This window comes from Tachyglossus aculeatus, unplaced genomic scaffold (genome assembly GCF_015852505.1).
Source record: "Tachyglossus aculeatus isolate mTacAcu1 unplaced genomic scaffold, mTacAcu1.pri scaffold_129_arrow_ctg1, whole genome shotgun sequence".
Classification (NCBI taxonomy): Eukaryota; Metazoa; Chordata; class Mammalia; order Monotremata; family Tachyglossidae; genus Tachyglossus; species Tachyglossus aculeatus.
Genome location: NW_024044857.1, coordinates 594593 through 666681, shown reverse-complemented (window position 1 = coordinate 666681; position 72089 = coordinate 594593). Strand labels below are relative to the sequence as shown.

Below are 72089 nucleotides of genomic sequence, written 5' to 3'. Positions count from 1 at the left end.
ATCAATCAATTGTATTTATTGAGCGTTTACTGTGTGTAGAACACTGTAATAAGTGCTTGGGAAGTACAAGTTGGCAACATATAGAGACGGTCTCTACCCAACAGTGGGCTCACAGTCAAGAAGGGAGAGACAGAGAACAAAACAAAACATATTAACAAAATAAAATAAATAGAATAGATATGTACAAGAAAAATAAATAAATAGAGTAATAAATACGTACAAACATATATACATAAATACAGGTGCTGTGGGGAAGGGAAGGGGGTAAGGTTGGGGGATGGAGAGGGGGAGGATAGGGAGAGTAAGGAGGGGGCTCAGTCTGGGAAGGCCTCCTGGAGGAGGTGAGCTCTCAGTAGGGCCTTGAAGGGAGGAAGAGCTAACTTGGCGAATGTTGGGAGGGAGGGCATTCCAGGCCAGGGGGATGATGTGGGCCGAGGGTCGATGGCGGGACAGGCGAGAACAAGGCATGGCAGAGGAGTGGAGGGGGTGCTGGGCTGTAGAAGGAGAGAAGGGAGGTGAGGTAGGAGGGGGCGAGGTGATGGACAGCCTTGAAGCCGAGGGTGAGGAGTTTCTGCCTGATGCGCAGATTGATTGGTAGCCACTGGAGATTTTTGAGGATCGCTGTTCTATTATAACCCACCCCACACACTTTGCTCCTCTATGCCAGCCTCTTCATTGTACTTCGATCTCTTTTATCTCGCCACCGACCTTTCACCAACGTCCTGCCTCTGGCCTGGCATGCTCTCCTACATATCTGAGAGAGAATTTCTCTTCCTACCTTCAAAGCCTTATTGAAGGCACATCTCCTCCAAGAAACCTTCCATGACTAAGCCCTCATTTCCTCTTCTCCCACTCCCTTTTGTGTCACCCTTATTTGTTCCCTTTATCGTCCCCCACCCCCCACCCAGACCCACTACACTAATGTCCATATCTGTAATTTATTTTCATTAATATGTATCCACTGTGGTCAGGAAAAGTGTCTGTTATTTTGTTCTATTGTACTCTGCCAAGCACTTAGTACAGTGCTCTGCATACAGTATGTGCTCAATAAATATGATTGACTCATTGATTGGTTTGGACCATCAGACAGAATGAGGAAATTCTCTCCTGATGTCAATTGCTGTCCAGCCAGAAGCTCAGATTTTCTGTCATGGACCAATCAATTGATCAATCACTGATATTTGTTGATAATTTACAGGGTACAGTGCACAGTAATAAGTACCTGGGAAAGTACAATACAACAGAATTGGTAGACACATTCCCTACCCACAACAATCTGACAGTCTAGAAGGGGAGACAGAAAATAACAGAAATAAATAAATTACAGATATGTATATTAAGCTCGGGAGGGCTAAGGGGGATGAATAAAGTGTTCAAATCCAGGTACAAAATCAATTAATCAATGGGGTTTTTGTATGGAATTTGTCAAACACTTACTACGTGTCAGGCACTGTTCTAAGCGCTTAGATAGAAGTAAGGCACGGGGAAGTTAAATGACTTGCTCACGGTCACACCACAAGCAATTGCCAGATCTGCAATTAGAACCCAGGTCCTCTGACTTTGAGGTTCAGGATCGTTACACTAGGCCACGATTTTTCAATTTTTTTAATGCTTACTGTGTGTAGAGCGTTGTAGAGGTACCTGAGGCACAGAGAAGTGAAGTGACTTGCTTGAGGTCACAAAGCAGAACGGTGGTGAAGCTGGGAATAGCACCCAGATCCTCTGACTCCCAGGACCATGCTCTTTCCACTAGGCCATGCTGCTTTTCCATGTGGGGAGGGAATGCTGTCTTGAACTCTCCTAAGTGCTTAGTACAATGCTCTGAACACAGTAAGCACTCAATAAATACCGTTGATTGCTTGAATTAAATCACCTTTATTGAGCGCTTACTGTGTGAAAAGAACTTTTCCTTCACTTGCGTATCTGTTATAATTTTTTCTCCTGTCACCCCAGCCAGATTCTAAACTGTTCCTTGTCCCTGTAGATGGTCTTGGAAATCTCCAGGAAATGTTCAGTGTCACCAAGGTAACGGAATTCCTGCTCCTGGGATTCTCGGATTTCCGGGAGCTGCAGCAGGTCCACGCCGCGCTGTTCCTCCTGGTCTACCTGGCGGCCCTGACGGGGAATCTCCACATCGTCGCCGTCACCGCCTTCAACCGGCGCCTCCACACCCCATGTGCTTCTTCCTCAGGAACCTGTCCCTCATCGACGTCTGCCTCATCTCCGTCACTGTCCCCAAATCCATCCACAACTCCCTGATGAACTGTAGATCCATTTCCTTCCTGGGCTGTGCCATCCAGGTCTTCTCGGTGGCCCTGATCACCGGTTCAGAAGTTTTCATCCTCACGGGGATGTCCTATGACCGATTCGTATCCATCTGCTGTTCCCTGCGCTATGAGGTAATCATGAACCAAGGGGCCTGTGGGAAGATGGTGGCAGCTTCCTGGTTCAGTGGGGGTCTCATAGCAGTGATGCCCTCAGCTGGGACCTTCTCCATGCCCTTCTGTGGTTCCGAGGAGGCCCCCCAGTTCTTCTGTGACTTCTCCATAATCAAGTTCTCCTGCTCTAAAATTCACATGGCTTTCGATGTGAGCATAGCCATCAGCGCCTGTCTTGGGATCTTCTGTCTTGGTATCCTCGTCTCATGCGTATGCACCTCTGGGCCTTGCTGAGGATGCCGGCAGCCGAGGGACGGACCAAAGCCTTCTCCACCTGCCTTTCCCACCTCGCTGTCACGACTACGTTTTTCACCACGGCTGCCTTCGCTAATTTAAAACGACAATCGGGCTCCTCGCCTGCTTTGTCCATGTTCTAAGTCGTGGTGCCTCCTGCCATGAACACCCTCATCTACAGCCTGAGGAACCGGGACGTGAAGGTGGCAGTGGGGAGGGTCCTAGGTAGGAGTCCTTTCACCCAAGGTAGAAAGTTTCTCCTTCTGCCTTGACTGTCATTTTTCACCCCCTGGATTGTTGCATCAGCATGCTGCCTAGGTAGCAGAATTCAGTGGCATCCCTGACATCTAAGTGGCCTGTGCAATTTTGGTTGTTCTCGGGATTCCCTGGGGCAGGTTGGTACACAGTCTCCGTTTTCTTCAGGATTATCGTCTGTCCATTCCCTTGTAACACCTCCCCACAATCACCATCATCAATGGTATTTATTGATCACTTACTGTGTGCAGAGTACTATACTAAGAACCTTGGGAAAGTACAATAGAACAGAGCTGACAGACACGTTCTCTGCCCACGACAAGTTTATAGTCCACAGGAGAAGCAACATGACCTAGTGGACAAAGCGCAAGCCCGGGAGTCAGAAGGACCTGGGTTTTAATCCCGCTCCTCCACTTGTCTGTTGTGTGACCTTGGGCAAGTCACTTCACTTCTCCGTGCCTCAGTTCCCTCATCTGTAAAATGGAGATTAAGACTATGAGCTCCGTGGGGGACAGGGATTGTGTTAAACCTGCTGATCTTGTATCTACCCCAGTGCTTAGAACAGTAAGCTTACACATAGTAAGCGCTTAACAAATACCGTTATTATTATTCAGGGCTGACCAGTGGTGGATTATTCATTGATTTATATTAATCATATAAAATTAATGCCTTTACATTAATGTCTTTATATTAATTTATATTAATACTTATATTAGAGAGGGAGCGTAGCTTAGTGGCAAGAGCACGGGATTGGGAGTCAGAGGACTTGGGTTCAAATCCCGTCTCTGCCACTTGTCAGCTGTGTGACTTTGGGCAAGTCACTTAACGTCTCTGGGCCTCAGTTACCTCGTCTGTAAAATGGGGATTAAGACTGGAGCCCCGCTTGGGACAACCTGATTACCTTGTATCTACCCCAACACTTAGAACAGTCCTTGGCACGTAGTAAGCAGGGAATGTGTCACATTGGAGTCTCCTAATTGCTTCGTAAAGTGCTCTGCACACAGTAAGCACTCAGTAAATACTCCTGACTGATAGAGAGTAGGTGAGTTATGCTCATTAAATACCAGTGATTGCTGGATTATTTGACTGATTAACGTGGATTGGAATTGAAGCCCTGGGAAGGAAAAGTTTGGAAGTGGTCCACCTCTCTGGGACTGCTCTCGAGTGCTAGCCAGACTCAAACTCTGCCCAGAGCGGGAGCTCACAGCGAAGGGGATGTGCTCATAGAAACCAAGATGGCCTCTTTTCTCAGAACGAGGGGTGGCCGTTGGACCTCGGCGGGAGCTGGAGAGATGGCATGAGAGGCTGAAGGTGGGGAAGTGGGAGGGGGAGAGACCTTCTGGAAGCTGGAGAATGGGTGAGTGTCAGAGTAAGATAGGGAGGGGGTATAAGAGAGAGAGAGCATCAATCAATCACTCAATCAATCATATTTATTGAGTGCTCACTTTGTGCAGAGCACAGCACTGAGCGGTTGGGAGAGTACAAAACAACAATTTCACAGACACATTCCCTGCCCACAACGAGCTTCCATAATAATAATAATAATAATGATAATAATAATAATAATAATAATAATAATAATAATAATAATAGTAGTAGTAGTATTTGTTAAGCGCTTACCATGTGCATTAAGCACTGGAATATTATTAAAAGCACAAGATCATTAGGTCCCACAAGGGGCTCCCAGTCTTAAAAAAAGTAATGGCATAAGTTAAGCACTTACGATGTGCAAAGCACTGTTCTAAGCGCTGGGGAGGATGCAAGGTGATCAGGTTGTCCCACGTGGGGCTCACAGTCTTCTTCCCCATTTTACAGATGAGGTAACTGAGGCACAGAGAAGTTAAGTGATTTGCCCAAAGTCACACAGCTGACAAGTGGCAGATCCGGGATTTGAACCCATGACCCCTGACTCCCAAGCCCGTGCTCTTTCCACTGAGCCATGCTACTTCTCTGAGTCTAGATAGATGGAAGAACAGGGATAAAATCCCCATTTTGCAGATGAAGGAACTGAGGTAAAGAGAAGTGAAGTGACTTGCCCAAGATCTCAAAGCAGATAAGTGGCAGAGCCAGGATTAGAATCCAAGTCCTATGACCCCGAAGCCAGTGTTTTTATCCATCAGAACACACTCCTTCAGCTTTCTGGGACCTGGAATAGGAGTATGTGAGAGGATATTTCCCTTATTACTCTATTATTCTACAATTACTACTCTACAGTCTTCCCCAATACTCTACTACTTCCCCTATCTCTAATCTATATTAATGTCCGTCTCCCCTTGAAGACTGTAAACTCCATGTAGGCAGGGCACATATGTACCAACTTTCCAATTTACCAACTACCAACTATTGTACTTTCCCAAACATTTAGTTCCATGCTCTGCACACAATAAGCAGAAGCAACATGGACTCGTTGACAGAGCCTGGATTAAAAGGATCTGGGTTCCAATCCCAGTTCTACCATTTACCAGCTGTGTGACTAGAGGGTAGTCACTTCACTTCTCTGGGCCTCGGTTCCCTCATCTGTAAAACGGGGATTAAGACTGTGAGCCCCACGTGGGACACGAACTAGGTCCAACAGGATTAGCCTGCCTCCACTCCAGCATTTAGTACAGTGCCTGGCACATAGTAGGTGCTTAACAAGTGCCATCAAAAAAAGCAATAAACCCTCAGTAAATTAAATCGATTGGTTTGGAAGGCTGAAAAGCTGGTGAGGGAGAGGGAGAGAGGCTAGTGAAGAAGAAAGGATGGAGTTACCAACGGAGGACAAGGAGGATAAGCCACTTGTCTGCTCTGTGACCTCGGGTAAGTCACTTAACTTCTCTGTGTCTCAGATACCTCATCTGTGAAATGGAGATTGAGATTGTGAGCCCCACGTGGGACAGGGACTGTGTCCACCCTGATTTGCTTGGATCCACCACAGGGCTTAGTACAGTGCCTGGCACATAATAAGCACTTAACAAATACCATTATTATTGTTATCGTTATTATTATTATGGGCATAGGGTTAGCAAATGGTAGAGAGCTCATTGTCTAGGACAGTTGTGGAAAGGGCAGGGTGTGGTCAGTGGAGCTAGAAAGGGAATGTTAGAGGTGTTGGATCAGGAAAGGAGAGGCCTGCTTTATCCCTCTTAGATGGCTGCCTTCAACCACCAGCACAGCCTGGGGAAAACCTAATGGGGTAAGGAGTCCAGAACCTGGATTATAGCTCTGGCTCGGTCAGTAGCTTGCTAAAGAACTCACTTAATCTGTCCGGGCCTCAAAGACCTCAACTGTAAAATAAGAATGGTGAAATGTATCCTTCCCTACGTAGCAGTCACGTTGGATGCTTCATAGTCTTCACGATTTGACTGGAACTCCTTCCTGTGAGAGACATATGGCCGGTGGGTCACGTGGTCCCCATAGGGCGGTCACCTGGGGCAGGGCCACTACTCTGCCTGTGGGGCCGGGGCCTGAGCGATGTCGGCCCCACGGGAAGCCAGCCCCGAGTAGGACGTAATGAGTCCCCTCAGCCCAATGTGTGGCCCGTCCCCCGGGAGGAATCCCACACTGAGCGGCAGAGAGCTTCTCCGGAAAGGCCAGGCCTCGCCAAGAGCCCATCACGCTCCGAGCAGGAGGGAAGAGGAGCCGGGACCCTCCATGCCTCCCGGAGACCCACCTGTGGCCGACGTCTGGGAGCTGAGGGTTTTGTTGTAAGATAGCAGAGACCAGCGCCCGCTCGCCCCAGACTGACCAGTGAGAAAGGGACGGGAAAGGGTTCGCGGGGGGCCGGCCGTGACAGAGAACGAGAGAAAGCTCCCCTGTCTCTTAATGTCTCCACACCGATCTCTCCCCCCGGCGTCTCAATGGCTCTCCATCCTCTAGATCCACTGGGTGGGTGGCGGGAATGGACAGACATTTATTAAACACTTATCATGTACCACGTACTAATACTATGTACCAAGAACTGGGGTAGATGAAACATCAGATTGGACACAGTCCATGTCCTATATGGGGCTCACGGTCTTCATCCCCACTTTTCAGATGAGGAAAATGGGGCACAGAGAAGTGAGGTGACTTGACTAAGGCCGCACAGCAGACAAGTGGCGGAACTGGAATTAGAAGGAAGGTCCTTCTGACTTCCAGATCGGGGCTCTAACCACTAGGCGAGGCTTCTTCTCATTGTCTGTGGACAGGCACAGTGTCCTCTGGGCCTCCTCTGCCTTCAAGGACCTTTCAATCTAGTGCAGGGGGCTAGATCTTAAATGAATTACAGTGAAGGGATAGCAGACTGTACAAATAATGTACACAAGTGCTTCAGGGATGGGAGGTGACATGGAAGCATGGGCCAATCACGTAGGGAAATGAGGTGGTATTCTGGGAAGGTTTCCTGGAAAAAGTGTGATTTAGGTAAGGTTTTGAAGATGGGGAGAATGGTGATGGCCTGTAGGATATGAAACAGAAGGGAGGTCCAGGCCAGAGGGAGGATGTCGGCTAGGGTTCAGCCACGAGACAGACGAGATGAAGGTACAGTGAGTAGGTTGGTGTTTGAGGAGTGAAGTGTGTGGGAAATCGGGGAGGTAAGGTAGGAAGGGGAAAGCTTATTGAGTGCCTTAAAGCTGATAGTGAGGTGTTTCCGTTTGATGTCGAGGAGGATGGGCAGTTCTCAGACGCTTTTAAGGAGTGGGGAGACATGGACGGAACATTTTAGTAAAATAATCTGAGCAGCAGAGGTGAAGTAGGGACCAGAGAAGGGGGAGACTGGAGGCAGAGAGGTCAGTGAGGAGGCTGTTGCTGTAATCAAGGTGGGATAGGATAAGTGTTTGGTAGCAGTTTGGATGGAGAGGAATGGGGGGTATTCCAGGGATTTCGTGAAGGTAGAACCGACGGGATTTTGTGACAAACTGAAGAGAAATAAGAGGAGGATAATGCCAAGGTTACCAGCTTGCGAGACAGGGAAGATGTTGGTGTTGTCTACAGTAATTGAAAAGTCTGATGGAGGACAGGGATTGGGTGGGAAGACGAGAAGCTCTGTTTTAGACACATTAAGTTTGAGGTCTGAGTGGGATATTCAAGTACAGATGTCCTGAAGGCGACAGTGATTGAAAAGTCTGAGGGAAGACAGGGTTTGGGAGGGAAGATGAGAAGCTCTGTTTGAGACGTGTTAAATTTGAGGTAGGTGTGAGAAATTCAAATAAAGATGCCCTGAAGGAATACAACCTGAAGGGAAGGAGAGAGATCACGGGTGGAGATGTAGATTTGGCAATCTATATCTGTGCTGTGGAAATGGGAGGGAGGATGAATGAAGAAGCAAGTAAGAGTGGCTTAGAACAGAGTGAAAGATTTGAGAACCATCTATGTAGAGACGGTAGTTGAAGCCACGAAGGAGAGCAGAAGAAAGTGGCTAAAACTGAAGCGTGACAGACATGGGGGAAATACCCTAGACAGAAGGAAATTTAGAGATGGGATTGGGGTGGCCGTTTATATGAGGAGGCCTGGTTTATAGTTTGCCTGTCCCGTTTCAGGTACAGACGTGACAGAAGTGGTCTTCTGTCCCGAGTGTCTAATTCCAGCTTCCTCGCTCTGCCTACGATCCCGCTACTGATTTCTGCAGTTCGGGCACGATGTCTGTATTTCAAGGTCCTGGGACGGTGACCTACTGACTTGAGAGCGAGTGGCAGGAGATTCATTCATTCATTCATTCAATCGTATTTATTGAGCGCTTACTGTGTGCAGAGCACTGTACTAAGCGCTTGGGAAGTACAAGTTGGCAACATATAGAGATGGTCCCTACCCAACAACGGGCTCACAGTCTAGAAGGGGGAGACAGACAACAAAATAAAACATGTGGTCAGGTGTCAAGTCGTAAGAATAAATAGAAGTAAAGATAGATGCACATCATTAACAAAATAAATATAATAGTAAATATGTACAAGTAAAATAAATAGAGTAAAAAATCTGTATGAACATATATACTGGTGCTGTGGTGAGGGGAAAGAGGTAGGGTGGGGGGGGATGGGGAGGAGGAGAGGAAAAAGGGGGCTCACTCTGGGAAGGCCTCCTGGAAGAGGTGAGATCTCAGTAGGGCTTTGAAGGGAGGAAGAGAGCCAGCTTGGCGGATGTGCGGAGGGAGGGCATTCCAGGCCAGGGGGAGGACGTGGGCGGGCGGTCGATGGCGGGACAGGTGAGAACGAGGTACAGTGAGGAGGTTAGCGGCAGAGGAGCGGATGGTACGGCCTGGGCTGTAGAAGGAGAGAAGGGAGGTGAGGTAGGAGGGGGCAAGGTGATGGGAAGCCTTGAAGCCGAGAGTGAGGAGATTTTGCTTGATGCTTAGGTTGACAGGCAGCCACTGGAGATTTTTGAGGTGGGGAGTAACATGCCCAGAGCGTTTCTGCACAAGGATGATCCGGGCAGCAGCGTGAAGTATAGACTGACGTGAGGAGAGACAGGAGGATGGGAGATCAGAGAGGAGGCTGATGCAGTAATCCAGTCGGGATAGGATGAGAGATTGAACCAGCAAGGTAGTGGTTTGGATGGAGAGGAAAGGGAGGATCATGGCGATGTTGTGGAGGTTAGACCGGCAGGTTTTGGTGACGGATTGTATGTGAGGGGTGAACGAGAGAGCAGAGTCGAGGATGATACCAAGGTTGCGGGCTTGTGAGACGGGAAGTATGGTAGTGCCGTCTACAGTGAGGGGAGAGTCAGGGAGAGGGCAGGGTTTTGGAGGGAAGATAAGGAGCTCAGTCTTGGACATATTGAGTTTTAGATGGGGGGTAAACATCCAGATGGAGATGTCCTGAAGGCAGGAGGAAACCCGAGCCAGAAGGGAGGGAGAGAGAGCAGGGGCAGAGATATAGATTTGATCAGCTGTCCCCCGGTGACACGTTCTAGGGACGATTGTTGCAAAGTGTTGTGTAGAACGACCAAACGCTACCCTAAGGGCCCACCATCAGGTATGTGCTCCCTCTCTGATCCACTCTCCTGTGAGGGTAGCCCCAGCTCGCACCCTTAGACCCTTTCAAGCCCACCTACTCACTGGGTCTCGCTCTCCTATCTCCCACCACCAACCCCTGTCTAAAATCACATCTCCTCCAGGAAGATCTCCAGGGTTAATTTTTACTTTCCCCTGGTTTTGATCCTCAAACTACCACCTCACACTTTATGCCAATCACACACTTACTTACTCCGAACATCCTATAGCCCACACCCTGTTTCTTTAAACCCCACTCTTGTATAGCCATTTTCCTTCTTCCTCCTATAACAATAATGATTGTTGTATTTGTTGAGTGTTTACTCTGTGCTAGGCGCTGTACTAAGTGCTGGGGTGAATACAAGCAAATGTGGTTGGACACAGTCCCCGTCCTATATGGGGCTAACAGTCTTCAGCCCCATTTTACCAATGAGGGAACTGAGGCACGGAGAAGCAAAATGACTTGCCCAAGGCCACACAGCAGACAAGTAATAGAGACGGGATTAGAACCTATGACCTTCTTACTCCCAAGCCCATGCTCTATCCAGTAAGCCATGCTGCTTCTCCAATATATTTTATAATAATAATAATGGTATTTGTACATTCATTCATTCATTCAATCGTATTTATTGAGCGCTTACTGTGTGTAGAACACTGCACTAAGCGCTTGGGAAGTACAAGTTGGCAACATATAGAGACGGTCCCTAACCAACAGTGGGCTCACAGTCTAGAAGGGGGAGACAGAGAACAAAACAAAACATGTTAACAAAATAAAATAAGTAGAATAAACATGTACAAGTAAAATAAATAGAGTAATAAATACGTACAAACATATATACAAATATACAGGTGCTGTGGGGAGGGGAAGGAGGTAAGGCGGGGGGATGGAGAGGGAGCGGAGGGGGAGAGAAATGAGGGGGCTCAGTCTGGGAAGGCCTCCTGGAGGAGGTGAGCTCTCAGTAGGGCCTTGAAGGGAGGAAGAGAGCTAGCTTGGCGGATGTGCGGAGGGAGGGCTTTCCAGGCCAGGGGGATGACGTGGGCCGGGGGTCGACGGCGGGACAGGCAAGAACGAGGCATGGTGAGGAGATTAGCGGCAGAGGAGTGGAGGGTGCGGGCTGGGCTGCAGAAGGAGAGAAGGGAGGTGAGGTAGGAGGGGGCGAGGTGATGGAGAGCCTTGAAGCCGAGTGTGAGGAGTTTCTGCCTGATGTGTAGATTGATTGGTAGCCACTGGAGATTTTTGAGGAGGGGAGTAACATGCCCAGAGCTTTTCTGGACAAAGACGATCCGGGCAGCGGTGTGAAGTATGGATTGAAGTGGGGAGAGACAGGAGGATGGGAGATCGGAGCGGAGGCTGATACAGTAATCCAGACGGGATAGAATGAGAGCTTGAACGAGCAGGGTAGCAGTTTGGATGGAGAGGAAAGGGCGGATCTTGGCAATGTTGTGGAGGTGAGACCGGCAGGTTTGGGTGATGGCTTGGATGTGAGGGGTGAACTAGAGAGCGGAGTCGAGGATGACACCAAGGTTGCGGACTTGTGGGACGGGAAGGATGGTAGTGCCGTCAACAGTGATGGGAAAGTCAGGGAGAGGGCAGGGTTTGGGAGGGAAGACAAGGAGTATAGTCTTGGACATGTTGAGTTTTAGGTAGCGGGCAGACATCCAGATGGAGATGTCCTGAAGGCAGGAGGAGATGCGAGCCTGGAGGGAGGGAGACAGAGCAGGGGCAGAGATGTAGATTTGGGTGTCATCAGCATAGAGATGATAGTTGAAGCCGTGGGAGCGAATGAGGTCACGAAGGGAGTAAGTGTAAATCGAGAACAGAAGGGGACCAAGAACTGAACCTTGAGGAGCCCCTACAGTACGGGGATGGGAGGGGGAGGAGGAGCCTGCAAAAGAGACTGAGAATGAACGACCGGAGAGAAAAAAGGAGAACCAGGAGAGGACGGAGTCTGTGAAGCCAAGGTTGGATAGCGTGTTGAGGAGAAGGGGGTGGTCCACAGGTTCGAAGGCAGCTGAGAGGTCGAGGAGGATTAGGATAGAGTATGAGCCGTTGGATTTGGCAAGCCGGGAGGGCAGGTTCCGTGGAATGTAGGGGATGGAAGCCAGATTGGAGGGGGTCGAGGAGAGAGTTGGTGTTAAGGAATTCGAGGCAGCGCGTGTAGATGACTCGTTCAAGGAGTTTGGAAAGGAATGGTAGGAGGGAGATGGGCGATAACTAGAAGGTGAGGTGGCGTCAAGAGAGGGTTTTTTTAGGTTGGAAGAGACATGTGCATGTTTGAAGGCAGAGGGGAAGGAACTAGTGGAGAGTGAGTAGTTGAAGACGGAAGTTAAGGAGGGGAGAAGGGATGGAGCGAGAGATTTAAGTGCTTACTATATGCTGAGCACTGTTCTAAGCGCTGAGCACTGTTTATCTGTAATATATTTTAAGGTCTGCCTTCCCCACTGGACTGTCGGCTCCTTCAGAGTAAGAATCCCGTCTACTAAATCTACTGTACTCTCCCAAGCGCTTAGTATAGAGGTCTGTGCATAGTAAGTAGCATTACTGATGGGCACTTGGTTCTGAATTCTTTGGGCTTTTCATAGCCACTCCATCCTCAGTTCCACAACACTTATGTCCCTATCTATAATTTATTTATATTAATGCTTGTCTCCTCCTCTAGACTGTAAGCTTAATGTGGGCATGAATTGTATCTATCAAATCTGTTGTATGGTACTCCCCCAAGTGCTTAGCATAGTGCTTTGTGAATAGTAAGCACTCAGTAAATACCATTGATTGACAGACTGATTCCTCCAGACTGTAGGTTCGCTGTGGGCAAGGAATGTGTCTACCAACTCTGCTGTATTGCTCTTTCCCAAGCGCTCAAAACAGTGCTCTGCATATAGTGCTCAGTCTAATGGGGGAGACAGACATTAATATGACTAAATAAACTATATCTATGGACATAAATGCTGTGGGGCTGAGATTCCACGTCCCGTTCTCCATAGGTGATCTCGGCAATCCCCCAGAAATGGTCAATGTTACCCAGGTGACATTCATGCTGCTGGGATTCTCAAAGGTGCAGGAGCTGCAGCTGGTCTACTCCGCGCTGTTCCTCCTGGTCTACCTGGCGGCCCTGGTGGGAAATCTCCTCATCGCCGTCGTCATCGCCCTCGACAGGCGCCTCCACACCTCCATGTACTTCTTCCTTAGGAACCTGTCTGTCCTCGACCTCTGCTACATCTCCGTCACCATCCCCAAATCCATCCACAACTCTCTGACCGACCATAGATCCATCTCCTTCCTGGGCTGTGTCACCCAGGTCTTCTCAACGGTTCCGTTTGGTGATTCAGATATGTTCCTCCTCGCGGCGATGTCCTACGACTGCTACGCCATCATCTGCCTCCCCCTGCGCTACGAGGTCATCATGGACCGAAGGCCCTGTGGGAAGTTGGCGGCCGCCTCATGGCTCAATGGGGGGCTGTTAAGGCGGGTGGCAGAGGAGTCAGTAGGTACATCCATGTGGTTGTTGAAGTCTCTGAGGATCAGAGTGGGCATGGAAAAAAAGAGAAGGAAGTTAAATGACTTGCCCAAGGTTACACAGTGGACCCGTGGCAGAGCCGGGATTAGAACCCAGGACGTCTGAATCCCAGGCTCGGGCTCTTTCCACTAGGAAACGCTGCTTCTCTAGATGGGTGAGCTTTGCTCAGAGTTAATACAAGGAAAAGAAACCAAAGGATCAAGGCATCATTAGGAACTTTCTATCCTGGGTGAAAGGACTCCCACCTAGGACCCTTCCCAGGACAGCCTTCACGTCCTGGTTCCTCAGGCTGTAGATGAGGGGGTTCAGGGCGGGAGGCACCATGGTGTAGAACACGGACACCAGCAGGTCTAGAGCTGAGGAGGAGTCTGAGGGTGGATGTAAGGTACCGAAGGCAGCCGAGGTGAAAAACACGGTCGTGATGGCGAGGTGAGGCAAGCAGGTGGGGAAGGCTTTGGCCCGGCCCTTAGAGGCCGGCATCTTCAGCACGGCTCGGAAGATGCGCACGTACGGGACGACGATGGAGACAAAGCAGGAGAAGCCAAAAAGGACACCGGTGAGTACCATCAAATCGATGATGAGGTGTGTTTCGGAGCAGGATAGTCGGACCACAGAGGAGATATCAACGAAGAACTGTCGGATCAAGACGGACCCGCAGAAGGTTAGGGAGAACATCCCAGAGGACGTCATCAGTGCAAACAGCCCCCCGCCGAGCCAGGAGTCGGCGGCCATGTTCCCACAGGCCTCTCGGTCCATGATGACCTCGTAGCGCAGGGGGAGGCAGATGATGGCGTAGCAGTCGTAGGACATCGCCGCGAGGAGGAACATATCTGAATCACCAAACGGAACCGTTGAGAAGACCTGGGTGACACAGCCCAGGAAGGAGATGGATCTATGGTCGGTCAGAGAGTTGTGGATGGATTTGGGGATGGTGACGGAGATGTAGCAGAGGTCGAGGATAGACAGGTTCCTGAGGAAGAAGCGCATGGGGGTGTGGAGGCACCGGTTGAGGACAGTGACGGCCGCGATGAGGAGATTCCCCGTCAGGGCCACCAGGTACACAAGGAGGAACCGTGCGGCACGGACTAGTTGCAGCTCCAGGACCTCCAAGAATCCCAGCAGGAGGAATTCCCTCACTGCCATACTGACCATTTCCCAGTGAATGCCTAGACCACCTACAAAAAAATGAAGTGGAAACTATTTCAGAACCTCATCAGACGATGACAGTCAAATCTATCCATCAATTGTATTTATTGAGCACTTACTTTGTGCAGAGGACTATACCAAGCATTGGGAGAGTGTAACATAGCAGAGTTGGCAGGTATATTTGCTGCCCTTGAGGAGCTTACAGGATGGGGGGAAACATACATTGAAATAAATTTCACATATGTATATAAGTGCTGTGGGGATGAGGGTAGGGAGAATAAGAGGTGCAAACTGAAGTGCAAGGGCAACGCAGAAGGGAGAGAAAGTCGGGAAAATGAGAACTTAGTCAGGGAAGGCCTCTTGGAGGAGATGTGATTTTAAGAAGTCTCTGAAAGTGGGGAGAGAGATGGTCTGTCAGAGTAGACAGCGAGGCCTAGTGGATAGAGCAAGGGCCTGAGAGTCAGAAGGACCTGGGTTCCAGTCCTGGCTCTGCCACTTGCCTGCTGCGTGATCTTGTGCAAGTCACTTCACTTCTCTGTGCCTCAGTTCCTTCATATGTAAAATGGGGATTAAGCCCATGAGACTCATGTGGACCAGGGACTGTGTCCAACCTGATAATCTTGGATGTTCCTCAACACTTAGAATAGTGCTGTCAAATACAATCAATATATGAAGAGGGAGGGAGTTCCAGGCCAGTGGAATGGCATGGACATCAGTAGCGAGATAGTTGAGACCAAAGTACAGTGAGTAGGTTGGTTTGTGACAGGCCAAATGTTTGGACTGGGTGACCATGTGAAGCTACCCCTCTTAACGTTCAATATTCAGGCAGAAGGAAACCAATATCAATCAATCGATCAAATATCTTGAACACTTATTATGTGTAGAGCGCTGTGCTGAGCACAACCAAATAAATGACCACTCACCAGATGTGGTCTCCTGTTTCATGGCAAATCTGGGGTAGGAGAGCCTTTTCTCTCCCCTGTGAGCTTAGCCCTCACCTAGTTGTCAGTGATGGCCCTCTCAAAAGACTGTGTCTAATGTAGCCACCGTCTTTCTCTTCCTCAGAACTGAGCACGGTGCTCTTCTGATAGTAAGTGCTTAGTAAACACCACTGAGATGGCAGACGTTACCAGCTCTGGCCATGTTTCCCCACTCCTCAAGAACCTCCAGTGGTTGTCCATCCACCTCTGAGCCAAACAGAAACTCCTCGCCATCATCTTTAAAGCTCTCAATCCCCTCGCTCCCTCCTATCTCACTTTGCTACTCTCCTACTACAGGCCAGCCCACACATTTTGCTCCTCTAATGCCAACTTATTCGCCATACCTCCATCTCGTCTCTCAGGCCAATGACATCCCAGTCCACGTCCCGTATCTAGTCTGGAATTTCCTCCCTCTTCGTACCCGACAGAGGTTCACTCTCTCCACCTTCAAAGCCTTATTAAAATCTCATCTCCAAGAGGCCTTGCCCGACTAATTCTTGATTTTCTTTTCTTACGCTGCCTTCTGTATCACCCTTCACTTCAATCTGCACCCTTTATTCACTGCTTTCTCGATTCCACGGCACTTATGCATAGATCCATAATTTATCTATTTCTATTAATGTTTGTTACCCTTCTAGACTGTAAGCTCCTTACCTGCAGGGAATATGTCTGCCGATTTTATATTACAGTCTCTCAAGCACTTAGCATGGTGCTCTCCACACAGTAAGTGATCGATAAATATGATCGATTGGCCACCCAGATCGTTTGTCACCGATCCATCCCCGTCCATCCCCGCCACCCACCCAGTAGATACAGGAGCCATGGAATCATGGAGACGCCGCGGGGAGAGATCCGTTTTATGCACGGAGGCATGAGGAGATTCTAGTTCACCATTACCGCCACCTCCTACGTAAGACCCCCCTAACCACCCGTGTTGTCACCGGTCCAGACTCGCTTGTCAGATAGGAGTGAGCAGGCTCTGGTCTCTGTGGTCCTTCAACCGTCCCCCGCCCCCTCAGCTCCCAGACGTCGGCCGCGGGTGGATCTCCGGGAGGTGTGTGGGGTCCTGGCTCTTCTGGCTTCCTGCTTGGAGTGTGTCGGGCCCTCGACAAAGCCGGGCCTTTACAGAAAGGTTCTCTGCGGGACTCCCCCCGGGGACGGGGGACGGAGGGACGGTTGGGCTGAGGGGCCTCATTATGTCCTGTGCGGTCCTGGCTCACCCGGGGGTCCGGCATCGCTGCGGACCTTGGGGACCTTGGGTGGGGTAGTTGCCTTGCCCCACGTGACAACCTCACTGGGGAGCCTGTGATCCGTCACACTGGCGTGCACCTCAGGGGGATAACCTCCAGAGGAACTGCGGAAATGACAGTGAGGTGTCCAACTTGGTTTTTGTCAGTAACCCACTGGCTTCATCTGCTTCATGGCTGTGGGGAGGCCATTTTAAAATGCTTTTGATGTACTAGTCCTCCCTCCTCCAGACCTCACTTTAACCCTCCCTCTCCTGATCCCACTCGCTACCCTCCCTGCCTTCTCTAAGACTACGCTCCTTGTATCAACCTCTGTCGGTATTCAATTCTCATCCTCACTGTATATCTTCAACTCCACATAGGATGCACTGCTACACTGAATGCACATCTCCTCCAAGAGGCCTTCCCCGGCTGAGCCCTTAATTCCTTGTCTCCCACCCAAAGGGTCACCTTGATTTGCTCCCTTTTTCACCCGCCGAGTCCCAGAACACATATGTACATATCTGAAATATATTTATTGAGATTAATGTCTTTCTCTCCGTCCTTTGGGAGGGAATGTGTCTGTTACATTGTTCTATTATTCTCTCCCAAGTGCTTAGTGCACTGCTCAGAACACAGTAAGTGCTCAATAATTACATTTCATTGATTGATCAATTCATTCAATCATATTTATTGAGCGCTCACTGTGTGCAGAACATCACTAAGTGCTTAGCACAATCGATCCTGCCCGGAGGGCTGAGAGTAGAAAAGTGACCAAGCACAAAAGGATACCCTGAAAGATAGGGGTAATAATAATAATCACACTTCTTAAGAGCTTACTATGTGCCACGGGCTATACTAACTGCTGGCGTAGAAACAAGATAAAGGAGTTGGAAACAATACCTGTCCCAGTTACAGTCTAAGTCGGAAGGAGTAGGATTTAATCCCCATTTTACAAATGGAAAGACTGAAGCCCAGAGAAGTTAAGTGACTTGCCTGAAGTCTCACAGTGGTCACGTGGCAGAGCCGGCATTCGAACCCGGGTCCTCTGACTTCCAGGCCCGGGCTCCTTCCACTAGGAAACGCTGTTTCTCTAATTGGATGGGTCTTGCTCATAGTCAATCCAAGGAGAGAGAAACCAAAGGATCAAGGCATCATTAGGAACTTTCTATCCTGGGGGAAAGGACTCCCACCTAGGACCCTCCCCATGGCGGTCTTCACGTCCCGGTTCCTCAGGCTATAGATGAGGGGGTTCAGGGCGGGAGGCACCACAGTGTAGATCACAGACACCAGCAGGTCCAGAGCTGAGGAGGAGTCTGAGGGTGGATGTAAAGTACCGAAAACAGCCGAGGTGCTAAACACAGTTGTGACGGTGAGGTGGGGCAGGCAGGTGGAGAAAGCTTTGGCCCGGCCCTCGGAGACTGGCATCCTCAGCACGGCCCGGAAGATGCGAACGTACGAGGCCACGATGTAGACGAAGCAGAAGAAGCCCAAAAGGGCCCCGGTGACTACGATCACATCGACGACGAGGTGCATTTCGGAGCAGGAGAGTCGGACCACGGAGGAGATATCACAGAAGAACTGTGGGATCAGGACGGACCCGCACAAGGGTAAGGAGAACGTCCCAGAGGATAACATCAGTGCAAACAGCCCCCCGCCGAGCCAGGAGGTGGCGGCCATCTTCCCACAGGCCCCTCGGTCCATGATGACCCCGTAACTCAGGGGGAGGCAGATAGCAGCGTAGCGGTCGTAAGACATCGCCGTGAGGAGGAACATCTCTGAGGCGGCAAACAGGACCACCGAGAAGACCTGGGTGGCACAGCCCAGGAATGAAATGGATCTACGTTCGGTCAGGGAGTTGTGGATGGATTTGGGGACGGTGACGAAAATGTAGCAGAGGTCAAGGAGGGACAGATTCCTGAGGAAGAAATACATGGGGGTGTGGAGGCGCCGGTCGAGGATGGTGACTGCAAGGATAAGGAGATTCCCCGTCAGAGTCGCTAGGTAGACCAGGAGAAGCAGCGCGGCCTGGACCACCTGCACCTCCCGGACCTCCGAGAACCCCAGCAGGAGGAATTCCTTCACCGCCGTACGGTTGACCATTTGCCAAGAATTGCTGAGAGCGCCTACAAAAACAATGAGGTGGAAGCTATTTCAGAACCTCAACAGATAATGACAGTCAAATCAATCCATAAATTGTATTTATTGAGCACTTACGTTGTGCAGAGCACTCTACTAAGCGATTGGGAGAGTGTAACATAACAGAGTTGGCTGATTTGTTTGCCACCCTCTAGGAGCTTACAGCCTAGACGGGGAGACATACATTGAAATGAATTTCAAAGATGTACATATGTGCTATGGGGATGAGAGTGGGGAGAGTAAGTTCTGCAAATCCAAGTTCAAGAGCAAGAGCAAGGGAGAGAATGTTGGGAAAATGAGGGCTTAGTCGGGGAAAGCCTCTTGGAGGAGATGTGATTTTGAGAAGTCTCTGAAAGTGGGGAGAACGATGTTCTGTCACAGTAGATAACGAGGCCTAGTGGAAAGAGCAAGGACCTGAGGGTCAGAAGGACCTGAGTTCCAGTTCTGGCTCTGCCACTTGCCTGCTGTGTGACCTTGTGCAAATCATTCATTTATTCATTAATTCATTCATTCATTCTGTTGTATTTGTTGACTGCTTACTGAGTGCAGAGCACTGTACCAAGTGGTTGGAAAGTACAATTCGGCAACAGATAGAGACAATACCCACCCAACAACGGGCTCACAGTCTAGAAGAGGGAGACAGAGAACAAAACAAAACAAGTGGACAGGCGTCAATACCATCAAAATAGATAAATAGATTATAGATATATACACATCATTAATAAAATAAATGAAATAATAAATATGTACAAATATACACAAGTGCTGTGGGGAGGGGAAGGGGGTAGAGCAGAGGGAGGGAGTAGGGCAATGGGAAGGGCAGGAGGAGCAGAGGAAAAGGGAGGGTACAGATTGGGAAGGCCTCCTGGAGGATGTGAGCTCTCAGTAGGGCTTTGAAAAGGGGAAGAGACCTACTTTGGCGGATGTGAGAAGGGAGGGCATTCCAGGCCAGGGGTAGGAAGTGGGCCATGGGACGACAGCGGGACAGGCGAGAAGGAGGCCCAGTGAGGAGGTTAGCACCACGAGAGGAGTGAAGTGAGGGCTGGGCTGGAGAAGGAGAGAAGGAAGGTGAGGTAGGAGGGGGAGAGGGGATGGACAGCTTTGAAGCCAATAGTGAGGAGTATTTCCTTCATACGAAGGTTGACAGACAACCACTGGAGATTTTTGAGGAGGGGCGTGACATGCCCAGAGCTTTTCTGTACAAAGATAGGCCGGGCAGCAGAGTGAAGTATAGACTGAAGAGGGGAGAGACAGGAGGATGGGAGAGCAGAAAGGAGGCCGCTGCAGTAATCCAGTCGGGATAGGATGAGAGATTGAACCAGCAAGGTAGTGGTTAGGATGGAGAGGAAAGGGCAGATCTTGGCGATGTTTGTTTGTTACCCTTCTAGACTGTAAGCTCCTTACTTGCCGGGCATATGTCTGCCAATCTTATATTTTACTCTCCCAAGCAATTAGCACAGTGTTCTCCACACAGTAAGTGCTCGATAAATATGATCAGTTGGCCACCCAGATCGTTTGTCACGGATCCATCCCTGTTCATCCCCGCCTCCCACCCAGTAGATACAGGGGATGGAGAGCCATGGAGACGCCGCGGGAAGAGATCTGTTTTATGCATGGAGGCATGAGGAAGGTCTAGTTCTCCATCACCGCCGGCTCTCCTGTAAGACCCCCTACCCATCAGTGTTGTCTCCGGCCCAGACTCACTGGTCAGCTGGGAGCGAGTGGGCTCTGGTCTCTGTCATACTTCAACCATCCCCCATCCCCTCAGCGCCCGGACGTCGGCCGCGGGAGGCTCTCCAGGAGGTGTGCGGGGTCTCCGCTCTTCTGGCTTCCTGCCTGGAGTGTATCGGGCCCTCGACAAAGCCGGGCCTTTACAGAAAGGTTCCCGGTGGGACTCCCCCCGGGGACGGGTCACAGGTTGGGCTGAGGGGCCTCATTATGTCCTGTTCGGGCCTGGCTCCCCGGGAGTCCGGCACCGCTGCGGACCTTGGGGACCTTGGGTGAACCTGCCCCACGTGACAACCCCACTGGGGAGCCTGTGATCCGTCACACTGGCGTGCATCTCAGGGAGAGAACCTCCAGAGGAACTGCGGAAATGACAGTGAGGTGTCCAACTTGGTTTTTGTCAGTAACCCACTGGCTTCATCTGCTTCACGGCTGTGGGGAGGCCATTTTAAAATGCTTTTGATGTACTAGTCCTCCCTCCTCCAGACCTCACTTTAACCCTCCCTCTCCTGATCCCACTCGCTACCCTCCCTGCCTTCTCTAAGACTACGCTCCTTGTATCAACCTCTGTCGGTATTCAATTCTCATCCTCACTGTATATCTTCAACTCCACATAGGATGCACTGCTACACTGAATGCACATCTCCTCCAAGAGGCCTTCCCCGGCTGAGCCCTTAATTCCTTGTCTCCCACCCAAGGGGTTACCTTGATTTGCTCCCTTTTTCACCTGCTGAGTCCCAGAACACATATGTACATATCTGAAATATATTTATTGATATTAATGTCTGTCTCCCCGTCCTTTGGGAGAGAATGTGTCTGTTACATTGTTCTATTATACTCTCCTAAGTGCTTAGTGAACTGCTCAGAACACAGTAATTATGGTTACATAATTACACAGTAATTATGGTTATTATGGTTATGGCTCAATAATTATGGTTCATAGATTGATCAATTCATTCAATCATATTTATTGAGGGCTCACTGTGTGTAGAACATCACTAAGCGCTTAGCACAATCGATCTTGCCTGGAGGACTGACAGAAGAGAAATGATCAAGCACAAAAAGACACCCTGAAAGATGGGAGCAATAATGATAATAGCATTTGTTAAGAGCTTACTATGTGCCATGGGCTGTACAAAGTGCTGGGGTAGAAAAAAGGTAAAGGAGTTGGAAACAATCCCTGTTCCAGTTACAGTCTAAGTAGGAAAGAGTAGGATTTAATCCCCATTTTACAGATGGAGAAACTGAAGCCCAGAGAAGTTAAGTGACTTACCTGAGGTCTCACAGTGGTCAAGTGGCAGAGCCGGCATTCGAACCCGGGTCCTCTGACTCCCAGACCCGGGCTCTTTCCACTAGGAAACGCTGCTTCTCTAATTGGATGAGTTTTGCTCAGAGCCAATCCAAGGAAAAAGAAACCAAAGGATAAGGCATTATTAGGAACTTTCCATCCTGGGGGAAAGGACTCCCACCTAAGGCCCTCCCCATGGCAGCTTTCACGTCCCGGTTCCTCAGGCTATAGATGAGGGGGTTCAGGGCGGGGGACACCACGGTGTAGAACACGGACACCAGCGGGTCCAGAGCTGAGGAGGAGTCTGAGTGGATGTAAAGTACCGAAGATAGCCGAGGTGAAAAACACGGTCGTGACGGCGAGGGATGTGAAGGCCGCCACGGGGAGGGTCCTAGGTGGGAGTCCTTCAATAATAATAATAATACTTATAACATCTATTAAGCTCTTGCTATGTGCAAAGCACTGTTCTAAGCGCTGGGGAAGTTACAAGGCGATCAGGTTGTCCCACGGGGGGCTCACAGTCTTAATTTCCATTTTACAGATGAGGTAACTGAAGCACAGAGAAGTTAAGTGACCTGCCCACAGTCACACAGCTGGCAATTGGCGAAGTCGGGAATTGAACCCATGACCTCTGACTCCAAAGCCCGTGCTCTTTCCACTGAGCCACTATGCTTCTCTGGCTATGCTTCTCTGGATAAAATGTTCATAATGATGCCTTGATCCATTGGTTTCCCTCTCCTTGGATTGACACTGAGCCTGGCTAATCCATCTAGAGAAGCAGCGTTTCCTAATGGAAAGAGCCCGAGCCTGGGAGTCAGAGGTCCTGGGTTCTAATCCCTGCTCTGCCACGGGTCCAGTGTGTGACCTTGGGCAAGTCACTTAACTTCCTTCTCTCTTTTTCCATGCCCACTCTGATCCTCAGAGACTTCAACAACCACATGGATGTACCCGCTGACTCCTCTGCCGCCCACCTTCTATTACTCCTTGACTCCGCCAAACTCCTGCTCCACCACACCTCGCCCACTCACCAACTTGGTCACACTCTCGATCTCATCATGTCCTACCGCTGCACTATCTCCACCCTCAACAACCCTGAAATCCCTCTCTCTGACCATAACCTTCTCACCTGCCTCCTCTCTCACACTCCTCTCCCCTGTAAATCTATATCACTTCCCATAGAAACCTCCGCTCTCTTGACCCCATCCATCTCTCAGCACTTCACACCCCGCCTCGCCTCCCTATCCTCCCTACCCAATCTTTATGACCAGATTACTGCTCTCAACTCCCACCCTCTCTACTCTACTCAACTCGCTTTCTCCCCTTTCCCCTCCCCGCTCTCGCACCACTAACCCACAGCTTTGGATCACTGCCACTGTCCACCTCCTTCGCTTTTATGCTCGAGCTGCCGAAGGCTGCTGGGAAAAATGTAAACACCATGCCAATCTTGTTCATCTTAAATTTATCTCTTCCTGCCTTAACTCTGCCCTCTCCTCTGCCTGACAAAACTATTTTTCTTCCCTTATTTACACCCATGCCCATCACCCCAGTCAGTTGTTCCGGACATTTAACTCCCTCCTCAGGCCACTGTCCCTCCCCCTCCTCCATCCCTCACCCCCAGTGATCTGGCCTCCTTCTTCATTAGGAAAATTAACACCATCCTGTCTGAGCTCCCCAAAGTCACCTCTCCCCCACTCCATCCTCCCCGTTCTCAACTCTCTCCTCTGCTTTCCCATCCTTCCCAGCAGTATCTTCAGATGAGATCTCCTCTCTTCTCTCAAGTGCCACCCCCTCCACTTGTGCTTCGGACCCCATTCCCTCTTATCTTATAAAAGCTCTCACCCCATCTCTTCTCTCCTCCTTAACTTCCATCTTCAACCACTCACTCTCCAACGACCTCTTTCCTCTGCCTTCAAACATGCCTACGCCTCCCCCATCCAAAAGGAACCCTCACTTGACTCCACTACCCCTTCCAGGTATTACCTTATCTCCCTCCTACCTTTCCTTTCCAAACTCCTAGAAAAAAATCGTCTGCACTTGCTGCCTCGAATTCCTCAACTCCAGCTCTCTCCTTGACCCCCTCCAATCTGGCTTCCGTCAATCAATCAATCAATCGTATTTATTGAGCGCTTACTGTGTGCAGAGCACTGTACTAAGCGCTTGGGAAGTACAAGATGGCAACATATAGAGACAGTCCCTACCCAACAGTGGGCTCAAAGTCTAAAAACAGTGGGCTCACAGTCTAAAAACAGTGGGCTCCGTCCCCTCCAGTCCACCGAAACCGCCCTCTCAAAGGTCACCAATGACCTCCTTCCTGCCAAATCCAATGGCTCCTAATATATCCTAATCCTCCTCGACCTCTCAGCTGCCTTTGACACTGTCGACTATCCCCTTCTCCTCAACACGTTATCCAACCTTGGCTTCATGGACTCGGTCCTCCCCTGGTTCTCCTCTTATCTATCTGGCCACTCATTCTCGGTCCCCTTCGCGGGCTCTTTCTCCCCCTTCCATCCCCTACCTTCCTCAAGGGTCAGTTCTTGGTCCCTTTCTGTTCTCCATCTATACTCATTCCCTTTGTGAACTCATTCACTCCCACAGCTTCTAAGCAGGTGACATGCAAAACTACGTCTCCACTGTTGTCTCTCTCTCCCTCCAGGCTCGCATCTGCTCCTGACTTCAGGAAATCTCCATCTGGATGTCTGCCCGCCACATAAAACTCAACACGTCCAACACTGAGCTCCCTATCTTCCTTCCCAACCTTGCCCTTTTCTTGACTTTCCTGTCACTTTCTGTCTCACATGCCCACAATCCTGATGCCATCCTTGACTCCACTCTCTCATTCCTCCCACACATTCAATCCATCACCAAAACTTGCCGGTCTCACTTTCACAACATCACCAATATCCGCCCTTTCCTCTACATCCAAGCCACAACCTTGTTGGTTCAATCTCTCATCCCATCCCTATTGGATTACTGCATCAGCCTCCTTTCTGATCTCCTATCCTCCTGTCTCTCCCCACTTCAATCTATACTTCACTCTGCTGCCTGGATTATCTTTCTACAGAAACGTTCTGGGCATGTCACCCAATTCCTCAAAAATCTCCAGTCGTTGCCTATCAACCTTCAAATGAAGCAAAAGCTACTTACTATTGTTTTCTAAGCTCTCCATCCCCTTGCCCCCTCCTACCTCACTTCCTGTCTCTCCTTCTCCAGCCCAGCCCGCTCACTCCGCTCCTTTGCCACCACTAACTTCCTCACTGGGCCTTGTTCTCGCATGTCCTGCCATCCGACCCCTGGCCCACGTCCTACCTCTGGCCTGGAATGCTCTCCCTCGTCACATCCACCAAACTATCTCTCTTCCCCTGTTCAAACCCCTACTGAGGGCTCACCTCCTCCAGGAGGCCTTCCTAGACTGAGCCCCACTTTTCCTCTGCTCCCCCTCCCCTCCCCATGGTTCCTACTCCCTCCTTCTGCTCTACCTCTGTCTGTTCCCCACAGCATTTGTGTATATTTGTACATGTTTGTTACTCTATTTTTTAAATGATGTGTATATTTTAAAAATTCTAATCATCTATTTTGATGGTATTGGTACCTGTCTACTTTTTTGTTTTGTTGTACTAAGCACCAAGTACTAAGGACTTGGGAGATTATAATATAACAGACACATTCCCTCCCAAAATGAAATTACAGTCGAGACGGGGAGACAGAAATTAATATCAATAAATATATTCCAGATATGAACATATGTGTTCCAGGACTGGGCGGGTGAAAAAGGGATCAAATCAGGGGGACGTAGAAAAGGGTGGAAGAAAAGGAAATGAGGGCTTAGCCGGGAAAGGCCTCTTGAAGGAGATGTGTCTTCAGTGTAGCAGTGCATACTACGCGGAGTTGAAGATATACAGTGATTGTGAGAATTGAATACCTCAGTTATAAGGCCGCCTGCTAGGTTGTTATGACTACGAGGTTCTGAGTCAAGGAAGGATTCTATGCAACAGGATCATAATAATAATGACAAGAATAATAATGGTATTTGGTAAGCGCTTACTATGTGCCAAGCACAATTCTAAGCGCTGGGGGAGATACAAGGTATTCAGGTTGTACCACGAGGATCTCACAGTCTTCGTCCCCATTTTACAGAAGAGGTAACTGAAACCCAGAGAAGTGAAGTGACTTGCCCAAGGCCACACGTCTTCTGACTTCCAAGCCCGGGCTCTTGCCACTGAGCCACGGTCTCCCGACAGCTGATTGGATGTACATCTCTGACTCCAGCCACGACCTCGAAAGTCAGGTGTAAATAACTCCGAGACAGAGCAGGAAGTCTCTACCTCCCTGCACTTGAATAACCCCGAGAGAGAGCAGGAAGTCTCTACCTAACTGCACTTGAACGTCCCTGAACCAACCCAAATTCTCACGTCAACGAAGAAGTTAATGCTGTGTGACCTTGGATAAGTCACTTCACTTCTCTGTGCCTCAGTTAACTCATCTATAAAAGGGATGAAGATTGTGAACCCTTAGTGGGATAGGAACTGTGTGTGTCCAAACAGATTCACTTGTATCTACCCTAGCTCTTAAAACACTGCTTGACACATAGTAAACACTTAACAAGAACCATAATAATGACAATAATAATTCATTCAATCGTATTTATTAAGCGCTTACTGTGTGCAGAGCACTGTACTAAGCGCTTGGGAAGTACAAGTTGGCAACACATAGAGACGTTCCCTACCCAACAGTGGGCTCACAGTCTAGAAGGGGGAGACAGAGAACAAAACAAAACATATTAACAAAATAAAATAATTAGAATAAACATGTGCAAATAAAATAAATAGAGTAATAAATACGTTCAAACATATATACATATATACAGGTGCTGTGGGGAGGGGAAGGAGGTAAGGCGGGGGGATGGGGAAGGGGAGGAGGGGGAGAAGGAGGAGAAGGGGGAGAGGGAGGGGGGAGATAACGTATGATATTATGTTATCATAATAATAATGATAACAGTATTTGTTAGCACTTACTATTTGCCAAGCACTGTTCTAAGTGCTGGGGTAAATATAAGGCAATCAGGTTGGATACATCCCTGTCCCACATGGGACTCACAGTCTTAATCTCCATTATACAAATGAGGTAACTCAGGCTCAGAAAAGTTAAGTGACTTGTCCAAGATCACATCACACAGCAGACAAGTAGTGGAGCCGGAATTAGAACCCGTGACCTCTAACTCCCAAGCCCGGGCTCTTGCCACTAGGCCATGCTGCTTCTCCGATAAATAAATGAAATGCAACTAGCAAATTAAAATTCTACCCCAGCCCTCTCAGTTAAATACCAGGTGCAAAATTATTCATTTGTTTATGGGGGAACCCCCCCGCCCCACCACAAAACCAGAAAAACTTGGGAAGGAGGGGTATTACATCTCAGCAAGTAAGATGGGGGAAGATGGATTGAAAAAATTGAGGTTTCCAATTCGACTATGTGTGAGATTCTCTCATCCCCTCCAAAGAAACCACCTGGTCAGAGTTCCGACTGCGAGGGAATGAAAGGGATGGCCATGGTGGCAAAGAGCCGTGGATGAGGGACAAGCCATTATCTCCTGGGCAACTAGCAGCCGGTATTTTCAAGAATAAATAAGTGGCCATAGACAAGGGCTCCCACCGGGGTCACTTCTTCCCATTTCCATTTTGTTGCTTCCTATTTTTCTGGTGCAATTTCCTTCAGATTAGGAACTCGAAAGCAAAGAGGGAGAAACTGTTAGTAGAAGACTAGGAAAGAGACTTTGGCTGCCAGGAAGAAGTGGCAAAGGAGACTGAAGAGAAAATGGGTGAGCTGGCTGTTCATATCACCTGTATTTGCCCTTGCTTCCCCTTCCCCCGGCCCCCCGTTTAACGTAATGATAATAATAAATGGATGCAGGAGGGGGCAGAGGGGCTGATGGAGAACAGTGAATGGAGCTGTGGGTAGGAGGGTGGGGAGAAGTGATTGGGATAGCAGTTGAAAGAAGGAGCGTAGTCTTAGAGAGGACAGGGAGGTTAGCATGTGGTATCAAGAGTGGGAGGGTTGAAGTGAGGTCTGGAGGAGGGAGGACTGGGACAACAAAAATGAAGCCGGTGGGTTACTGACAAAAAACCAAGATGGACACCTCACTGTCACCTCCGCAGCTCCTCTGGAGGTTATGTTATCCCCGTGAGACGCATGCCAGTGTGACGGGTCACACGGCTTCACGTGCGGCGAGGTCACTACCCCACCCAAGGTCCCCAAGGTCCCCAGCGTTCCCGGACCCCCGTGGGAGCCAGGCCCGAACAGGACATAATGAGGCTCCTCAGCCCAACCTGTGAACTGCCCCCGGGCGGAGTCCCATAGAGAACTTTCATGGAAAGGCCCGACTTCGCCGAGTGTCCGACACACTCCAAGCAGGAGGCCAGAAGAGCCAGAACCCAGCACACCTCCCGGAGTTCCTCCCGTGGCCGACGTCCGGGAGCTGAGGGGGCGGAGGACGGTTGAAGGACGACAGAGACCAGAGCCCCCTCGCTACCTGCTGACCAGTAAGTCTGGGCCGTTGAGAACGCTGGTGGGTAGGGGGTCTTATAGGGGAGCCGTAGGAGACAGAAAACTAGAATCTCCTCATGCCTCTCGCATATAACGGATCTCTCCCCGCATTATCTCCATGGCTCCATGGCTCCTGGATCTACAGGGTAGGTTGTGTGCATGGAGGGGATGGATCGGTGACAAACGATCTGGGTGGCCAATCGATCATATTTATAAAATATAAGATTGGCAGACATAGTCCCTGCATGTGAGGAGCTTACAGTCTAGAAGGGGAAACAAACATTAATAGAAATACATGAATTATTTATTCCCCCCCTTTATTATTTATTTATTCCTTATTTATTCCCCCCTTTTTATTCCCCCCTTTTTCCTCTCCTCCTCCCCATCCCCCCTGCCCTACCTCCTTCCCCTTCCCACAGCACCTGTACATATGTTTGTACAGATTTATTACTCTATTTATTTTAACGTACATATTTACTATTTTATTTATTTTGTTAATGTTGTGCATTTAACTTTAACTCTATTTGTTCTGACGACTTGACACCTGTCCACACGCTTTGTTTTGTTGTCTGTCTCCCCCTTCTAGACTGTGAGCCCGCTGTTGGGTAGGGACCGTCTCTATATGTTGCCGACTTGTACTTCCCAAGTGCTTAGTACAGTGCTCTGCACACCGTAAGCACTCAATAAATACGATTGATTGAATGAATGAATGAATCAATTATTTGTATGATTGAATCAAATGAATCAATCGAATGAATGAATTATGGATCTATATATAAGTGCCGTGGGATCGAAACAGTGGTGAATAAAGGGGGCAGATTGAAGTGAAGGGCGACACGGAAGGGAGTGTGAGAAGAGGAAATCAGGAATTAGTCGGGGAAGGCCTCTTGGAGGTGATGCGATTTTAATAAGGCTTTGAAGGTGGGGAGAGTGAACGTCTGTCGGCTAAGAAGAGGGAGGATATTTCAGGGAAGAGACGGAACGTAAATGAGAGGTCTTTGTCGGGAGAGACGAAATGGAGTCACGGTGAACAGGTTGGCATAAGAGGAGCGAAGTGTGCGGGCTGGCTTGCAGTAGGAAAGTAGCAAGATGAGATAGGAGGGGCAAGGGGATTGAAAGCTTTAAAGATGATGGCGTGGAGTTTCTGTTTGATGCAGAGGCGGATGGACAACCACTGGAGGTTCTTGAGGAGTGGGGAGACATGGTCAGAGCTGGTAACGTCAGCCGGCTCAGTGGTATTTACTAAGCACTTACTATCAGAAGAGCACCGTGCTCAGTTGTGAGGAAGAGAAAGACGGTGGCTACATTAGACACGGTCCTTAGAGAGGGCCGTCACTGACAACTAGGTGAGGGTTAAGCTCACCTGGGAGAGAAAAGGCGCTCCTACCCCAGATTTGCTATGAAACAGGAGACCACATCTAGTGAGGGATTGTTCATTTGGTTGTGCTCAGCACAGAGCTCTGCACATAGTAAGTGGTCAAGATATTCGATCGATTGATTGATATTGGTTTCCTTCTGCCTGAAGGGTGAGGGTTAAGGGGGCAGCTTCTCACGGTCACCCAGCCCAGACATCTGGTTCGTCTAAAACCAACCTACGCACTGTATTCGGGTCTCATCTATCCCACTACTGACCCCGGCCCATGGCCTTCCATTGGCCTGAAACTCCCTCCCTCTTCGTATAATGATAGTAATAATAATATTCATATCACCTGTATTATTATTATTATTATTATATCTAGCAGTACCGTTCTAAGCGTTGGGGTAGATCCAAGCTTATCAGGTTGGACACAGTCCCTGCTCCACGGGGGCTCATGGGCTTAATCTTCAATTCACTGATGAGGGAACTGAGGCACAGAGAAGTGAAGTGAACCAAACCCTGTTCTCTCCCTGACTTTCCCGTCACTGCAGACGGCACTACCACCCTTCCTGTCTCACAAGCCCGTAACCTTGGTGTTCTCCTTGACTCCGCTCTCTCATTCACTGCACACGTCCAATCCATCACCAAAACCTGCCTGTCTCATCTCCACAACATCACCAAGATCCGCCCTTTCCTCTCTATCCAAACCGCTACCTTGCTGGTTCAATCTCTCATCCTATCCCGACTAGATTACTGCATCAGCCTACTCTCTGATCTCCCAGTCTCCTGTCTCTCCCCTCTTCAGTCTATACTTCACTCTGCTGCCTGGACTATCTTTCTACAGAAGCGCTCTGGGCATGTCACTCCCCTCCTCAAAAATCTCCAGTGGTTGCTTGTCAATCTTCACATGAAGCATAAACTCCTCACTATTGCTTTCAAAGCTCTCCATCCCCTCGCCCCCTCCTACCTCACCTCCCTTCTCTCCTTCTCCAGCCCAGCCTGTACACTCAGCTCCTCTGCCGCCACTAACCTCATCTCTGTGCCCTGTTCTCGCCTGTCCCGCCGTCGACCCCTGGCCCAAGTCCTATTTCTGGCCTGGAATGCCCTCCCTCCTCGCATCTGCCAAACTAGCTCTCTTTCCCTTTTCAAAACCCTACTGAGAACTCACTTCCTCCAGGAGAACTTCTCAGACTGAGCCCCCTTTTCCTTTGCTCCTACTCCCATCCCCATCGCCCTACTCCCTTCCTCTGCTCTACCCCCTTCCCCTCCCCACAGCACTTGTGTATATTTGTACATATTCATTATTCCATTTATTTTATTAACTATGCGTTTATATCTATAATTATTTAACTACTTTGATGGCATTGACGTCTGTCTTTTGTTTCGTGGTCTGTCTCCCCCTTCTAGACTGTGAGCCCATTGTTGGGTAGGAATTGTCTCTCCCTGTTGCCGAATTTTGCTTTCTAAGCGCTTTGTGCCCAGTAAGCACTAAATAAATGCCATTGAATGAATGAATGAATGAAGTGACTTGCACAAGTTCACACAGCAGGCAAGTGGCAGAGTCTGGACTGGAATCCAGGTCCTTCTGACTCTCAGGCCCTTGCTCTTTCCACTAGGCCTCTCTGTCTACTCTGACAGACCATCACTCTCCCCACTTTCAGAGACTTCTTAAAATCACATCTCCTCCAAGAGGCCTTCCCCGACTAAGCCCTCATTTTCCCGACTTTCTCTCCTTTCTGCCTTGCCCTTGCACTTGGATTTGCACCTGTTATTCTCCCCACCCTCATCCGCACAACACTTATGTACATATTTGAAATTTATTTCAATGTATGTCTCCCCCTCTAACCTGTAAGCTCCTCGTGGGCAGCAAATATGTCGCCAACTCTGCTCTATTACACTCTCCCAATCGCTTAGTATAGTACTCTGGATAAAGTAAGTGCTCAATAAATGCAGTTGATGGATTGATTCGACTGTCATTGTCTGCTGAGGTTCTGAAATAGCTTCCTCTTCATTGTTTTTGTCGGTGGTCTCAGCAATCATTGGGAAATAGTCAACCTCACGGTGATGAGGGAATTCCTCTCGCTGGAATTCTCAGAGGTCCGAAACCTGCAGCTGGTCCACGCCGTGCTGTCCCTCCTGGTCTACTTGGCGGCTCTGGCGGGGAACCTCCTCATCATTGTCATCACCATCCTCGACCGGCGCCTCCACACCCCCATCTACGTCTTCCTCAGGAACCTGTCCGTCCTCGACCTCTGCTACATCTCCATAACCGTCCCCAAATCCATCCACAACTCCCTGGCCGACCATAGATCCATTTCCTTCCTGGGCTGTGCCACCCAGGTCTTCTCAGTGGTTCTGTATGGTGCTCAGAGATGTTCCTCCTCACAGCGATGTCCCACGACCGCTACCCCGCCATCTGCCTCCTGTGCTACGAGGTCCTCATGGACCGAGGGACGTGTGGGAAGATGACAGCCGCCTCATGGCTCGGCGCGGGGATGTTTGCACTGATATTATCCCCTAGGACGTTCTCCCTACCCTTCTGCGGGTCCATCCTGATCCAACAGTTCTTCTGTGATATCGCCTCCGTGGTCCGACTCTCCTGCTCTGAAATGCACCTCATCATCGCTGTGATCGAAGTCACCGGGGTCCTTTCGGGTGTCTCCTGCTTCATCTGCATCGTCGTCTCGTACGTTTATATCTTCCGGGCCGTGCTGAGGATGCCGGCATCCGAAGGCCGGGCCAAAGCCTTCTCCACCTGCCTGCTCCACCTCGTCGTCACGACCATGTTTTTCACCTCGGCTACCTTCGGTACCTTACATCCAACCTCAGGATCCTCCTCAGCTCTGGACCTGCTTGTGTCCGTGTTCTACACTGGTGCCTCCTGCTCTGAACCCCCTCATCTACAGCCTGAGGAACAGGGACGTGAAGATGGCGATGCGGATGATCCTTGTTGGGAGTCTTTTCTCCAGAGATAGAAAATTTCACTTCATGCTCTGACCCTGTTATTTCTCTCCCCGTGGATTGACTGTATACAGACTTGAGCAGTCTGCAAAGATCTGAGATATTTGTCGTCAGAGGCTTTTCCTGGCTGCCTATTATCAATGGCTTTGACTAGTTTGGTAGAAGAGTTTTTATCCAGCTGTTCTTGACTGGTATTTAAATCTAATTCCCATGTCTGGGGACGGATCCCTGCGCTTGGATTCATCCCCTTTATTCATCACCAGCAGAGGGTAGAGCCCGAGCCTGGGAGTCTGAAAGATCTGTGTTCTATTCCTGGCTCTGCCACTTGCCTGCTGTCTGACCTTGGGCAAGTCACCTCACATCTCTTAGCCTCAATTCCCTCATCTGTAAAATAGGGATGAATACTGTGGGCCCCATGTGGGACATGGACCGTGTCCAACCTGATTAGCTTGTATCTACTCCAGTGGTTAATACAGTGCCTGGTACATAGTAAGTGCTTAACAAATACCATTAAAAAATTGAAGAGATAGCTCCCGAAGGGTGTTTTAGATTTAACTTTGACCCTCAAATCTGCCCCAGAAGCCAGGAGCAGGAGAAGAGGTTGAATTTTTCCAACCACTTAATGCTCTCAGTTGTCACACAATATAAACCATTATGATTTCTCTTCCTACTCTTACTGTTGCTACAATTGTTATTTATTGTATAATATACTTCATTATTTAAGTATTAATACAATCAATCAAATAGAAGTACAACAGAAGGCCAAGATACATTCTTTGCACACAAGGAGCTTACACGTTTCAAAAACGTTACAGGTGCCTGCGACCTGCGACCAGTATCAAAACTGGAATGAGATCTTGGGGTCCTTTTCATTTTGCTTTTGCCAAGCCAATCTGAATATTGGATTCAACCATGACTAACCAAATGGGCTAGTGTGACTGTTCTCCCTACCACGATATCTCTCCAATCCCCAAAGTTGAAACAGAAAGCTATTATTAATCATGGAAAGAAAATGATGAGTCCGTTGAGGTTGTTCTAGGAAGGAATCCCAGAGTGGGGACCACGTGGGACTGGGAGGTTATTTAGGTTGTGGGGGCCGGGACCACAGAGAACACACGATACTGGCCTTCCGAGGTTCCCAGACGGTCGGCCATCTCAGCAGAGCCCCAGGCCCATCCTCCCAGGGGGAATCCCTCAGGAAATAACCCGGCCATCATCTGAGGGGACGGCACAGCCAGACAGAGAGCAGAGAGGGGGAGGGAGGATCCTGACAGCACCCGCCCCTCACCCAGACCTTTCTGTCCCCCCCACCAGTGTCCAGGACTGACGAGATGAAGTGAGCCTCTCTCTCAGCAGAAGTCGGTGCACCCCAGCCCAGGACAGGCCTGGTGACTCCGGAGAGGAGCAGGGGAAAGGTGAGGGCCAGGGAAGGGAAATTTCAATGTAAGCCTAAAATAGGAGGATCAAAGTTAGAATTCCTCCTATTCTTTCACGTTACTTCCTTGAGGAGAGATGAACCATTCCAGCTAGTATCCCCACCAGGGCCAGATGAGGGGGCGAGGATCTTTGTGAGTGAGGGCAACTCAGCCACCAATCAGTTTTCAATGGAAAGAGCCAAGTTTGGAGACTCAGAAGACCCCCATCTCTGCCAGTGGCCTGCTGTGTGACCTCGGGAAAGCTGCTTTATCTCTCTGTGCTCCAGTTTCCTTATCTGCTAAGTGCTTAGTACAATGCCTAATACCCGGTAAGTGCTCACCAGATATCGTTGATTGATTCATACACTGTGGGCAGAGATCCAACAATCCATTATATTGTAAACTCCTCAAAGGCAAGGATATCATTTTTGCTCTCCCTCTCTCTTAAACTGTAAGCCTCAGGCAGACCAGATACTGTGTCCAACGTACCTATCCCAGTGCTTGGCATACAGTAGGAGCAAAATGGAGATTCAACATCAGTTCTCCCTCATACTGAGACTGGGGGCCCTAAAAGGGACCTGAGTATCTTGTATCTACCCCAGGACTTAGTATAATACTTGACACATAGTACGCGCTTAACAAATACCACAATTATTGTTATTATATTATCTATATTATATATTAATATATTTTTTATTATAGTGCTTATAAAATACTCTAGGTATCTTACTGATTTGCAAATTGTAAAGTAAGGAAAAGGGGCAGGTTTGAGCCTAGGGTGAGGGATAGCAATAAACTAGTCTCTAGACTGAAAGCTCATTGTGGACAGGGAAAACATCTACCAATTCCGTTGCATTGTCCTCCCCCAAGCGCTCAGTACAGTGCTCTGCACACAGTAAGCACTCAATAAATACTATCGACCGATTGAATGTGGGCAGAGAATGTGTCTAGCAACTCCGTTATATTCTCCCAGCCACTTAGTTCAGTTCTCTGCACACAGTAAGCACTCAATAAATGCCATTGATTGTGGGCAGGGAAGTTGTCTGCTAACCATGTTGTATTGTACTCTCCCAAGTGCTTAGTACAGTGTTCTGCACTGTAAATGCTCAATAATTATCATTGATTGATTAAGGTCTTCTTCTGGTTTAAGACTGGTTGAGGGATAAGGAAGAAGTCATAATTAAGTGTTGGCCTGTGGGAAGCGTAAGACCAGTATTGACACGTTCCCTGCCCACAAAGAGCTGAGACTGATCAATCAATCAATCAGTGGCATTTATTGAGCGCTGACTGGGGGCACAGCACTGTTCTAAGCACTTGGGAGAATACAATAGAGGAGAGCTGGTAGGCATGTTACCTTCACGTTTAGAACAGTGCTTTGCACATAGTAAGTGCTTAATAAATGCCATAAAAAGCTTACGGTCAGCGTGGTTCAGTGGAAATAGCACGGACTTTGGAGTCAGAGGTCATGGGTTCAAATCCCGGCTCCGTCAATTGTCAGCTGTGTGACTTTGGGCAAGTCACTTAACTTCTATGTGCCTCAGTTCCCTCATCTGTAAAACGGGGATTAAGACTGTGAGCCCCATGTGGGACAACCTGATCACCTTGTATCCCCCCAGCGCTTAGAACAGTGCTTTGCACATAGTATTTGCTTAACAAGTACCATCAAAAGGGGGAGACGGGCATTAATAAAAGGAAAGGAAAGGGGAGATAGACATAGAAGTATTTACAGCAGAGCAATCTAGGGAGTTGGCTGTGCAATAGAGTAAAACAATGTACATGCCAAGGAGGAGTACCAGTCTGTCCATGATGAGTAGAGATGGAAGATGAGTTTGATTGCCTGAGAGTTAACTGGCAAAAGCTAACTGGAGGAGAATGGTTTTTGTGCGGAAATTGGAACGTGGGTGAACTGTGGTCTGTCAGGAGGAGCAGCAGGATGGAGGTGATAAACCACGGGTCTGGGAGTCAGAAGGTCATGGGTTCTAATCCCGGCTCTGCTACTTGTCTGCTGCGTGACCTTGGGCAAGTCACTTCACTTCTCTGGGCCTCAGTTACCTCATCTGGAAAATGGAGGTTGAGACTGTGAGCCCCACGTGAGACCAGTCCAATTTGCCTGTATCCGCCCCAGCGCTTAGTACAGTGATTCACACATAGTAAACGTTTAAAACACACTGAAATTATTATTTGAAGGGGTGGGAGTTCTAAGATGGGGGAACAGCCCGAAAGAGGGGAGAGACGTGGGAGTAATGAGAGTGAGGCAGAGCTGGAAGATTGGCCAGGGATGAATTATTCATTCATTCAATCAATCAATCATATTTATTGAGCGCTTACTGTGTGAAGAACACTGTACTAAGTGCTTGGGAAGTACAAGTCGGCAATATATAGAAACAGTCCTTACCCAACAACGACCTCTAGAAGGGAAAGAATTAAAAAAAAAATGTTAGAGAATAGAAGGTGAGGCAAATACATATGAAAGATAAAGGTGCTATTGAATAGTAATAAAGGGATAGGAAGAGATTTGACTAGTTCATCATGATAATAATGATAATAATGATATTTTAAGCACATACTACGTGGTAAGCACTGTATTAAGTGCTGGGGTAGATACAAGTTAATCAGGCCCCTCATGGACCCCACAGTCTAAATAGGAGGGAGAACAGGTACTGAATCGCCATTTTGCAAATGTGGGAACTGATGCCCAGAGAAGTGAAGTGACTTGCCCAAAATCACACAGCAGGTAAATGGCAGAGCGGGAATTAAAAGCCAGATCCTCTGATTACCAGGTATGAGCTCTTTCCTCTAGGCTCTGCTGCTTTCTCAAATGATGTGAAATTATGTGACTACAATCCTTGCAGATATTTGCAAGTGGAATAGAGTCAAGAATGGTTTCTGTGCAGGCCTAATCAGAGGCAGGTGAACTGAGGGAGGTGGACAGCGTGATTAGCTTCTAGCTACCTTAGCTCTTAATGCAGTGCTTGGTACGTAGTAAGAACTTAACAAATACCATGAAAACCCGAAAAATCTGAGATTTCCCCCCAACCCAAAGATTTTCTCCTCCTCTGTACACTTTTCTCTAGATCTTTCTCGTCCCCATTTGAATCTACTTCGCTTTTCTTAATGTCCTGAGGCAGTCAGTGTCACTTCCCAGAAAATGACCAATGTCACCATGAAGACAGAATTCCTGCTCCTGGGATTCTCGGAGGTCCGGGAGCTGCAGCTGGTCCATGCCGCGCTGTTCCTCCTGGTCTACCTGGCGGCCCTGAAGGGGAATCTCCTCATCGTCACCGTCACCGTCCTCGACCGACGCCTCCAGCGCCTCCACACCCCCATGTACTTCTTCCTCAGGAACCTGTCCCTGATCGACCTCGGCCTCATCTCCGTCATCGTCCCCAAGTCCATCCACACTTCTTGACCAATAATAACTCCATCGCCTTCTAGGCTCCTTCGCTCAGCTCTTTCTGTGGATCTTCTTTTTGGGTTATGAGTATTTCGCCCTCACGGTGATGTCCTACTACCGCTACACCACCATCTGCCTCCCCCTGCGCTACGAGGTCATCATGGATCGAGGGGCCTGTGGGAAGATGGCCGCCGCCTCCTGGCTCGGCGGAGGACTGATTATGGCCTTGTTTTCAGCTTCGACCTTCTCCATGACCTTCTGTGGATGCAACGTCATCCCCCAGTTCTTCTGTGACGTCCCCGCTCTGCTGAAGATCTCCTGCTCCAAGGGCCACGTCGCCACAGACGTAAGCATGACCATAGGGGTAGTGGCTGCCGTCGTATTTTTCGTGTTCATCGCCGTCTCGTAAATCCGCATTTTCTGGGCCGTGCTGAGGATGCCGGTCGCGGAGGGTCGGCCCAAAGCCTTCACCACCTGCTTTCCCCATCTCGCCGTCATCATTGCTTTTCTCTCTACCGAGTCTTCCACCTATCTCAAACCGCCATCGGACTCCCCCTCGACGCTGGATCTGCTGCCGTCCACGTTCCACACCATGGTGCCCCCCATCCCCAACCCCCTCATCTACAGCCTGAGGAATAAAGATGTGAAGTCTGCCCTGGGGAGAGTCGTAAAGGGTTCAGTCTCCCAGCTCCCTCTCTGGCATAAAATGTGGTGCCAATGATCCCAGCCGTTGTCAGAGGGATTGTCCACGGATTTGTCCAGATTTACAGCCGTCCTTTGGCTCTAAAGACAGAGTCCCGATAGGGTAGGTTTTCAGATGCGTGCTGCTGTGGCTGAGAAGGCCCTTCTTCATGAGCAGCATGGCTTCATGAGAAGGAGCGTGGCTATGAGAAGCAGCGTGGCTCATTGGAAAGAGCGCAGGCTTTGGAGTCAGAGGTCGTGGGTTCAAATCCAGGCTCTGCCAATTGTCAGCTGTGTGACTTTGGGCAAGTCACTTCACTTCTCTGAGCCTCAGTTACCTCATCTGTAAAATGGGGATTAGGACTGTGAGCTCCCCGTGGGACAACCGGATCACTTTGTATCCTCCCCAGCGTTTAGAACAGTGCTTTGCACATAGTAAGCGCTTAATAAATGCCATCATTATTATTATTATTATGAGCAGGATTTAGAGATCTTTCCTCGATCCCTGTTAGATTTGCATGGGAGAAATGCAAGGTACCCAATAAGCACTCAATAAATACGATGGATTTAAAGAATGAATAATTATTTCTTCCTGATCCACTCGTTTCCTAGCAACCACCTGCACATGACAGTCCCCGCAGATGCTTAAAAATGAACACCCTTATTCTGAATCCCAATCAACCATTCAGGAGTATTTATTGAGTGGTTACTCTGTGCAGAGCCCTATGCTAAACGCATGGAAAACTATGATAGAGTTAGTAGACATGAACCCTACTCTCAAAGAATTACAATCTAGTGGTAGGTGGACTTAAACATTAAAATAAAATGCAGATGGGGAAAAGCAATACAGTACAATGATACGTATATAAGAACCGTGAGGGAGATTGTCAGTCCAAGCGCTTAGGGTGACAGGGAAGTACTGATGTGGTAGTTGGTGGTATGGGAGGGGCAGACAAAAGGGAGTGTGTGGGAAAGAAACGTCAGGTAATCAAAGAGATGAAAATAAGTCACCGTGAGCAGATTAAATTGAGAGTAGTAAAGTGTGGTTGTTGGGATGCAGTGGGGGAGGCAGAGGATGAATTGTGGAGAAAGAACCGATGATCCGAACCTTCTGCACATGGGAATGGATAGCCAGTGAGAATTTCACGAAGGTGGAGAGAGATATATGGAGTCCGATGTTTTAGAAACAATGATCCAAACAACAGGGCTTGGTATGAACTGGAGAGGTGAGAAACTGGTGACAGGGTGGTCGGCGAGGAGGCCGATGCAGTAGTCGAGAGGGGAGACGACCTGTGTTTGCACCAGCATAAAGTCAGTTTGGATGCAGAAGGAAGGGTAGATTATGGAGATGCTGTGGGGGAGGAATTGGGAGGGGAGAGAGAAAGAGAGAGAGAGAGGTTGGGAGGAAATCAATCAACCAGTCAACGAAGAAGGGGACCCAAAACTGAACCTTGAGGGACTCCCAGGGTTACAGGATGGAAGGCCAAGGAGGACCCAGCCAGCAAAGTTGGAGAAGAACTGGGGGAGAGCTGAGGATTCTTTTCCACTTTCCTAATAATAATAATAACAATAATAATGATAATAATAATAATGATAATGATGGCATTTGTTAAGAGCTCAGAACAGTGCCTGTCACATAGTAAGTGCTTAACAAATACCATCATTATTAATATTATTATTACGAGTTTCCTTTCAGGTCCACCTGTGGAGTGATCATTAGTTCGTTGACGTCATTCTAGGAAGGAGTCCCAGATTGGGAACCCCATGGGAATGGGCAGTTAGGTTGTGAGGGCCGGGACCACAGGGAGACCACGATCCCGGCCTTCCGAGATTCCCGGACGGTCAGCCGTCTCAGCGGAGCCCCGGGCCCGTCCTCCCACGGGGAATCCCCCAGGAAATAACCCGGCCATCGTCTGAGGGGACGGTGTAGCCAGCCAGGGAGCCAAGATGGGGAGGGAGGATCCTGACAGCTCTCACCCCTCGCCCAGACCTTCCTGTCACCGCCACCCTCGTCCAGGACCGACGAGATGAAGTGAGCCTCTCTCTCAGCAGAGTTCGATGTTCCCCAGCCCAGGACGGGCCCAGTGACTCCGGAAAGAAGCAGGGGAAAGGCGAGGGGCAGGGAAGGGAAATTTCAGTATCAACCCAGTAAATAACAGGAATTTTCCTTTTCTTGCTTAATGATAGTAATTGTGGTGTTTGTTAAGTGCTTACTGTGAGCCAAACACCATACGCAATGCTGGAGTAGATATGATATAATCGGATTGGACAGTGTCCCCGTCCTACATGGAGCTCATCGTCTTAAACCTCATTTTACAGATGAGGGAACCAAGGAAACAAAAGTTCAGTGACTTGCCTGAGGTTGCTCAGCAGGTAAGTGGCAGAGCTGGGATTAAGACCAAGGTCCCCTAGTCTCCCAGGACCATCCTCTTTCATTCATATTCATTCAATCGTATTTATTGAGCTCTTATTGTGTGCAGAGTACTGTACTAAGCGCTTGAGAAGTACAAGTTGGCAACATATAGAGACGGTCCCTACCCAACAACGGGCTCACCGTCTAGAAGGGGGAGACAGACAACAAAACAAAACGTGTGGGCAGGTGTCAAGTCGTCAGAACAAATAGAAATAAAGCTAGATGCACATCATTAACAAAATTAATAGAATAGTAAATATGTACAAGTAAAATAAATAGAGTAATAAATTTGTACAAACATATATACAGGTACTGTGGGGAGGGGAAGGAGGCACGGTGGGGGGATGGGGAGGCGGAGCGGAAAAAAGGGTCTCAGTCTGGGAATGCTTCTTGTAGGAGGTGAGCTCTCAGTAGGGCTTTGAAGGGAGGAAGACAGCTACCTTGGCAGATGTGTAGAACGAGAGCATTCCAGGGCAGGGGGAGGACGTGGGCCGGTGGTCGATGGCGGGACAGGAGAGAACGAGATACGGTGAGGCGTTTAGCAGCAGAGGAGTGAAGGGTGAGGGATGGGCTGTAGAAGGAGAGAAGGGAGTTGAGGTAGGAGGGGGCGAGGTGATGGAGAGCCTTGAAGCCGAGGGTGAGGAGTTTTTGCCTGATTCGTAGGTTGACAGGCAGCCACTGGAGATTTTTGAGGAGAGGAGTAACATGCCCAGAGAGTTTCTGCACAGAGATAATACGGGCAGCAAGGTGAAGTATAGACTGATGTGGGGAGAGACAGGAGGATGAGAGATCAGAGAGGAGGCTGATACAGTAATCCAGTCGGGATAGGATGAGTGATTGAACCACCAAGGTAGCGGTTTGGATGGAGAGGAAAGGGCAGATCTTGGCAATGTTGCGGAGATGAGACCGACAGGTTTTGGTGATGGATTGGATGTGAGGGATGAACAAGAGAGCGGAGTCGAGGATGACACCAAAGTTGCGGGCTTGTGAGACAGGAAGGATGGTAGTGCCGTCTACAGTGACGGGAAAGTCAGGTTTGGACTGAATATAAGGAGTTCAGTCGTGGACATATTGAGTTTTAGATGGCGGGCAGACATCCAGATGGAGATGTCCTGAAGGCAGGAGGAGACACGAGACTGAAGGGAGGGAGAGAGAGCAGGATCAGAGATGTAGAATTGGGTGTCATCAGCGTAGAGATGATAGTTGAAGTCGTTGGAGTGAATGAGTTCATCAAGGGAGTGAGTGTAGATAGAGAACAGAACGGGACCAGGAACTGACCCTTGAGGAACCCCTACAGTAGGGGGATGGGACGGGGAGGGAGGTGGATGGGAGGGGAAGGAGGAGCCCGCAAAGGAGACTGAGAATGAATGGTCAGAGAGATAAGAGGAGAACCAGGAGAGGACCGAGTCTGTAAAGCCAAGGTTGGATAGCGTGTTGAGGAGAAGGGGGTGGTCCACAGTGTCGAAGACAGTTGAGAGGTCGAAGAGGATTAGGATAGAGTGGGGGCCGTTGTATTTGGGAAGAAGGAGGTCATTGGTGAACTTTGAGAGGGCGGTTTCGGTGGAGTGTAGGGTACGGAAACCAGATTGGAGGGGGTCAAGGAGAGAGCTGGCGTTAAGGAATTCGAGGCAGTGGGTGTAGACGATTCTTTCTAGGAGTTTGGAAAGGAAGGATAGGAGTGAGATAGGGCGATAACTAGAAGGGGAGGTGGGGTCAAGAAAGGTTTTTTTTAATGACAGGGGAGACGTGGGCATGTTTGAAAGCAGAGGGAAAGGAACCGGTGGAGAGTGAGCAGTTGAAGATGTAAGTTAAGGAGGCGAAGATGGAAGGGGCGAGAGATTTGATAAGATGAAATGGAATGGGGTTTGAAGCACAAGTGGATGGAGTAGCCAGTCGCCTGCTTCGTCCCTATAGTCGTCTTGTACATGTACGACTTCTGGGCCGTGCTGAAGATGCCAGCTGCCGAGGGCCAGGCCAAAGCCTTCTCCACCTCGGCGTCATCACTCTCTTCATCATGACTTGTTTCTGTGCTTACTTGAAACCTCCATCAGGTTTCCCCTCGACGCTGGGCCTGCTGGTGTCCGTGTTCTACGCCATAGTTCCCCCTGCCCTGAACCCCCTCATCTACAGCCTGAGGAACTTGGACATGAAGGTCGCCATCGGGAGAGTCATACAGGGGAGATTTTTCCACCCTTTTCTCTGAAAAAAAAAACCCAGTCTCACTGTGTTGATATTGGCATCACTCACCTCACTAAGACACACCACTGAGGGGTACATGTGAACAGTTGTCTTTTCTGGCTAAAATGAGGCTTTCTCAGAATCCGGAAGGATGTCTGATAAGATCAGTGTGTGACGGACAATCCTGTCTCAGAGGGCATTGCGCTGGGGTCCATACAAGCTAACAGGTTGGACCAAGTTAATATCCCACAAAGGGCTCAATCTTCCTCCCCATTTTACAAAAGAGGGAAGAAACCACAGAAAAGTGAAGTGACTTGTCCAAGGTCCCACAGTAAACAAATGGTGGAGCCGGGATCATCACACAGGTCATTCTGACTCCCAGGCCTGACCTCTATCCACTTGTCCACGCTGTTTCTCTTGGGTAAGTCATTTAACCTTCATAATTAACAAAAGTATTTTTTGCTTCCCAGACCATTGAAACTCTCAAAAATCTATCAGTCTCACGTGATGTGGAAAAAGTCCCTCCTTGTGTTGCATTCCTTAATATCGATGTCTTCTTCTGAATAAAGTTTATCTGTCCAACTTGTTACTTTTATTTTCTGAGAGTGAACGTGTTATCAGTGCTGTGACTTGTGAAGCGAAGTAGTGTGATCTAGTGAAAACAGCATGGGCCTAAGAGCCCATTCATTCAGTCAATCGTTTTATCCATTCAATTCAATCATATTTATTGAGCGCTTACTATGTGCAGAGCACTGTACTAAGCGCTTGGGAAGTACAAGTCGGCAACGTATAGAGACGGTTCCCTACCCAACAACGGGCTCACAAGTCTAGAAGGGGAAGACAGACAAAAAACCAAAACAAAACATGTAGAGTGTCAAAATCGTCAGAATAAAGCGTTTATTATGTGCCAGGTACTGTACTAAGCACTGGGATAGATACAAGGCAATTGGGTGGATAATAATAATAATAATGATAGCATTTGTTAAGCGCTTACTATGTGCAAAGCACTGTTCTAAGTGCTGGGGAGGAGACAAGGTGATCCAGTTGTCCCACGTGGGGCTCACAGTCTTAATCCCCATTTTACAGATGAGTTAACTGGGGCACAGAGAAGTGAAGTGACTTCCCCAGATTTGCCCAAAGTCACACAGCTGACAAGTGGCGGAGCCGGGATTAGAACCCATGACCTCCGACTCCTAAGCCCGTGCTCTTTCCACTGAGCCACGCTGGATCACAGTCCCTGTCCAACATAATAATAATAACTATTATTATTAGTATGGTAGGTTAAGCGCTTAGTATGTGCAAGGGACTGTAATAAGCGCTGGGATGGACGCAAGCAAATCGAGTTGGACACAGTCAATGTCCTACAAGGGGCTCACAGTCTTAATCCCCATTGTCCAGAACAGGTAACTGAGGCACAGAGAAGTGAGGTAACTTGCCCAAGGTCACACAGCAAAGTGGCTAGAGCCGGGATTAGAACTCAGGTCCTTCTGACTCCCAGGCTCTACGTTCTATCTACTAGATCACATTGCTCCCCTCACCCCTTAGGAGTCCCGAGGCATGAGCGCTTACTGTGTGCAGAGCACCGTCAGAGCACCTGGGTAGACTGTAAACTCATCCAAACTGCCAAAGCTGTGCCACAGTACCAAAACCTAGCAGGCGGCTGCCCGGTAGCCATGATTGGGCAGTGGATGATGATGATGATGATAATAATAATAATAATAATAATAGCATTTGTTATGCTCTTATTATGTGCCCGCCACTGTACTAAGCACTGGGGTGGATACAAGCCAATCAAGATGGAGGGGCTTGTGATGGGTGGGGTCATTGCAGTGGACAGTGCCCCCCTTCTGCAATCCCATTGCTCGGTCTGAACCCCAACATAGTTCCCGAGTGTAAGCATCTCCCCAGACCGGCTCCGACTCTTCCATCTGCTTTCTTGTCTTTCCCTGTCCCTCCACCCCCCTCCACCAAAGTCACTCTCTCTGGGGCAGCGTGGGTCTGAGGGGCCCTGACCTCCATCTCCCCTTGGTCTTCTGGATGGGGCAGGTCACGAAGTCTCCAAAAAGCTGGCTACCACAATTGGAGTACAAGATGTGCTCAATAAATTGCGGTGATGGACTACTGGATGGATGAATGGATACATGGTTGGATGAGAGGAGATGGATCTGAGCAGTTGGATGAGATCTGTATCCATCTTTTACTCCTCTTCTTCCAGCGGTCGTATGTGCACCTTATTCTCCACCTCTTCAAAGCTTTACTAAAGGACGTGTCCTCCAAGAGGCCTTCCCTGATTAAGCCCTCTTTTCCTTTTCTTCCACTCCCTTCTGCGTCGCCCTGACTTGCCTCTTTATTCATCCCCCTGCCTTGCCTCTTTATTCATCCCCCTGCCAGCCCCACATCAGTTATGCCCATACTCGTAATTTATTCACATTAATGCCTGCTCCCACTCAAGACTGTAAGCTCACTGAGGGCAGAGAATTGTTATACTATACTATCCCTAGTGCTTAGTACAATGCTCTGCAGACAATAAGCACTCAGTAAATACAATTGACTGACTCCTACGTTATTTTTATTAATCATCATTATCATCAGTCAAATGTATTTACTGAGCACTTACTATATGCAGAGCACTCTACTAAAATCTTGGGAGAGTGTGATACAACAAAATCAGCCAGCATGTTCCCTGTCCATAACAGAGTAGCAGTCTAGAGAATGCAGCGTGGTTCAGTGGAAATAACACGGTCTTGGGAGTCAGAGGTCATTGGTTCTAATCCCGGCTCTGCTACTTGTCAGCTGTGTGACTTTGGGCAAGCCACTTAATTTCTCTGTGCCTCAATGACCACATCTGTAAAATGGGGATTAAGACTGTGAGCCCCACGTGGGACAACCTGATCACCTTGTATCCTCTCCAGCGCTTAGAACAGTGCATGACACATGGTAAGTGCTTAACAAATGCCCTTATTATTATTATCAGAAGACCATCTAATAAAATATTTGGTCAGCACACTGGATAAAATCACCCAGACCTGGGATAGTTGGGAGGCTGAACTGTCTCGGATATTAGATCGGGATTCCACAGGTGAATGGCTATCCCTCCTACCCCCAATACTTTAGGGAAAACCAAAGCAATACAGGGAATCATTGTGGTCCATCCATCCGGATTCTAATCCCGGCTCTGCCACTAGTCTTCTGTGTGACCTTGGGCAAGTCCCTTCACTTCTCTGGGCCTCATCTGTAAAATGGGGATTGAGACTGTAAGCCCCACGTGGGACAGGGGACGCCGTCCAACCCGATTTGCTTGTATCCACCCCAGTGCTTAGTACAGTGCCTGGCACAAAGAAAGCGCTTACCAAACACCATAATAATAGTAATAATAACTATTATTATTATCAATGCACCTGGAAGGTACCCTAGGAAGCAATTACAGAGCCCTCTAAATATGCTGTTGCAAGATTCTGCAGGGGGTTGCTGCATCTAACCCAGGAAGTATACATTCATGGGCTCCTGATCATAATCATAATTAGTTATCATAATTATAATTATCAGCATTATCATTATAGTCTTTATTAGCAGTTTACATGCAAAAGGTTGTAACAAGTGCCGAGTAGAAACAAAGTGATTAGCTTAGAATAAGTCCCTGACTGTAAGAGGCTCAGAATATGAGAAAGTATGCATCAAATTATTATGTTACAGAAAGGTCCAGAGAGGTTAAGTTGGTCATCCAAGGTCACACAGCTGGTTAGTGGCAGGGTTAGCGTTAGAACTCGTGTCATGGCTCCCGGATGCCTGATCAATCCCCTCTAGACTGTAAACTTCTTGTGGACAGGAAACATGCCTACCAAATCTTTCCTTTATTTTCCCCTCCAAACCCTGTCCTCCCTTTGATTTTCCCATCACCATAGATGACCCACCATTCTTCCTGTCTCACAAGCCTATAACCTTGGCACTACGCTCGACTCGTCTCCCTCACTCAACCCACAAATTCAATCCTTCACAAAATCCTGTCGGTCCCACCTTCACAACATCACTAAAATCTGCCCTTTCCTCTCCATCTGAACTGCTACCACGTTAATCCAATCCCTTATTCCATTCCACCTTGATTACTTTATCAGCCTCCTTACTGATCTCCCATGCATCCTGTCTCTCTCCACTCTAGTCCATACTTCATTGTGCTACCCGGATCATTTTTCCATAAAAACATTCAGTCCATGTTTCCCCACTCCTCGAGAGCCTCCAGGGTTTGCCCATCCACCTTTGCATAAAATGGAAACTCCTCACCCCTGGATTTAAAGCCCTCAATAACTTGCCCCCTCCTATCTCACCTCGCTACCCTCCTACTACAACCCAGACAGCACGCTTTGGTCCTGTAGTAAATATGATTGATTAACTGAAGGATTGCATATCAGCACGAGGAAACGGACATTTCGGCCTATAGAGGAGTCTGGGGGGAATCTCCTTTTTAAGACCGTCCACAGAGCAGCTTTCAGATCCGGGTTCCTCAGGCTGTAGATGAGGGGGTTCGGGGCCGGGGGCACCACCGCGAAGAACACGGACATCAGCAGGTCGAACACCAAGGAAGAGTGTGAGGGAGGCTTGGTGACGCCGATGAGATGGGGCAGGCAGGTGAAGAAGACTTTGGTCCGGCCCTCGGCGTCCGGCACCCTCAGAAAGGCCCGGAAGATGTGCACGTACAAGGCAACGATGGAAATGGATCTTACGGCAGCTATGGTTAGCGCAAAGGTCATGCTCACGTTGATGGCAGAGTGGTCTTCAGAGCAGGTGATCTTCAGCAGGGAGGGGACGTCACAGAAGAAATGCTGGACAAAGTTGGACCAGCAGAAGGACAAGGAGAAGGTCGAAGCTGAAAACAAGACCCCGAACAGCTTCTGCTGAGCCAGGAGGTGGCCACCATCTTCCCATAAGCCCCTGGTTTCATGACGTCCTCGTAGCGCAGGGGGAGACAGATGGCGACGTAGCGGTCGTAGGACAGCGCCATGAGGATGAAAAACTCCAAGGCAGGAAACAGGGCCACCAGGAAGAGCGGAGAGGCATAGCTCAAGGAGATGGATCGGCAGTTAGTCAAGGAGATGGTGACGGATTTGGGGACCGTGACGGAGATGTAGCATAGGTCGATGAGGGCCAGGTTCCTGAGGAAGATGAACATGGGGGTGTGGAGGCGCAGATCGAGGACGATGATGACGATGAGGAGATTCCCCGTCAGGGTCGCCAGGTAGACCAGGAGGAACCATCGACCAGCTGCAGCTCCCGGACCCTCGAGAATCCCAGCAGGAGAAATTCCCTCACCGTAGAAATGTTGGACATTTCTGGAGGATGATGTCGACTCCCTGCACAGGAAGAGGGAAGAATTAAAATTTACAGACCTTGATGGCATCGATAAAGGAATCAAAATTGATTCCCCCAGGAGGAAATCAATCATTTGTACGTACTGAGCACCTACAAAGTTCAAACGTATCAGTACAAATGATCCCTGCTGCCAAGGAATTCCAAGCTCACAGTCTCGTAGGAGTGGAATAGTGTAGTGGAAAAGGCACAGTCTTTGGAGTCGGACGACTTGGGTTCTAAGTCTGGCTCTGCCAATTGCCTGCTGTGTGACCTTGGGCAGCATATTTAACTTCTTTGAGTTTCAGATTCCTCATCTTTAAAATGGAAACCCAAGGCCTGCTGACCCAGCTGCTGAAACTGTGAGCCCCTTGCGGGGTAGAGGCCGTGTCCTACCTGACTACTTTTCATCCTCTGCATCCTTTGGACTGGGCTGGTCTCCTCTTTCTCCTCGGATTCCTGGGTTCCGTCAGCCATACAGGGACGGCCAGGAGCCCTCAGCCACTCTCCGCTCTCCCACTCACCTGCTCTCCAGGTGGGCCCCGTTCCCGAAGATAAAGCAGTCGCTGCTCTGAGGGGGATACCTGGAGGACCGGTTTGGGCCCCTGTGGAGGAATCCTGTGGGCCAGGCGACGCGAGAACCCTCTGGAGATAGGAACCTTTACACTCCCAACTGTAGCAACGGTCCTGGCCCGTGATGTTCCCATGGCAACAACAGCATCTTCTTCTACATAAGTATACCCGTATCTAGAGAGAGAGAGACAGGGAGATAGTGGTTATGCTTCTGAATAGGAGAAGCAGCATGATTTAGTGGAAAGAACCCGGGCATGAGAGTCCCAGCCCTCCCGAATTCTTCCCGGATGACCTTGGCCAAGTCACTTCACTTCTCTAGGACTCATTTTCCTCAGCTGTAAAATGGAGAAGCAATAACAGTTCTCCTTCCTACATAGATTGTGACCCTCATGTGGGACAGGGATTGTGTGCAACTTGCTTGATTTGTATCTATTCCAATGCCAAGACCAGTGCTTGACACGAAGTAAGCGCTTAACAAATACCATATCAAAAAGAGAATATATCTTCATATCCTCACTGGGGGAGTACGATTGGTTACTCAGAATAAACAAAGGAGAATCAGAACCCTCAGTACAGAGGTAGGGAGTGACAGATTGGCAAGCTTAATTAGTGTCTGGAGACCTTCCTTCGTTCATTCAATCGTATTTATTGAAAGCTTACTATGTGCAGAGCACTGTACTAAGCTCTTGGAAAGTACAATTCAGTAACAAATAGAGACAATACCTTCCCACAATGGGCTCCCAGTCTAGAAGGGGGGAGAGAAGCATCAAAACAAGTAAACAGGCAGTCAAATGTGGGGAAAAGTTTCCATGATTGTGTCCCTTCTCCCTTGTCACCCTCCGATTTTCTGATTTTCGTAACCATCAAGAGTGATCTTAAAATTCATGGAATTACAGTTATCATCACTAGTAGTATCGACATTTTCATTGTTGAATTTATGAAGAATTTACTTGCAAAAGACTTCCATGTGCTGGAGTAGAAACAAGCGAATCAGATCGGACAAGTTTCCTGACCCACGGGGGCTCAGATTGTAAGAGAAAGAGAGAGTACATATTGAACCCCGATTTTACAGAGAGACCCAGAGAGGTTATGTAGTTGAACCAAGATGATACAGCTAGCCGGTGGCAGAACCGGGCAAACATTTCTAGTGTCCTGCTCATTCCACTAAACCATGATGTCGCCCAAACAATCACTTGTCAGTCAGTGATTCATTCATTCATGCAATCATATTTATTGAATGCTTACTGTGTGCAGAGCACTATACTAAGCGCTTGTAAAGTACCATTCAAAATAAAGAGAGACAATCCCTCCCCACACCGGGCTTACAGTCACACCCAGTTTATCAGCCTCTGTCCCAGACATTGATAAATCCTCAAGCACTGGACTTCCTCTTTGGACAGCTCTTTATATGGCTACCCCCACGGTCAGAACCCTGATGAGGAATGGGATAGTCAGCAAAAGGAAACAGACATTTTGTCCCTTAGAGGAGGGAGGAGGAATCTCCCCTTTAGAACTCTCCTCAGGGCGGCCTTCATGTCACGGTTCCTCAGGCTGTAGATGACGGGGTTCAGGGTGGGTGGCATCATGGTATAGGACATGGACACCAGCAGGTCCAGGGTCGAGGGGGAGTCTGACACGGGCTTGAGGTAGGCGACGTTTCCGGTCAAGAGGAAGACGATGATGGCAGCGAGGTCAGGCAGGCAGGTGGAGAAGGCTTTGGCCTGGCTCTCGGCGGCTGGCATCCTTATCACGGCCTGGAATATGTGCACTTAGGAGACGACGATGGAGACGAAGCAGACGACAACTAAAGCTACCCCACTGGTGACGCTCACATCGATGACGATGTGGTCCTCAGAGCAGGAGATCTTCAGCAGGGATGGGTCGTCACAGAAGAACTGCTGGATGATGTTGGACCCATAGAAGCTCAGGAAGAAAGTCGAAGCTGAATGCAAGACCCCGAACGTCACCCCGGTGAGCCAGGAGGAGGCTGCCATCTTTCCACAGGCCATGTTGGTCATGATGAGCTCATAGCGCAGGGGATAGTAGATGGCGGTGTAGCGGTCATAGGACATCGCCGTGAGGACGACCAACTATAAAGTGGCCAAAAGTGAACACCAGGAAGACCGGGGCGTCACAGCCCAGGAGGGAAATGGCTCTTCAATCGGTCAGGGAGATGACGGGAGACTTGGGGGTGGTGATGGAAATATAGCAGAGGTCGAGGACGGACAGGTTCCTGAGGAAGAAGTACATGGGGATGTGGAGGCGTCGGTCGAGGGCGGTGACGGCGACGATGAGGAGATTCCCCATCCGGGCCGCCAGGAAGACCAGGAGGAACGGCACGGCATGGACCAGCTGCAGCTCCCAGATCTCCGAGAAACCCAGCAGGAGGAATTCCTTCACCGTGGAGACGTTGGGCATTTTGGGGAAACAGCATTGACTTTCTGCATGTGATGAGGGAAGAGCCAAAGTTAGAGTCCATTGATGGGATGAGTGAAGGAATTGACAGGACACTTGCTGGTGATTCTCTTTGGGGAGGAAAGAGTTTAAGAATTAAAAATGATCTATAAGTTCACAGTGGAGACACTGAACATTTCTGGGGAATGATGTCGACTCCCTGCCAGGAAGAGGGAAGACTTCAATTCAGAGACATTGATGTGGAGGTGAAGGAATAGGACTAAGTCAATCAGTTCTATTTATTGAGTACCTACAGAGGATGTGGTATTAATGCATTTAATCACTGCCCCCAGGGAGCTTCCATTCTCTTGGAAGCACCAAGCTTCGAACTGTGTAGATGCAGGGTGCTATTGGGAAGAACACAGGCATGGGAGTCAGAGGACCTGGGTTCTAATCCCAACTCTACCAGTTCTCTGCTGCATAGCCATGGGAAAGTGACTTAATTTCTCTACACCTCAGTTTTCTCAATAGTAAAATGAGGATTCAATATCTGTTTTCCCTTCTACTTAGTTTGTGAATCCCTTGTGGGACACAGACTGTGTTCTTTCTACCAGATTGTCCTGAATATCCCAGCACTTAGAACTTTGCTTGGAACACAGTATGCTCTTAGTGAGTATCAAGATAATTATTTTGGTTAAGGAGCCCGAAACTACAATGAATAGCAGATAGCAGAGTTCAGACAACATAAAGATATGTTCATGACTGCTGTGAAATTTTTTCGGTGGTTTTAAAGTCAAATGAGAAGTGCCATCACACATAAATTCATCCATTTAGTGGAGAAAGAATGGACCTGGTAGACAGTAGTACCTGGATTCTAATCCTGTCTTCGCTCCTTGTCTGCTGTGTGACCTGGGGCCAGTCACTTACCGTCTCTATGCCTCGGTTACCGCTTCTGAAAAATGGGGTTTACAATTGTGAGCACCCTATGAGGCACGGACTATGTCCAACCTGATGAGCCTGTATCCACCCCAGTGCTTAGTACAGTACCTGTCACAGAATGAGCACTTAAAAATACCATAAAACAAACAACAACAACAACAACAAAAAACCGCGTATACTCCAAACTGATTCCATTTGCTCACATATATGCATTCACACTTGAATACACACAAACACAAGCATACCTCATCATTCATTTAGTCCTTTCCTAAAGCATCCCTCAGCCTGCATCTCTTCTCTCCTCAACCTCCTCTCTTGACAAATTGTGTCTTTTCACAAGCAACGAAAACTCACAATCGGCTTGAAGGCTATCCGCCCTATGACTGCACTTCACCCCCTTTCCATCGTTCAACTCGTCTTCTCAGCTCTCAAAGCAACTTTCTAGTTGTTATGCAAGATCGACTCTCCCATTTCCATCCTAGCCTGCAACTTCCTCTCTTATCAGCTCAAAATCAGAGAGAGCACAGTTCTTTCCGAATTATGAGCACGGCTAAAATCCCCCCTTCCTCCAACCAGCTACCCCGATTAATTTCCCAGCCCTTTAATTCCCTTCACCTAACTCAAGTGTGAATCAACTCAAATCCGTCCTCATTTAGTGGAAAAAGCATGGGCCCAGGAGTTCTCTTAACTGTGAGCTCCTTGAGGGGAGCATACACATCTACCAGCTCTGTTCCATTGCATTCTCCCAAGCAGACTTGGGTCCTAAACCTGATTCTGCCCCTTTGCTGCTGTGGGACCTTGGGCAAGTGGCTTCACTTCTCTGGGCCTCAGTTTCTTCATTTGTAAAATGGCATGCAATAGTTGTATATTCATCTTTTCATTCATTTTTTTTCCTTCTAGAAGGGGCAGGGAATGTGTCTGTTATGATGTTATAAAGTGGATAGAGCACTTCTCCTCTGCCTTCAAATATGCCCACGTTTCCCCCATTCTAAAAAGATCCTCTCTTGACCCCACTGCCCCTTAAAATTGTCACCCTATATCCCTCCTACCATTCCTTTCCAAACTCCTAAAGTGAGTCCTCTGCACTCGCTGCCTCGAATTCATCAACTCCAACTCTCTCCTGGACCCCGCTTCTGTCCCCTCCAGTCCACCAAAACTGCCCTCTCAAAGGTCACCAATGACCTCCTTCTTGCCAACTTCAATGGCTCCTACTCCATCCTAATCCTCCTCGACTTCTCAGCTACCTTCGGCACTGTGGACCACCCCCTTCTCCTCAACACACTATCCAACCTTGGCTTCACTGACTCCATCCTCTCCTTGTTCTCCTCCTATCTCTCTGGCCGTTCATTCTCGGTCTCCTTCGAAGGAGACCTCCTCCTCCCCTTCCCACCCCCTAACTGTAGGGGTTCCTCAAGGGTCAGTTCTCTGTCCCCGTTGCTCCCCGTGGTTTCGGGGACAACTCTCGGGTTCTTACCCTCTCTGGGTCTTCGGACATCTCCGGACGCGGCCCGCGCGTTCATACCAGGAAGAGTCAGCCAGAGGTTCAAAGCTTGGTTGCCGTTTATTTGCTATCAGCGGTTACATGGTTGAAAGAGAGAGAGAGAGAGAGAGAGAGAGAGAGAGAGAGAGAGAGAGAGAGAGAGAGAGAGAGAGAGAGGCGAGATAGAGAGAGGGAGAGAGCGGGCCCGTACGTGCCCCCCCTTTGTCTTGTTCGTCTCTTATACCCCCCGTTGCCCGGGGGCAGGGTTTTCTCGGGGGATGGCGTATCGAGGCTTTGACCGCCCTCCAGCCACTAGCCTAACAACAGCTCTGTCCAGTCACGAAGGGTTTGCTCTGGCTCGCCCCCAGCCACCCGTTGCCAACCATCGCTGGCTGCGGATATGGCCTTGAGGTTGCATCCGAGCCTTGCAGGTGTAAGCTTGTTTTTCTTGCTCTGGTCTCTTTATCTCCTGTTGTTGAGTCTGTCTGGCCTTGAGCCGTTGGGTACGGTTTGTGTGCACATACTGTCTGTCTCATCGCCTTCCCCCGCTCCCTACATGTCCCCCTCCCGTTATGGCGGGGACCGCTAAGGGCGTCCGTGCAATGGGAGCATCTCTACCTTAATCTCGCGGACCACCCGGGCAACAATGGAGCAAAAGAGACGAAGGAGGCACGGGAGGCACATGAGCAAAAGCAGAACCCCCCTTTGATCCTTCCGAGGCCCATGGCCACCGGGAGGATCACATACGACCCTCCTCGGGATAACAAAGGTCTTCCGCAAAGCCGGCGCCTAAAGTAAAGGATAAGGAAAAGACAAAAATCCAGGCAAAAAGAAAAGATAGAAAAATCCAACAGAAAAATTCAAGCACAACTGAGCACACACAACAATCCAGGCACAACTGAGCACACACAACAATCCCCCTCCTCAGCGAAACACAGCGTCCAGACGGCGCTGCATGTCCGTGACTCCAGTTTTGGACAGGCGTGTGGTCGGGGTTTGTAGAAGCATCAGGGTAGATGAAGCACATCAGAGGCAGGCCTTCAGGAGCTGAAAAGCACAGCACAGCAAAAAACCAAACCAGCGGCAAGACGCACAAATAAGCAACCAGACAAAATCTCACAGGACCGAGGCCCATCCGGTAGAAGTTCGACGCAGCCGTAAAGCTGGGACAGTGGGTGGCTCGGAATCTTGAGAGTCAGCAGAAACCGATGGGGGAGTACAATCAGGAGGCGAAGCATCAAAAACGGCTGGCTTCACCTGGGAGTGATGGATCCATGAGGGGCGCTCAGCAACACGAACTGCAGAAAAGGAAGACAAGAGAACCTGGTAGGGCCCCTCCCAGGATGGCTTAAGTGAAGCGTTGCCGACCATGCGCTTAACCCAAACCCAATCTCCAGCGATGAACGGATGCAGATGATCGGTGAGAGGGGTGTGCTGACGGAGGATTCCAGCAGCCTGCAGCTCAGCTAGAATTCCCTGGAGAGACAGAACATAGGCTAGCAGGGCATCATCGCCCTGGTATGGTGCATGTAAAGAACATTCAATTCCAAGTGGTCGATTCATTCATTCAATCGTATTTATTGAGCGCTTACTGTGTGCAGATCACTGTACTAAGCGCTTGGGAAGTCCAAGTTGGCAACATATAGAGACAGGTCGATAAATTTCAGATAGAACAGACTCAGTAAAATGTGATCCTTGATCAGAATCAATAACAGCAGGTGGCCCAAACCTGGGAATGACTTCCCACTAGAGACATTTCAGCACCGTAAGAGCAGTTGCTCGGGAGGAAGGGAAAGCCTCCATCCACCTAGTCGGGTGATCAAAAATGACTAGTAAATATCGGAAACGACCAGCCCTCGGAAGAGTCACAAAATCAACCTGCAAACCCTCAGAAGGGGAATAGACCCAAGGGCGTCCCCCCCAAGGGAACCCGATGACCAGGGTGAGCATTGAAGCTCTGGCAAGTAGCACAACTGGCTGTGACACGTTTGGCAACAGGATGGATACCTGGGGCAAACCAAACTCGAAGAACTGTGGCTGCCAAGGCATCTGCACCAAAGTGAGTCTCCTGGTGAAGACCCAAACTGGTCGCAGTGCAGCAGCAGGCAAAATAGGGCATCCATCAGGGACCCAAAAGAGTCCGTCCCGTTCTAGTGCCCCATATTGCCGAGGCCACTCAGCTCTTTCCTTATCAGTAATCAGGGAGGGCAACAGAGTGCCAGGCATAGACGTGGGGGCCAGGGTCATAACAGGAGCTACACATACAAGGGGGGCATGCTGAGTTGCCCAACGAGAGGCCTTGTCGGCTCGGCGATTGCCCAAACTCGGGGAATCACTTCCTCGGGTGTGGGCATGCACATGCACGACGGCCACCTCGGCTGGGAGCAAGAGGAGTAATAGGCACTCTATACAATCCCCATTAGCAACCTGACGACCCGCTGAAGTGAGGAACCCACGACTCTGCCACAGGGCACCTGTAGCGTGACAGACCCCAAAAGCATACTTAGAGTCTGTATAGATGGTCACACGCTTCCCTTTACCGAGTAATAATGCCCGTGTAAGGGCTTCAAGCTCAGCTGCCTGCGCACTGCAAGAAGCTGGGAGTGAGCCGGTCCACAGCACAGTGGTTAGCGTAGCAACAGCAGCGCCGGTGAGGTGCACCCCTTGGTCCATAAAGGAGGAGCCATCTGTAAACAAAGTTAGATCAGAAGAGGACAAAGGCTCATCGCGAAGGTCAGATCGAGGAGCGACAGTTTCCCGAACTACTTCGTCACAATCGTGAATTTGGTCAGTCATGGGAGAGGACTCAAGCAGGGTAGCTGGAGTCAAGGAGCCACAGCGCTCCACATATACCTGTGGATTTTCCAATAAAGCAACTTTATATTTAGTCAGGCGTGCCACAGATAAGGCTTGGGTGGCTGACCAACGAAGGAGGCGCACAACTTCATGCGGAGTCCGAACAACAACGGGATGTCCCAAGAGGATATCCTGAGACTTTTCAAGCAGCATTACCACCGCATCTATGCAGCGGATACAAGGTGCTTGACCTAGAATGACAGGATCAAGAACACCTGAATAATAGGCTACTGGTCGATAGTGAGGACCGAGAGTTTGGCACAAAACACCTGAGGCCACTCCATGGCGTTCTTGAATGTACAAATAGAACGGCTTACTTTAGTCAGGGAGTCCCAGGGCAGGGGCTGAACTCAGGCATGATTTTAGTGTCTGAAAGGCTTCTACAGCCTCGGGAGTCCAGTCCAGGGGCTCTGGGGAAGTCATTTTTAGGAGCTCAAAAAGCAGCCTGGTTAACAACCCTATTTCTGGAATCCAAGCTCGACAAAACCCAGCCGCACCAAGAAAACCTCTCAGGGCCCCCTTAGTAGTGGGGCGAGGCATGCATTGAATAAGGCTTGCTCGCTTGGGGGCGAATGCTCTTTCTCCCGCCCGCAACATGAACGCAAGATATTTTACCTGGGGCTGACACCACTGCAGTTTCTCGCAACTAAGTTTAAGACCAAGCTGATGCAAACAAGCTAGGACCTGGAGGGAACCTGACTGACACAGATCCTCCGTGTCCCCAGCAATAAGGATATCATCCAATACTGGAACATACTGATCCCTTCGGGTAATTTGAGGGGAGATAAGGGCTCTGCACAATTCTCTCGAAAAGATAGGGAGTGGACAAAACCCTGGGGAAGTCTCGTCCAGGTTAGTTGACGACCTTCCCAGGTAAAGGCAAAAAAGGTACTGGCTCTCACAGGACACCGGGATAGTAAAGAAAGCACCAGTTAGATCAATACAAGTAAAACAGGTTGCTTCGGGACTCACGGAGCTAACTACTGCCGTAGGACTAGGAACCACAGCATGCATAGGCAAAACGTAAGAGTTAATTGCACGCAAGTCCTAGACTAACCGATAAGACAGAGGGGAGCCCGGTTTTCGCACAGGCAACACAAGAGTATTACAGGAAGATCGACATTCGACTAAAATTCCCTCGTGTCTCTTCTCTTTCTCCTTCACACACACTTACTCTAACCTTCATACACATACAATTTCCTTCAGAGGCAATCTCTCCACCCATCATTCGCCCCTATGGGACACCTGCTTCGCAGGGTGTAGATGCCTGAACAGACAATTTCCTTCAACTGCAATTGCTTCACCTTCTCTTTTATTTCTCTCCTTCTTCCTTTATACACATACAATTCTTTTAACCATCGTCTCTTCTCTCTCACTAAGACGAGTGAAAAAGTCATCAGAGGTTTCCCTTTCCCTCTGGATCATCCCGTGGAAGGATTCCCAATTAGTAGGTTTCCGGCCCAATTCTTGGATGGCAGCTAGGAGAGTCTGCTGCCCTTGAAAGGCTGCATGGAGGATACCGTGTATAAGGAAGTCCACGTCCTTTAGCTCTCCCGGGTGGGAGTCTTCATAGGCCGTCATCTGTTCCCCAATAACGTCCCACCGCTCCTCCGTGATCCCGGAACCAAATATCCACGGGGAGGTCATAGTCATCTTCCCTATAAATTCCGTTATTGTTTTCAGCTCAATCTTTACCCCCTTACTTCTCAATATCTTGTAACAGTGCCGGGTGTACAATTCCTTATCTTCTGGCTTATATATGGGCAACGATCGTGCCGTCCCCATCTTCCCGCCTGACCTTTAGCTACCTGGCCTACGGGGCACTCTCCCTGGTCTTCCCAAATGGGGGTATCCGAGTCCACGTTGGGCGCCACTCGTTGCTCCCCGTGGTTTCGGGGGCAACTCTCGGATTCTTACCCTCTCCGGGTCTTCGGACATCTCCGGACACGGCCCGCGCGTTCACACCAGGAAGAGTCAGCCAGAGGTTCAAAGCTTGGTTGCCGTTTATTTGCTATCAGCGGTTACATGGTTGAAAGAGAGAGAGAGAGCGAGAGAGAGAGAGCGAGAGAGAGAGAGTGAGATAGAGAGAGGGAGAGAGAGAGGGAGAGAGGCGAGAGAGAGCGAGAGAGCGGGCGAGAGAGCGGGCGCGCCGCCCCCCCCCCTTGCCTTGTTCGTCTCTTATACCCTCCGTTGCCCGGGGGCAGGGTTTTCTCGGGGGATGGTGTATCGAGGCTTTGCCATGTAGCACACACCGCCCTCCAGCCACTAGCCTAACAACAGCTCTGTCCAGTCACGAAGCGTTTGCTCTGGCTCGCCCCCAGCCACCCGTTGCCAACCATCGCTGGCTGCGGATATGGCCTTGAGGTTGCCTCCGAGCCTTGCAGGTGCAAGCTTGTTTTTCTTACCCTGGTCTCTTTATCTCCTGTTGTTGAGTCTGTTCGGCCTTGAGCCGTTGGGTACGGTTTGTGTGCACATACTGCCTGTCTCATCGCCTTCCCCCGCTCCCTACGTGTCCCCTTCTGTTCTCCATCTATACTCACACCGTTGGCGAACTCATTCGCTCCCACGGCTTCAACTATCATCTCTACGCTGATGACACCCAAATCTACATCTCTGCCGCTGCTCTCTCTCCCTCCCTCCAGGCTCGTATCTCCTCCTGTCTTCAGGACATCTTCAGCTGGATGTCCGCCCACCACCTAAAACTCAGCATGCCCAAGACTGAGCCCCTTATCTTCTTTCCCAAACCCTGCCCTCTCCCTGACTTTCCCATCACTGTGGACGGCACTACCATCCTTCCCGTCTTATAAGCCCACAACCTTGGTGCCCTCCTTGACTCCACTCTCTCATTCACCCCACACATTTAATCTGTGACCAAAACCTGCCGGTCTCACCTTCACAACATTGCCAAGATCCGCCTTTCCCCTCCATCCAAACCACAACCTTATCCCGACTGGATAACCACTGCCTAACCCGACTAGATTACTGCATCGGCCTACTTTCTGATCTCCCATCGTCCTATCTCCTCCTACTTCAGTCTATAGTTCACTCTGCTGCCCGGATTATCGTCCTATAGAAACGCTCTGGGCATGTCACTCCCTCCTCAAAAATCTCCAGTGGTTGCCTATCAACCTTCGCATGAAGCAAAAACTCCTCACTATTGTTTTCAAAGCTCTCCATCCCCTTGCACCCTCCTACCTCACCTCCCTTCTCTCCTTCTCCAGCCCAGCCTGAACACTCTGCTCCACTGCCGCTGCTAACCTCCTCACTCGGCCTCGTTCTCGCCTGTCCCACCATCGACCCCTGGCCGACGTCCTACCTCTGGCCTGGAATGCCCTCCCTCCTCACAGCCGCCAAACTATCTCTCTTCCCCTGTTCAAAGCCCTACTGAGATATCATCTCCTCCAGGAGGCCTTCCCAGACTAGTTCCCCCTCTTCCTCTGCCCTTCCTCCCCTCCCTGTGCTCTACTCCCTTCCCTTCCCCATAGCACTTGTGTATATTTGTGCATGTTTATTATTCGATTGATTTTATTAATGTTGTGTACATATATCATTGTATTTATTTTGATGCTATTGATGCCTGTCTACTTGTTCTGTTTTATGGTCTGTCTCCCCCTTCTAGACAGTGATGCCGTTGTTGGGTAGGGATTGTCTCTGTCTGTTGCCTAATTGTACTTTCCAAGAGCTTAATACAGTGCTCTGCACACAGTAAGCACTCAATAATACGATTGAATGAATGAATTAGAACCCAGGTCCTCTTGACTCCCGGGCCCGTGCTCTTTCCACTAAGCGACACTGCTTCTAATTTAGAGAAGTTGTACTCTGCCCCTGGTCATTCCAGTTCCCTATTGAAATTTCCCTCACCTTTCCCCTGTTCCTCTCCGGACTCACCGGGCCCATCCTGGGCTGGGAAGCATCGACCTCTGCTAATAGAGAGGATCACTCCAATGACCAGTGTCGTCCTGGACGCTGGTGGCAGTGACAGGAAGGTCTACTGGAGGGGTGAGAGCTGTCAGTATCCTTCCTCCCTCTCTCGGCTCTCCGGCTGACTGCTCCGTCCCCTCAGATGACGGCCAGGTTATTTCCTGGGGGATTCCCCATGGGAGAACGGGCCCGGGGTTCTGCTGAGACAGCTGACTATCCGGGAACAGCGGGAGGCCGGGATCATGGTCTCCCTGTGGTCCTGGTCCTCACAACCTAAATAACTACCCGTTCCCGTTTGGTTCCCACTCTGGGACTCCTTCCTTTGACAACATCAACAGACTAATCATCATTCCCTTTCTGTGATTGATTGATTCATTCATTCAATCATATTTATTGAGTGCTTACTGTGTGCAGAGCACTGTACTAAGCTCTGGGAAAGTTCAATTCGGAAACAGAGAGAGACAATTCCTACACAACGATGGGTTCGGAGTCTAGGAGGGGGAGCCAGACAACAAAACAAAACAAGTAGACAGGTGTCAATATCATCCAAACAGATAAATATAATTATAGATATATATACATCATTAATACAGTAAATAGATTAATAATAGCGTTCTGGTTAAGCTCTGAGGTTTGGAGCTCCATCCCAAGCCAGGGATTGGGACGATCTGAAATCTGCAGCAATCCAAGTTAGACATTCCCCTCTAGACTCTAGGCTCATCGTGGGCAAGAAATGTGGCTACCAACTCTGTTAAATTGTTATATCGTACTCTCCCAAGTGCATACTACCAAGGTCTGCACATAGTAAGCACTCAATAAAAAAGATCGATTGATTGATGTGCATTATCTTCCCCTACTGAATTTCTATCTGCATTTTCCGTCCCTCCGAAGCTCACCATCTCGCCGTGCCTCGTTCCCAACTCCCCCGACTCAAACCCCTACCTTGTCACCTTTCCCTCCCTTGCAATTCTCTCTCCCTTCATATCCACCAGATCACAGGGCTTCCCATCTTCCAAACTCCTTCCTGAAACTCTATTAAATCCACGGGAACTTCCCTGATTTTTTTTTTCATAATGGTACGTGGTAAGTGTTCACTATTGTCCAGGGACCGTTCTAAGCACTGAAGTATCCACAAGCTAGTCAGGTTGGACACAATCCCTGTCGCACATAGGACTTCCAGTCTTAATTCCCATTTTACAGATGGGGTAGTTGAGGCAAGAAGTGAAATGACTTGCCCAAGGTCACATGGCAGACAAATGGAATTAGAACCCAGGTCCTCTGACTCCCAGGTCCGTACTCTATCAACTGAGCTATGCTGCTTCTCTGTGATTCCCTGTTTCAAGGTGTTGAATTGTCTTGGCCTGGGCCTGTGTAAATAGCCTCCTCCCCATCCTTAATAATAATGATAACAATAATAATCATTGTGGTATTTGATAAGCGTTTATTATGTGCCGGGCACTGTACAAGCACTGGGGTGGATACAAGCAAATTCGGTCAGACAAGTCCCTGTCCCACATGGGCTCACAATCTCAACCCCCATTTTACAGCTGAGGGAACTGAGGCCCAGAGAAGTGAAGAGACTTGCCCAAGGTCACATGGCAGACAAGTAGCAGAACTGGGATTAGAATCTGCGACCTCTGACTCCCAAGCCCGTGCTCTGGATAGATGAATGGTTGGAAGGAAGGAAAGATGGATTGATTAGAGAGGGTGGGTTTAAGACAGATGGAGCTGCAGTCATCCTTTCTTCCCTTCTCCCATACCACCTCCCATTTTCCAACTTTCATTCCCACCCCCAGAGTCATGCTAGAGCATATTGTTATATTTTCATAATCATTACAAATAATGATATCGTTATCGTATTTATTAAGAAGTTGTGTGCCTAAATTGTTCCACTTGCTGGTGTAGAAACAAAAGGATCAGTTCAGATACAATTTCTGTCCCACAGGGGCTTAGAGTGTAAGAGGAAGAGAGACTCCTGAGAAGCAGCATGGCTCAGTGGAAAGAGTACGGGCTTTGGAGTCAGAGGCCATGGGTTCAAATCCCACCTCCACCAGTTGTCAGCTGTGTGACTTTGGACAAGGCACTTAACTTCTCTGTGCCTCAGTGACCTCATCTGTAAAATGGGGATAAAGACTGTGAGCCCCCCGAGGGACAACCTGACAACCTTGTAACCTCCCCAACGCTTAGAACAGAGTTTTGCACATAGTAAGCGCTTAGTAAATGCTATCATCATCATTATTATTACCTTAGGGATGTTAAGTCACTGCCCCAAGGTCACAAAGAGGTCAGTAGCAGAGCTGGCATCGGAACTCAAGTTTCAATCAATCAATCAATCATATTTATTGAGCATTTACTCTGGGCCCAGCACAGTACTAAGCACTTGGAAACGTTCAATATAACCGAGTTGGTAGACACATTACCTGCCCACGATGATCTTATAGTCTAGAACGATTCCCATTCCTTTAGACCATGATAAAATTTTAAAAATATGGTATTTGTTAAGCACTTGCTATGTGCCAAGCACTGTTCTAAGGACAGTGGAGTAGACACGAGGTCATCGGGTTGTCCCACGTGGGGTTCACAGTCTTAATCCCCATTTTACAGATGAGGTAACTGAGGAACGGAAAGTTAAGTGGCTCACCCAAGGTCACACAGAAGAAAAGTGGCAGAGCAGGGCTTAGAACCACCCCCAAACAGGATTTACTGTTTGAGGAAGTACTAAGCACTTGGGTAAATTCAGTTTACCGGAGGTGTTAAACGCATTCCCTGCCCCCAGTGAGCTACAGTCTACAGGGACTTACCTTCCTTCCTTTAACCATGATGCCTCCCCAAAACTGGATTGTCAGTCCTACTTCAGTCTTAGCCACCTCCTTTCCAGACTTTGACAATTCATCAAGGTCCAGGGTTTTCTGTGAACCCTGTAGGACAGCTAAGTATCTGGCTAGGTCCAAGGGCAATTCCTTGGTTAAGTGGTGGGGTGAGATAATTTACATAAGGACGGAGACATTTTGTCCCAGAGCGGGGGCCGGGTGAGTGACCCTTTTAGGATCCTGCCCATGGCAGCCTTCATGTCCCGGTTCCTCAGGCTGTAGATGAGGGGGTTCAGGGCGGGGGGCACCACAGAGTAGAACACGGACACCAGCAGATCCACGATCGAGGAGGAGTCCGAGGGCGGCTTGAGGTAGGCAAATACCGCCGCTAAGATGAAAACAGTGACGACGGCGAGGTGGGGTAGGCAGGTGGAGAAGGCTTTGGCACGGCCCTCGGCGGACGGCATCCTCAGTACGGCCTGGAAGATGCGCACGTACGAGACGATGATGAGAATGAAGCAGGTGACGGCTAACACTATCCCAATCAATCAGTCAATCAATCAATCGTATTTATTGAGCGCTTACTATGTGCAGAGCACTGTACTAAGCGCTTGGGAAGTACAAATTGGCAACACATAGAGACAGTCCCTACCCAACAGTGGGCTCACAGTCTAAAAGGGGGAGACAGAGAACAGAACCAAACATACCAACAAAATAAAATAAGTAGGATAGAAATGTACAAGTAAGATAAATAAATAAATAAATAAATAAATAGAGTAATAAATATGTACAACCATACATACATATATACAGGTGCTGTGGGGAAGGGAAGGAGGTAAGATGGGGGGATGGAGAGGGGGACGAGGGGGAGAGGAAGGAAGGGGCTCAGTCTGGGAAGGCCTCCTGGAGGAGGTGAGCTCTCAGCAGGGCCTTGAAGGGAGGAAGAGAGCTAGCTTGGCGGAGGGGCAGAGGGAGGGCATTCCAGGCCCGGGGGATGACGTGGGCCGGGGGTCGATGGCGGGAGAGGCGAGAACGAGGTACAGTGAGGAGATTAGCAGTGGGGGAGCGGAGGTTGTGGGCTGGGCAGTAGATGGAGAGAAGGGAGGTGAGGTAGGAGGGGGCGAGGTGATGGACAGCCTTGAAGCCCAGGGTGAGGAGTTTCTGCCTGATGCGCAGATTGATTGGTAGCCACTGGAGATTTTTGAGGAGGGGAGTAATATGCCCCGAGCGTTCTGGACAAAGATAATCCGGGCAGCAGCATGAAGTATGGATTGAAGTGGAGAGAGACACGAGGATGGGAGATCAGAGAGAAGGCTGGTGCAGTAGTCCAGACGGGATAGGATGAGAGCTTGAATGAGCAGGGTAGCAGTTTGGATGGAGAGGAAAGGGCGGATCTTGGCAATGTTGCGGAGCTGAGACCGGCAGGTTTTGGTGACGGCTTGGATGTGAGGGGTGAATGAGAGAGCGGAGTCGAGGATGACACCAAGGTTGCGGGCTTGTGAGACGGGAAGGATGGTAGTGTCGTCAACAGAGATGGGAAAGTCAGGGAGAGGACAAGGTTTGGGAGGGAAGACAAGGAGCTCAGTCTTCGACATGTCAGCGGTGACACTCACGTCGACGGCGACGTGGTCCTTGGAGCAGGATATCTTCAGCAGGGAGGGGATGTCACAGAAAAACTGCTGGATGGACGATGTTGGATCCACAGAAGGATAGGGAGAACGTCCCAGCTGAACACATTACTGCAAACAGGCCCCCACTGACCCACGAGGAGGCCGCCATCTTCCCACAGGCCACTCTGTTCATGATGACCTCGTAGCTCAGGGGGAGGCAGATGGCAGCGTAGCGGTCATAGGACATCGCCGTGAGAACAAAATATTCTGCACCTGCAAAGAAAATCACCAGACAGACCTGCGCTCCACAGCATAAGAAGGAGATTTCTCTACGGTCCGTCAAGGAGTTGTGAATGGATTGGGGGACAGTGACGGAGATGTAGCAGAGATCGGCCACTGACAGATGCCTGAGGAAGAAGTACATGGGGGTGTGGAGGCGCCGGTCGAGGACGGTGGCGGCGACGATGAGGAGGTTCCCCGTCAGGGCCGCCAGGTAGACCAAGAGGAACAGAGTGGCATGGACCAGCTGCAGCTCCCGGACCTCTGAAAATCCCAGCAGGAGGAATCCCGTCACGGTGGAGATGTTGGGCATTTTTGGAAAGCAGCATTGACTCTCTGCAGTGGATGAGGGAAGAGCCATTATGATTATGATCAGGAGCCCATGAATTTATACTTCCTGGGTTAAATGCAGCAACCCCCTGCAGAATCTTGCAGCAGTATATTTAGAGGGCTCTGTAATTGCTTTCTAGGGTACCTTCCAGGTGTATTGATAATAATAATAGTTATTATTATTATCATGGTATTTGTTAAGCGCTTTCTTTGTGCCAGGCACTGTACTAAGCACTGGCCATGGCCATAAGAGACCATGGGTTCAAATCCCACCTCTGCCATTTGTCAGCTGTGTGACTTTGGGCAAGACACTTAAGTAGGATAGAAATGTACAAGTAAAATAAATAAATAAATAAATAGAGTAATAAATATGTACAACCATATATACATATATACAGGTGCTGTGGGGAAGGGAAGGAGGTAAGACGGGGGGATGGAGAGGGGGACGAGCGGGAGAGGAAAGAAGGGGCTCAGTCTGGGAAGGCCTCCTGGAGGAGGTGAGCTCTCAGCAGGGCCTTGAAGGGAGGAAGAGAGCTAGCTTGGCGGATGGGCAGAGGGAGGGCATTCCAGGCCCGGGGGATGACGTGGGCCGGGGGTCGATGGCGGGACAGGCGAGAGCGAGGTACAGTGAGGAGATTAGTGGTGGAGGAGCGGAGGGTGCGGGCTGGGCAGTAGAAGGAGAGAAGGGAGGTGAGGTAGGAGGGGGCAAGGTGATGGAGTGCCTTGAAGCCCAGGGTGAGGAGTTTCTGCCTGATGCGCAGATTGATCGGTAGCCATTGGAGGTTTTTGAGGAGGGGAGTAATATGTCCAGAGCGTTTCTGGACAAAGATAATCCGGGCAGCAGCATGAAGTATGGATTGAAGTGGAGAGAGACACGAGGATGGGAGATCAGAGAGAAGGCTAGTGCAGTAGTCCAGACGGGATAGGATGAGAGCTTGAATGAGCAGGGTAGCAGTTTGGATGGAGAGGAAAGGGCGGATCTTGGCAATGTTGCGGAGCTGAGACCGGCAGGTTTTGGTGACGGCTTGGATGTGAGGGGTGAATGAGAGAGCAGAGTCGAGGATGACACCAAGGTTGCGGGCTTGTGAGACGGGAAGGATGGTAGTGCCGTCAACAGAGATGGGAAAGTCAGGGAGAGGACAAGGTTTGGGAGGGAAGACAAGGAGCTCAGTCTTCGACATGTTGAGCTTTAGGTGGCGGGCGGACATCCAGATGGAGATGTCCTGAAGGCAGGAGGAGATGCGAGCCTGGAGGGAGGGGGAGAGAGCAGGGGCAGAGATGTAGATCTGGGTGTCATCAGCGTAGAGATGATAGTTGAAGCCGTGGAAGTTAACTTCTCTGTGCCTCAATGACCTCATCTGTAAAATGGGGATAAGGACTGTGAGCCCCCCGAGGGACAACCTGATCACCTTGTAACCTCCTCAAAGCTTAGAACAGTGTTTAGCACATAGTAAGCGCTTAGTAAATGCTATTATCATCATTATTATTACCCTAGGGATGTTAAGTCACTGCCCCAAGGTCACAAAGCAGGCCAGTAGCAGAGCTGGCATCAGAACTCAAGTCTCAATCAATCAATCATATTTATTGAGCACTTACTCTGGGTCCAGCACAGTACTAAGCACTTGGAAACGTTCAATATAACAGAGTTGGTAGGCACATTCCCTGCCTCCCGGACTTCCGAGAAACCCAGCAGGAGGAATATCGTCACCGTGGAGACATTGGGCACTTTTGCGAGGCACCATTGACTTTCTACGGTGGATGAGGGAAGAGTCAAAGTTAGAGTCCATTGATGGGAAGAGTGAAGAAACTGACGAGACACTTGCTGGTGATTCTCTATGGAAGGGAGACAGTTATTGAATTCAAAATGATCTTTGAGTTTCATACCCAGCAGGGATAAGGAAAGATCCAGATTTTCACATTACTTTGCTCGATTTAAAGGGAATCCCTGAAATTTTCCCCCCTCAGCCACCCCAACAGAGTTGATAGACACGTTCGCTACCCACATCGAGTTTACAGTCTAGAGGGTGATCTTTTTCTGTCTTCGTCTTCAACCCTCCCCGCTGCCTGAACTTGTTCGCTGCTTCCACTACCCAATACCTTGCGTGCACACACACACACACACACACACACACACACACACACAGACACACATACACCTTATAGCACAGAGAACCTGATGGCAGAATCTCCTGTAAAGTGGAAAATGAATTCATTCAGTAATATTTATTAAGTTCTTACTGTGTGCAGAGCACTGCATTAAATGCTGGGGAGAGTACAATAGAATAATAACCAGACACAGTCCCTCCCCACAATGAGCGTACAGTCTAGAGGAATAACGGATTGTAGTTGGGTTGATTTCAGTGAATGTCTGATCACTGACTTCAGTGCCATCCACCTGTTCTAACTATTCTCATTATCCGCTCTCTTCAACCAACACTCCAAAAAAAACCCTTCTTACCGTGACTCATTTTCAACGCTTCCTCCTCCCACCTCTGGCTCCCAGCCTTCCTTTGGCTTGGAAATTCACCCTTTTCAATTCCCCAGCCCGAAGATATCCCACCCTCGAAAACCCTCTGGAATTCCACCTTCTCAAGGAGGATTTAGCTACTTCACTTCTTCCCACCATCTGTCAGTGACCATCTCCAGACTTAATGCATCTGCAGACCCTCAGGATATTGATGCTGAAGTTAAGGTTGATTACTCTAGACTGTAAGCTCCTTGAGGAAACATGTCTACCAACTCTTTTATATTGTATTCCTTCAAGCGTTTAGTACAGTACTCTGCAAACAGTAAGCACTCAATAAATGTCTCCGATCTGTTGACTGATTGTCTGCTTCCCCCCTAGACGGTGAGCTCCTTGTGGGCAGGGAACATGCCTACCAACTCTTTTATAGATTGCTCTCCTCAGCACTCAGTTTAGTTCTCTGCCAAATTAAGCACTAAAAATATGATTATCAACCACTAATAATAATGATGATAGTATTTGTTAAGCGCTTACTATGTGCCAGGCCCTGTTCTAAGAATTGGGGAGGGGGGGTAGAAAGTAATCAGATTGTCCCACCTGGGGCTCACAATCTTAATCCCCATTTTACAGATGAGGTAACGGAGGCACAGAGAAGTTAAATGACTTGCCCGAAGTCACACAGCTGACAAGTGGTGGAGCCGGGATTAGAAACCACGACCTCTGACTCCCAAGCCTGCGCTCTTTCCACTAAGCCACACTGCGTCATCCACATATCCACTGTTCCATTCTTTTCTCCTCTCAGTTGTAAATTAAATTTTGCGTATCTAGCCTATTCGATTGGGAAGTCGTAGAGGGCAAAGATCAGGCCTTTTACCTCTCTTTTTATGGTATTTCTTAAGCGCACATTGTGTTCCAGGCACTGTACTAAGATCCTGCCTCTGCCAATTGTCAGCTGTGTGATTTTGGGCAAGTCACTTAACTTCTCTTTGCCTCAGTTACCTCACCTGCAAAATGGGGATTAAGACTGTGAGCCCCCCGTGGGACACTCCGATCACCTTGTATCCCCCCACCGCTTAGTACAGTGCTTTACAGTGCTTTACACGTAGTAAGCGCTTATTAAATGCCATTCTTTTTATTATTATTATTATTATTATTATCTGGTGTGAAGACAAGAAAGTTTGGTTCGTCACAGTCGCCGTCTCAAACAGGGCTCACATCTCAGTCCCCATCTTACAGATGAGGGAACCGAGAAACAAAGAAACGTGCCCCAAATCACCCTGAAGAGAAGCAGCCTGGCCCAGTGGAAAGAGCACGTGCCTGGGCTCTATTTCCAGCTCTGCCAATTGCTTGCAGTGTGATCTTGGGCAAATCACTTACCTTCTCTGTGCCTCAGTTCTTCCATTCTCCCTCCTGCTCTGCCTGTGAGCCCCATGAGATACAGGGATTGTGTCCAACTTGATTAACTTGCCCAGTGCTTAGAACAATGTTTGACACATAGTAAGCACATAACAAATACCATTAAAAAATGAAAAAGATGGGGAGCCGTTATTCGAAGCCAAGGCCTATGACTCCCAGCCCATGCTTTATCTGATAGGCCACACTGCTTCTCTCTTGCATCTGCCCAAGATCTGGGGGAGAAGTCTCGTGAGGAGGAATTGGTGCTGAAACACCTGGCTGATGCTTCATACCTTTCATACCCTTTTGTCCCTGCCCGGATGGTTGAATTCACCACGGGCCGGGGCTGATGCCATGCCATAATGACCTAGCCCAGCAGCCACGGTAGCCGGGGTTTGGGCAGTGGATGGAGGGGGCCAGAGGGCTACCGTAGGGGCAAATGTTTCCTCTCTGCTTGTGTACGCAGTCCTGGTTCCAACTCCACCCTGGACCCCGGGTATGAACGTCTTCCCAGAGTGACCCTCCTACTCACATCGATTAACCTGACGGTCCCTCCCTTTCCCTCCCCAATCCCGGTCACTCTCACCAGGGGGCTGGGGGTGGGGGAGCCCTGACCCGCTCTTGGCTGGGCTGGTCCCCCCTCTCTCCTTGACTCCTGGATGCAGCGGCCACGGAGGGACGCCGAGGAGCCTTCAGCCCCTCTCTGCTCTCCCGTGTACACTGAGACGCGCTTTCCAGACAGGGCCCCCGTACCCCTAGATAAAGCCACCGCTGCCCCGAGGGGGGTCCCCGGAGGACCGGATCCTGGAGACTCGTCCCCGCAGTCCTTGAGTCCCTAGAGAGATGAGGATCTGGTGATGGCATGGCGTTCCCATGGCAATGGCATCCTAACCGTTCCCTCTGTTAGTGCCCATCTGGGTCAATGGGTGGGCGCTCCAGCTTCTCTTTTTTCTTCAGTGGTACCTATTAAGCGCTTACTGTGTACCAGGCACTGGACTAAGCGCTGGGATTCGATACAAGCTAATCGGGTTGGACATAGTCCCTGTCCCACATGGGGGTCACAGTCTCAATCCCCATTTTCCAGACAAGGGAACTGAAGCCCAGAGAAGTGAAAAGACTTGCCCAAGGTCCCACAGCAGAAGGGTAGCGGAGCCAAGATTAGAACCCAGGTCATTCTGACTAACAGGTCCACACTCTATCGACTAGGCCATGCTGCTTCTCTGAGTTTCAACCTGTTCATGACCTCAGACAATCAATCGGTCACTTAATCAGTTGTATTTTCTGACATCTTCTGATTGCGAATCTAGAGAGGACGAGAAATGACTCTAAATCCATCCTAATCCCCTCCCCCGGGCTGGCATGGGGAAATCAACCCAGAGAAACAGCATGAGAAGCATCATGGCTTAGTGGCAAGAGCACAGGCTTGGGAGTCAGAGGATATGGGTTCTAATCCCTCCTCCGCCACTTGTCTGTTGTGTGAGTTTGGGCAAGCCGCTTAACTTCTCTGGGCCTCAGTTACCACATCTGGAAAATGGGGATTAAGACTGTGAACCCCAAGCTGGAGAACCTGATTACGTTGTATCTACCCCAGCGCTTAGAACAGTGCTTGACACATAGTAAGTCCTTAACAAATGCAATTATCATTATTATTATTATTATTATTATTATCAGCTTGGGAGGGGCTGAGGGGTTCTGAGAATGGGTGATGGGAAGGAATCACGGATACTGGGTGGGTGGACACGACGGGAAAATCCCTGGTTTCAGAAGAAATAGGTTGGAGCCTAGGGGTCGTCCTCTTCTATCTCAGAGCTGAGACACTGTAACAAACTGGGGTGAGGCGGTCACTGCATTCTCTCCTCTGAATGACCCTGTCCCCTTTCAAAATATCTCAGTGATGGAAAACGGAGAAATAATCGGTCAGCCCACATTTCCTCCTCCCCCCTCCAGTCCATCAGAGCACAGCTTTCCCCATCTTCAAAGCCCCTCCGTCATCCTGCCACTTCCAGGATGCCTCACCCGGTTCACTTTTCTTCTCTTCTTTCTTTCTTCACTTTGACTGATTTGATCAGTCAAATTCATTCATTCATTGATTCCATCGCATTTATTGAGTGCTTATGGTGTGCAGAGCACGGTACTAAGCGCTTGGAAAGTACAATTCAGGGACAAATAGAGATCATCCCTGCCCACAACGGGCTCCCAGTCTAGAAGTGGGGAGACAGGCATCAAAACAAGTAAACAGGCAGTCAAATGTGAGGAAAGGTTTCCATAATTGCGGCCCTTTTCTGAAATTTTCTGATTTTCATAACCACCAAGAGTGATCTTAAAATTCATAGAATTACTGTTATCAATAGTAGTATCAACATTATCATTATTGAATTTATTAAGAATTTACTTGCAAAAGACTGCCAAATGCTGGAGTAGAAACAAACTAATCATATCAGACACGTTTCCTGACCCACGGGGGCTCAGATTGTAAGAGAAAGAGAGAGCAAATATTGAATTACGATTTTACAGAGAGACCAGAGAGGTTACGTAGCTGAACGAAGGTAATACAGCAGGCCGGTGGCAGAACCGGGCAGACGTCTCTAATCTCATGACTTCCAGCCACACACTTACTCCACTAAACCATGATGTCGCCCAAGCAATCACTTGTCATTCATTCATTCATTCATTCATTCATCCATCCATTATATTTATTGAGTGCTTACTGTGAGCAGAGCACTATACTAAGTGCTAGGAAAATACAATTCAGAATAAAGAGAGACAATCCCTCCCCATACCGGGTTTACAGTCACACACTTCTTATCAACCTCTGTCCCAGACATTGACAAATCCACAGACGCTGGACTTCCTCTTTGGACAGCTATCCC

At 49.2% G+C, this 72089-nt stretch overlaps 1 pseudogene; it reads right to left on the bottom strand.

Annotated features, from left to right (window-relative positions):
• Window positions 1–39915: 39915 nt before the first annotated feature.
• Window positions 39916–64920, bottom strand: LOC119922866 (annotated as a pseudogene).
• Between the last annotated feature and the right edge of the window lie 7169 nt (window positions 64921–72089).